General features: G+C 41.9%; 1 protein-coding gene across 1 annotated transcript; it reads left to right on the forward strand.

Annotated features, from left to right (window-relative positions):
• The first annotated feature begins 7,050 nt into the window (after window positions 1-7,050).
• On the forward strand, window positions 7,051-57,502 carry TFAP2D (transcription factor AP-2 delta). The gene is made up of 8 exons (XM_068412843.1): window positions 7,051-7,089; window positions 8,003-8,500; window positions 11,995-12,055; window positions 23,393-23,558; window positions 26,252-26,370; window positions 33,702-33,843; window positions 40,738-40,851; window positions 57,283-57,502. Exons 1-8 carry the CDS (start codon window positions 7,051-7,053, stop codon window positions 57,500-57,502), a joined length of 1,359 nt encoding a protein of 452 aa, XP_068268944.1.
• Window positions 57,503-72,089: the final 14,587 nt, after the last annotated feature.

Genomic DNA, 72,089 nt, shown 5'->3' on the forward strand with positions numbered 1-72,089 from the left:
TTTGTGATTATAACCAAATATCCCCTTTCAGAACAGCCAAACACACAGAATATGAGAAATTTGACAAATCATTAGATAGACAGGAAAAAGAGAGGGATTATTAAAAGATTCTCCAAAATTATCATGATTCTGTTGCCCACAGCATTAAATACCTTCAGATCGCCACAGAACCAGAAAAGGATTTAAGGGTAAAAAAGGTGACCTGCATGAGTGAGCTAGATCAGGTGAAGAGAAAAGAGGTCTGGGAGGATTACCTACTGAAGGGAAGTAAGTGTAAGATATGTGAGAGAAGCTGAGTTGATGAATGAAAGGACTGCACAAGAGAGCAAGATAAATAAAGTAATAGGACATTCTTCAAGTACAGAAGAGGTCAATGGAAAATAACAATAGCCTCTAAGAGAAAGCTGGAAGGAGGGAGGAAGGTTTTTCATTTTCTTGGTGTTTGCAGAACTGGAGAGAGGACAGCTGCCACAGACAGTTGTCATGTTACCCCCCTAAGGGATGGGGTAGAGATGCTGAAAGAAATTAGGAGCATGGCAGTAAAAGGCACTGGCAAAACCGCAGTGTTGTGTGAAGATTGAAAGGGAGGAAATCCCAAAAGGGGAAGAGTGAAGGCAGTCTGGTTTTCTTGATGCAGGTGCCTAAAGGAGAGAGAAAAGACAGGTAGACAGCTTGAAAACATAACAGTGGTGAAGAAATAAATGCCTTAAAGCGGGAGTGTGTGAGAGACCAAGATACACCAGAGGCTATTGTCAAGGAGGACCAGGTGGAGAGGCCTCCATGGAGCAGGTACAGCCCTAGGATCCATGTAACAAGGGGCCTTAGGCTGCTTCGCCAATAGTGTCTCCACGCCTCTGCAAGCCTGAGCCAAGAGAAGCTGTTTTCTTGGGGTCTGGCTGAAGAGCAAAGACAGATGGGATGGGGTACTCAGTAGCTCATGGAACTGTGCGGAAACAGTCAGGAGAGGGAGAAATGAGATGGCTGCAAGATCAGTTGAGTGGAGAGGATAAACATGAAGAGCAGCTCCTCTAAGAAGTAAACCTGTGTTTGTGGGACAGGGTACTTGAAGGAGAAAGCAGGGAAGTCACACCACCAGGACTCTTATCACAAGAAATAACAGAGCAGGGACATGGACTGTGGGGCTCACAGCCCCATTTGGCCAACAACAAGCAGCAGCCAACAGGGAAGAGCAAGACTAAGGAAGGTGAGGACAGGGAGAGGTGATCCAGAAGGAGGGGAAGAGGGTCTCATTGACAGGCAGTCAATGGATCACCCTTAACAAATGTCTGGAAAGCCACATTGCAATGCAGTGGCCACAAGCTGTGCCCTCCCGAACCTTGCACAGAGTGGTATGAATGGCATTAACTCCAAGTGAGCATTGGTCTGGTTTTTTGCAAGACTATATTGATCAATATTGACACCTTTGAAGCCATCTCACCTCTTCCTTTTGCATTGGCTCTGAGTGATGCCAGGCACCTGGGTTGAAATGTAGCTGTCCTTGAGTCTTCATGAAAGCCTCAGCAAGCAGGAAGTCTTGCTGCTATCAAAGAAATGACTGGAGACACCAGTTATCCCCTTTAATTTGCAACTAATATATTCACAGCATTTTAATTGCTTGCAAACACTTTTTCTCTGTCCCATTATGTTGCCTTTCGGCTGTTGTGGTGAGGCAGAATACAAATTTGCAAGGGGGAGGAAACACAGTGGCGGGCATTGGAGAGGTTAGCTATGTTCAGGGGGAAGGGGGAATGGGCAGGTTTTTGCAGGACATCTCTGGCCTTGCAGCTTGAGGAAACCCCCTCCAAAACTCCCCACACTCGTTGCCCGCAACTACAGTCTGTGAACTCCAGTGTTGCTCCTTTTTTTCTCCTTGGAAGAGAAAAAGCAATATAATGTAATTTTTACTCTCAAAATAATGGTTCTTAAAGGGAAATGAGGAAAAAAATTCTCACTATGGTCTCTTTAAGTTTCCCCTTGAGAGTATGTAGGGATTATTTATTCACCAGACAGGGATTGTCTCTCTCTGTCTATATGAGCGGAAAGGAAGGCACACAGACAGGTTTGCCAGAAAATGAAGGTGGGTAGTCCATGTGTGCATGTGGAGGGGTGCTACCAGCTCCCTCCCTCCAACCCACAGAGGTCTGGGCCCCTCCCAGGGATTTTGCTGCATGTGAAGTTCATGAAAGGGAGGTGGGGTGGTGATGCTCAGCACAGAGGGACCCCATGTTCTGATTCAACCACTCTGCCAGACGAGAGGGAGGAGTTCAATGGACCAGGGGAGCAGGGGAAGGAGAAAAAGATTTGCCGGGGGGGGGGGGGGGGGGGGGATGGATGAGAGAAAGGATTGACAACAATGGATCTGCAAACAATGCACAGGACCCAATGATGCACAAAGCGACTCCAGGGCTGCTTTTTTTTAGGTCAGTTGAGTGTCCCCAAGACCCACAGGACCCAAACTTCAGGAACTGTGGAGGACAAAGAGAGTGGAAAAGAGTATTAAGCAAAAAGCCTTTGCTGGCTGCTGAAGGGGGACTTCTCTGAGTCCTTCACAGAAAAGGGCATCGCAGAGGATGGCCCCTGCTCCAGGAATGTTCTGGCACTGCTGACCCCAGCTGCCTATGATGGCTTGAACTGCTCTCTGGTCTCATTGAGACATGAGAAACTCTAGGAAAAGTCATCAGAAGTTTAGGTCCAGCAAGGACCAAGTTTGGTGACTCTCAGCAGAAGAGAAGGCTCTTAATTAGGAAATAAACAATTATTGGGTGACCGGGAAAATGCAGCAGCTAAGACAGAAAGGAAAAAATAGAGGAAAATTTGTAATTTCAGGCTCATAAATGCTGTAAAACATTTGTAAGTCAAACACGAGGTGAGAGAGCTCTATGTCCAGGGAGCTGCTCTCATACAGCAGCCAGACGTCAAGCCCAGGCTCTGTCCCTGCAGCAGCATCAGCCGCTTTGCACACTTCAGTGAGCTACCAGGGAAATTGAGATGATCCCAGAGGAGATTTTCTTTTCCTGGGTTTTTTCCCCACACCCCCACCCCTTCCAGCAGCCCAGACAGCTTTTTTTCAGACCCCTTCATAAAAAACACACCAAACTCAAAACCCCTTTCTGTAGCCTAGGAGTAGAAGGAAACTTTAAGAAGGGGACAAACAACATGCCCAGCCACAATGAAACTCAAGGCGAAGTCTGCTCTGACCATTAGCTCCAACCATTAGCTCTGGTTGGAAAACCAGAAAGCTTCCAATTAACTTTCCTGAAAGAATTTCTTTCGGAGCAATTAATAAGTGCTTTGCAGTTTGACTCGCGTTATTAATTGGATTGGGGGGAGTTAAAAGCGCAAACGGTCTATATGATTTTTTAGGGTCTGTAAGCGAAGCTAACAGATGGAACTGACCAGTAACGTGCATCTGGCAAGCCGGGTTTCTTATAAACTTTCCTCCAAACAAAACCATTTTGGTGGCTTTGTTGTTGTTTGAAGCGAAGCTGGGCTCCGAGCTGGCTGGTGGTGCGGCTGTGGGTTTGTCTGGGATGCGTGTGCGTGGGGAGGGGGATGGAGAAGAAAGGGGGTCGAACCGGGGGAAAAGCTCTCGCAAGACATCTTTTGCAGCGGCGTGATCTCCTGACAGCTCAGGAAACGAGTTGGGAAAGCATCAGCCCTTGCACTGTGCCTGTCCCCCTCCCCTCCGCACTCACAGGGGCTGCGCAGCGCTCAGGTGCGGGGTGATAACAGCACCACGGCACCCACAGGATCCAAAAGAAGAGAATCTGCTCCCAAATCCTTTCCCCGCCTCTCCCACACTCTTAGTTTTCTGAAAAAAAAAAAAAAAAAATGGCATAGACGGGTAAAGCGTGCTGTGGAGGTGACTTGGTGGGGAGCGCTGCCGCCCTGGGGCGCCGCAAATCACGGCAGGGACCGGGCTGCGCTCCGCACCCCCTGCCCGGCTCACCCCGGTCGTGTCCCCTCGCCGTGTGTTCCCCGTGAGCTGGGCTTGCCTGGGCGAGGTGAGGGAAAATATCACACACACCCCTCGAAAAAAAAACCAGATCCCCGACAGGACTAAAGGGACACTGTGCAAATAACCGGCTGGGTTCCCCGAGCTGGAGGGGTGCGGTGACCTGGCTGTGTGGGACGGGGTTTGCCTTCCTCCTCGAAGGGAAGGGACACTTCTCCCTCCGTCGGGAGGGTGTGCTCAAGGTGTCTTGACTTTTTTTTGATAGGTCTAAGGCGTCCTGCTCAAGGCTGCTGTGGCTGCTCGTAGTGTGCTCGCCAGGCTCCAATGGGGCGTTGGAAAGGGCAAAGTTTGCCCATTTCTACTTGTTTTTTATTCTCTCAACTACCAAAATCTTGAGGAGTCCAAACAAAATCTGAACTTGGAAGAGTTCCTAGGATTTTCTCAAATATATATTAGGGAGAAATATTTTTATTTCATTAAAAACATTAGAACTGTAGCAAATCCAAATGAAAGGAAAGATACAATTCCTTCCTTCCTCCCTCCCTCCCTCCTTCCTTTTACGCCTTCCTTGTTCCTTTCCCTTTTCCCTCCCTTTGATCCCTCCCTCCTCCTTTTCCTCCTTCCTTCCTTCCTTCCTCGCTCCTCCCCTCTCTCCCTCCCTTTACTCCTTTCCTCCTCCTTTTCCTCCTTCCTCTTTTTCCTCCTTCCTTCTTTCCTTTCTTCCTTCCTTCCTTCCTTCCTTCCCTCCTTCCTTCCTTCCTTCCTTCCTCCCTTTACTCCCTCCTCCTTTTCCTCCTTCCTTCTTCCCTCCCTCCCTCCTTCTCTCTCTCCCTTCCCTTACTCCTTTCCTCCTCCTTTTCCTCCTTCCTTTTTCCTCCTTCCTTCCTTCTTTCCTTCTTTCCTTCCTTCTTTCCTTCCTTCCTTCCTTCCTTCCTTCCTCCCTCCCTCCCTCCCTCCCTCCCTCCCTCCCTCCTCCCCTCTCTCCCTCCCTTTACTCCTTTCCTCCTCCTTTTCCTCCTTCCTCTTTTCCTTCCTTCCTTCCTTCCTTCCTTCCTTCCTTCCTTCCTTCCTTCTTTCCTTCCTCCCTCCCTCCCTCCCTTTACTCCCTCCCTCCTCCTTTTCCTCCTTCCTTCCTTCCTTCCTTCCTTCCTTCTTCCTTCCCTCTCTCCCTCCCTTTACTCCTTTCCTCCTCCTTATCCTCCTTCCCTCCTTCCTTCCTCCCCTCCTTCCTCCTCCTTCCCTTTCCCCCCCCGGACAGGCGGGGCGGGGGGCTCGGGGGGCCGCACAGCTCCGCCGGGCCCAGCTCCCCAGCAGCTCCCTGGGGCGGTGCGAGGTGTTTGGGGCTGACCCCCCCCTGCACGCCCGGACCAGCGCACTCGCCCGTTTCAGCCCGTGCATTTCAATGCCAGTCGTGTGCCTTTGTCCATTTGTAGAAAGAAAAGGGGGCTGAGTGACAGCTCCTGTTCGCCTGCATGAACAGATACCAATAAACCCTCCCAAAACCTGGACCTTAAAAAAAAAAAAGAGAGAGAGAAAGAGGAAAGAGAGAGAGGGAGAGAGCCACACGCCTGTTTGCCTGCGGCTTATTATTAAGACACCTTCGCAGCTTAAACGCTTAAAAGCAACCCAAATTAAATGGCAATTAAAAGCAAGTTACACCCTTTCCTATCTCCAGGCTTATCATTTGTGGAAACTAGCCATCAACAGAGCCACCCCGCCGGGAAATGCCATTTGGGCTGGCATCTTCTCGGAGGGTGTGTGACTCCCCCCTCCCCACCCCGCCCCGAGCTCGCCCGGCCCCCCCGGGCGCTCGCCGCGCCGAGCCCGCAGTCACTCGGGGGGCTGAAGAGCCACTACCTGGGGGCAGAGGCAGAGGGACGGGACGGGGGTGGGGGGGTGCGCAGGCAGAGAGGACTTACTCCCCGAGTGGTAACTCCTCGGACCGGTGTCATGAAATAAATAAATAACGGACCCTTTCAGCTTTGCAACCCAGGGCTACGCAGCCTCCGTGCGTTTCCATCACTAAAATACATCGGCACTCAGAAATGTCGAAGGGAAAGCAGCTCTCAGTGGTCTTTGCCTCATACGTGCCCTTCCCTAGTTTTCTTTCTCCTATATAGACACACGTAATTCCGTAGATCTATATGTATTTTATGTATAATTCCATATAATATGTCACTGCAGTGATACTTTGTAGTCTCACTCTAGTTTTATGTTTGAAAATGCTATTTAAAGAAGCCTGTAAGATAGCATATTAGGAAGCTTTAAAAGCAGGTTGGAGTGTGGGGTGGACTTAAATTCGATGTAAATGCAAGGGTAAAAAAAAAAAAAAAAGAAACCAAAACAAAACAAACCACATAGTTTTCATTTAGAAAAAAAAATACAATTAAACAGACACACATACAAATGTGCAATCTTAGATACTGGTCAGTATTTAAAAGCAGTATAATCAACAGGAAGGAGCACTTACCTATTGAAAAGGATGGTTTAATAATATATATTAATATATATTAGCTTTATGTCTTCCCAATCAAATGTACACAAAATACCCCCTTCGATCAGATTAGCTCCCATATTAGCCTGGGTAAGAAAAAGCATTCTAAAGAGTGGAGGAAAAAATGTATAAAAATGTTGAAAGAACCTACAGTTCCTTATTAGGCGAAGATACAATATTTATTCCTTGTCTCCTGGGATGAAGCTCCTCTATCTATTGTCCTCCCAGTTCTCAGTGCTGATGCTTAATTTTCAAAACTTCTATATTACCAAGGGACCTACGACATCAGCCAAAGAAATACCCAGCAAGTACAAAATCTGATCCAGGGAGCAGCTTTTGTGCAGAGGGAAAATTTTGTTCCTACAGGTTTTTAAGGAGGTGCATGGAAAAGCGAGAGATCTGATCTATGCAGATACATTGCAAATTCTCTCTGTCTGTAGAGATTTTTTCTAAAAAAAATTGGGGAAATACATGAACTTTGGATTTTTCAAATTTTTTTGTTTTTTCTTTTTTTTTTTTTTTAATTTGGAGAGGGGAATTTTATCCAGAGGGGGTTTTTTTCTCTCTTTTTTTTTTTTTTTTTTTTTCGGAGAACCAAAAAATGTCAACTACCTTTCCAGGTCTCGTCCACGATGCAGAGGTATTTTGTGTGTGTGAGAGTGTGTGTGTGTGAGCGCGCGTGTGTGGATGTGTGTGTGCGTGTGTGTGCATCTGTGTGTGTGTATGTGCCTGTGTGGTTGTTTCCATTTTTTTTTAAATCCATATTGGACCGTTACATTTAATTATAATCCGGCTTCAGAGATAACTTAAAGAAGTATAGAGAGAAAATTCGTTATGACATCTGTCGCCAGAAAGGGCAACTCATTACCACGTTAAAACCGTTGCCAGAACGAAAATCAGAATAATACCCCTAATAATGTAATGAAGTGGAGAGAAATCACCACCAGCTCGCCAGGAATGGGGAGTTCTCACTAAAAAGCAGGACTCCCCTTTTCTTTCGAAAGGCAGGAAAAGGAGGGAGGGGGGGAATTTTGGATCTGATTCGTTATTTTAAAAAGAAAGAAAAATAGGGGTTCAAAAAAAAAAAAGGAAGGGAAGGAAGGAAGAAAGGAAGGCAAGCAGGCGGCAAAGCTTTCTCAATGTGTAATGCTGTAACATAGGGACGGGACTTGTGTGTATTCTCGGTAGTTTCCTCTGTTTGATGACTTTTTTGTGTGTCAGCCCCAGATATTACAGCTGTGATCAGGAGGTGGATGGATAGACGGATGGCTGGACAGATAGAAAGATAGATAGTTTTTATTTCAGTGCGTGGATTCCTTTCGCTTGACGGTATTAAGGGCAGGCTGGGCTGTTTTATGGTTTTTTGAACAGACCTTTATGGCACCAGCCCAAGGTAGGAAAGGATCTTTTGTTGCTGGGGTTGCCGCTCGCAGGCTTAGACGCTTCTGGAGGGGGAGAAGCTATGCAGGAGAGAGTGCTTGGAAGAACCGCACCCGGGGCTTTCAATGACAAACCTCCAGTTTTGGGGTCTTCTTTTCACTTCTTCCTTTCAGATACGTCATGACGGATCAAACAGTTACCGTTTGATGCAGCTTGGATGCCTGGAGTCTGTGGCCAACTCGACCGTCGCCTATTCCTCCTCATCTCCTCTCACTTACTCTACTACGGGCACCGAATTCGCCTCCCCGTACTTCTCCACTAACCACCAGTACACCCCACTGCACCACCAGTCCTTCCACTACGAGTTCCAACACAGCCACCCGGCAGTCAACCCCGACGCTTACTCCTTGAACTCTCTCCATCATTCCCAGCAATACTACCAGCAGATCCACCATGGGGAACCCACTGATTTTATCAACCTGCACAATGCGCGGGCGCTCAAATCCTCTTGCTTGGACGAGCAGAGGAGAGAGCTGGGGTGCTTAGATGCTTACCGCCGCCACGACCTCTCTCTTATGAGCCATGGATCCCAATATGGGATGCATCCAGATCAAAGACTCCTGCCAGGACCAAGCCTCGGGCTTGCAGCCTCGGGAGCAGACGATTTGCAGGTAAATAGCATGCGATCTCCTTTCGAGGCACCTTCTTCTCCCCTCCCCCTGCCCTGGTCCCATCCCCCCCCCACTCCCCCTCCCCATTTTCCTCTGCTCATACAAAGGAGGGAAGATTCATCCAAAACCCGATCCAGAGCCCGTCCCCTCACAGAATAATAGCAACAAAAAATGTGGGGGGAATAAAAAAAAAAGCAAGTGGTCTTTCGTGGCCAAACAACAACAACAACAAAAAATCCCACTCGCGCCTGACTTCCCCGCGTGGGTTTTGTCTCTGTGATGGCTGAGACCGTGGGACTCAATGGTCTCGGGGTGCGTGTACCAGCCCTTACCAAAGTCACACAGAAACTAAACCAACCCAAAGCAAAACCACCTTCTTGCTTTTCCTAAACTTTTCCTTTCTTTCGGCGAACGGAACCGTTTAACCAACTTGCACCGACAGAGCAGGGAAATGTGTTAAGGAAGGGATGGAGAAAAGAGAAAGGCGGCAGGGCAGGAGAGGAACCTGCTTTCCGAATATGTACAAAGGCAAACCTTCCTTTCAACTCCGGGGCATGAGGCAGGGAAGAAATTAACGGGAGCAAATTCTCATCAGAAATATTCAGTATGCTAAAAAACCATCGCGATATCCGATCTAGGTATTAATAGGGAGAGAGGTACAAGCAGATAAAGCTGAGTTCATCTATTTAAGCGCCTAATCATTCATCTATTCCCCACTAACCGTCACCCGGACCCATCTAAAAATTCTATTTCTATGTATCAAAACCTCAGCTTATCCGCTCAGAAATCCTTTCCCCCGCGCTAAAAATTAATCTCTGGTAAATCAAGCTGGTAGCTTAAATGAAATTTATTTCCAACATTACAAACAACGCCCTCCTGTATCTAACACCCCTTTCTCAAAATCCCCCAAATCAAAGGCAAACCTTCCTTCTCCCGAGAAGCCGAGGAGCTAAAGGCTTCCCGAGCAGAGGGGAGAGGCAAACGGGACCGTATTTACTGTACTTACTTTTCCCCAAACCTCGCTCCCAGTCATACAAAGCTGGCTGGGCTGGTCTTTCCAAAAAGACGTAGCGGTCAAAGGCTCGTGAAAAAAAAAAAAAACACCCGAAGTTTGTAAAACTAAGAAGGTTTATTTTCTTCCCTTAAAAACAAAACAAACAAAAAAAACCCATCTCAAACCCTCTATTGGTATCGGAGAAAAGAAATCTTTTTTTCCCCTTTTTTTTCTTTTTTTTTAAGGAGGAAAATAATCCAGCAACCCAACAACAAAGAACGTTATGTTTCATATCTCTGAGGAGGAAACCCTAACTATTTAAACCTATCTTTCTCCATTAAAATTCACTATATAATTTTATCCTCTCTGGCCATTTTTTGTTTACATTTTTCAAAAGGATCTCCTTATGTTACCCCCCTCAAAAAAAAAAATCTGCCATTCACTGCTCAGCCCAACTAAAACCTATTTACTCCTTTTTATAACCACGTCTGCTGCTGATTTTTTTGTATCTGTACAAATTTTTTTTCTTTGGCAGGCACAAAGCCTTGTATTTTTCAAAAGAGGGGATTAGGAACGTTTGCAAGACAGCAGACAATGCCTAAATCCCGGGCAAAAAAGCACCATAGTTTATCCAATTTTCGACTTAGTGCCATTCAACTGGTCATTTATGCAATGTCATCCGACCAAACAACATGTTTCCCTTAAAAAAAAAAAAAAAAGGTTGGTTAAGCTGCTAGAGGCACATTTTTATTTATTTATTTAAATAAGAAAAAAATCAACAGCTTTTCTTCTGAAAATACTAATTTTTCGATCACACTTTATTCGGAAGTAAAAGACTTAGGTCTTTGTACCTAATCCTTTCTTTATTTTTCCTCTTCCCTCTTTTCCCGAACAGAAGAGGGAGTGTACTGAGGTGTCAAAAAAGCTGAGCGGTGAGATGTTGAAAATACTAATATTTGTCGTTAGGATTTAGATGACTCAAAACAAACTTGGACTCTTGCGAATATCACCTTGGGCTTAGAGGGAAGCGTTTTGGTGGCGAACAGAAACAGGACTGGACACAAATACTTTTAAACTAAAATTGTGGTCTAACCAGTCTTCCCCTTTCTCCTTAGTCTTTCTTTTTAAAACGTTCATCAGCATATGCCTCATTTCAAATGCAACAAATGTAAATATACTTTTCCCTGCACAGAATTTTAAGTGAATGTCCAATAGTTTCGAGGGCGGTTTAAGTCAGCCTAACAGATGCAAACAGTCTTGGAGCTGGAGTGGCATCTTTCAGTGCCCTAAAAAGATTTTCCATGGGCAACAAAGAAAACTGTCACACCTTTTCCCATCACCGCTTTAATTTATGCTCAGTCGCCAAGTTTTTTTTATATTGATTTCATAATCACTTTAAGGCAGAACACTTAAAATAAAAAAGAGCCTTGAAAAGGAAGGTCTTACAGGGCCAGCGCCAATATGGTGAAAGTGGGGGAGAGAGCCAGGACTGTAAAGGTTGTTTTGTAAAGTGGGGTTTTTATTATGCACCGACTCTCTCCGCATTTACTTAACTCTTCACGGGCTGTTGAGTAGGTTAACACCCTTAAAGGCCTCTTTCATGTCCAATACCTCGTTTGTTTGTAGAGGAAAATGCGTCTTTAACACATTTCCACTGGGCAAAGATTTAGGTTTGGTTTGTTGTGTTTTTTTTAACCCCAACATAAGGAAAAAACCCAAAGAAAACCCAACCCTTTCAAGTCTTTTATCATTCCAATAAAAATATTTATTAAGAAGGGCGAAGATCCCCAACTAATCAGCCTTGTAACAGGAGAATAAAGAAGTGAGATCTCTTCGGATGTGCACCAGAAGCCCTAGGCAGGTTTTTGGATGGTTCTTCACCCCACACTCCCACATGGGTGCCTGTGTGTGTGTGCACACAGATGCATACTCATCCCCTACTATGTGCGGACACACGCATTGTTACAACACCCTTACGAGTCTGTGTAGCCGGCAAAGCCCAATAGGGCGTCTGTTGTTTGTGCTCTTTGTCTACTTCTGTGCACACTTTGTAAGTCGGTATATATGTGTCACAAAGCACATATATGAATTTAGCTGTGTGTACATATATAAAAATACAGCTAAACATACAAAAATACTATATAAAAGTGTATTTTTACCTTTGTGCGCACAACTGAAGAGCGGGAACACATTTCTCTCAAGAGTACTTGTTTGTCTCTCCATCCTGCCACTGAACTGCCGATGTAACTCCCCAGTTCAGGAGAAACTCGTATTTAAACGGCAATTAAAGTGATAATTGTTCTGCATTTCGTGGGGTATGGCCAGGGTGGTGGTGGGATTTCGCCAGAGCACTTGAGTTCGGTGAGAATAAGTGTGTTTTTCCAGCTCACCTTAACTATTGTCCCTGTGCGAGTCGCATAACAAAGCAAAAGCTATGTGGGTTTCTGTATCTGATTTCTTTCTTTCCTTTCTTTCCTTTTTTTCCCCCTCATTACTTAAGAGCTCAGTGGAGGCCCAGTGTGGACTTGTACTGAACGGGCAAGGAGGTGTGATAAGAAGAGGTAAGAGGTTACAAATATTTGCGCCTATTAATTTTTGTAAACATAAACCCCTCCAAATTTCTCTCCCTCTTTCCCTCCCTCGCTGTTTAGCGAAGTTTGGAGTTACTGCCGAAATAGTGATAATTTGACATTTGACAGAAGTACGTTCAAACTAGCTTAGAGCACTTCACATTTCACAGTCCTTTTGCACTTTACAAGTCATCTGTTCCTCGGTAGCTCTCAGATACTCCCGCTGAATCCAGAGCTTTCTTGACTCGTTTTATCATTCCCTGTTTAATCGAGTTTATCCCTGATAGTTTGAGAAACGTGTTCCCTGGCTCCGGGCTGTTAAATCAGCAGTTTGATGTCGTGTAGGGAAAGGAAGGAGGGTTTTTTGGAAATGTGGTTTCAGTAGCGCTCCAGATCGGTGTGGAACTCGCTTTTGAGTGTCACTTTATTTGATACCCATCTGTCAATGTAAATGCCTAACGTCAAAGTTAGGGGAAAGATTTGAAACTCTTGTTAAATACACATTTCTTCAGTATTTGCGAAATCTGAGTGTTCTGGGGTGGTGTTATTATCGTCATTTACCGTGAAGAGAAACAAAAGCAGTCTAAAGGCCTAACGTAGGAACGCATTCTTCTTGCAAGCTTAAATGCACACTTTCTTTCACAACATAAAACGAATTATGCAGTGGGAGAAAGGACACTTCGAGACTCAGACTCTTGAAACGCGCATTTCCTATCCCGTTATTGCCTTTCCTTATTCACTAAACCCACTACGAAAAATAGATATTTAGGAGATATTTTAGGCGATGTGATACTGTTGTGTCAGAGATCTGGCTTTAGCCACAGCTCCCCTGGACAAACTTTACACTGAAACAACAGTCACACACAACTACCGTGAGCGGAGACCGAGAGTAGGCTCACACGCGGTTATATCCGCAGGAGGGGAGGTTTTGGGGTCCTGCACCACACGCAGACCAGGCTTTGTCCGGGTTTTACGCAGGGAGGTCGGTGGGAGCTAGTGGCTTAGAGGCGGGGGCTGGCGGGGCTGGGGCTCGGCGGTCCGGGGCTGGGATGGCGGCCGGGGCCGGAGCCGGGGCCGGGATGGCGGCGGGGGCCGGAGCCGGGGCCGGGCTGGAGGCGGGGGCCGGGGCCGGGCCGGCGGCGCGGTGGTGCTGAAGGGACAGCTCCCCTCGGCCGCTCCGCTCCTCTCCTCCCGGCCCCGCCTCGCCCCGCCGCGGCGGGCAGCCCCCGGCCCCGCGGCCGGCGCACGGAGCGGAGAGGGATGGGGGAAGCGTCGCGGGGGGACTCCAAATCTCCCGGCCCCTCCCTGGGTACCGCTGGCGGGACGCTGTGGGGAGGGTTGGCAGCGCGGCGGGCTTGTAAACTGGTGCTCAAGTCGTGCTGTCAGTGCCTGTGCCTGCCTAGGTCCTTGTCTTTCGGATTTCAGCGGATTCTAATTATCCCTAGGACGAGGGATAATTCTTTCGGGTTTGAAACGAGAGCTGACCTCCGAGAAGCGGATGTCATTAGCTGAAAGAGAGAAAGACTGAGTCCCCATCAGCTGGGGTCTGTGCCTGTAGTGTTTGACTGCGGTTCTCATTTCCCAGCTGAAGGGCGGCTCAAATCTCAGCTCAGCTCAACTCCAGTTTATTCAGCTCTCCAGCTCCTGTTAAGAAGATTCCAATTACCTGTGCAGATGATTGTAGTCAAGACTCTCTCTTCCTCTCTCTCTCGCTAAAGCCATCAAATTATTCAAGGATTTAAAGATTGATAGTAAAGGAAATCCAGCATGAAAATGCAAGGTTTTCTCTACCCTGATCTAAGTGCTGAACTACTGCTGCACTGCTATCTATCTCTTGGCATATTCAGGGAAGATATCAAAGGCAAGAGTATAAGTTTCAAATGTATATTAAAAATACATAATAAATATTTTGTCCGACTTCAAAAAAAGCGATAGGTGTTAGCAGTAATCAAAACATCCTGCGCCTAAGTGCTATGCAGTATCCCATATAAATAAATCACACTTCTTTTCTAGTAATACATCAATAAGAATATATTAACTCGAGAGTGACTTCCCTAATATTTTAAACATCTCGTGTCAGATATTTTATTTTATTTTTGTCACTAATATATACATATATTTTAAAAGGTTGCTTTTGAGTGGTTCAGATGCAATAGTAGGAAGGAAGGGGAAAAGGAAGGAAGGAAGGAAGGAAGGAAGGAAGGAAGGAAGGAAGGAAAGAAGGAAGGAAGGAAGGAAGGAAGGAAGGAAGGAAGGAAGGAAGGAAGGAAGGAAAGGAAAGAAAACTTCCCATATACTTTGCCAGAGGAACACACCATTCCCTAGTCCTCTCCAAAAAAATCAATCTCTAAGAAGTGTCATGGTTTGCAGTCCTGGTATTAATCCTGATAGGAATGACAAACATCACAAACACGGCTCTTCCCTGCTTCCATCTCTGACTGCCATTGCACATATCAGCTGCCTTCTAGATTGTTTAGTGCAGTGATTTGGTGTTTGCTTTTAATGAGGCTCGGAAAGTAAAAGATTTTTGCAAGGCTTAGGTGCTGGCGAGCTAATTACTAGCTAGAGAAAATATTTGCCACCGATTCCAGGGCAGAGATCCCCATGCTATCACTTTCAGTTAATGGTGTGCAGGATTTAGCCCGGAGCTTCCCTGCTCTAACCATCAGAACCAATAATCTTTACTTTTCCTACTGCTCGTGTATCGATAGCTTCTCTAGCCTCAGGCAGCGGCTTTGATATGTTAATATTTCTGAGTACCAAATTCTGCAGAGATCATATTAATGTTGTACATACAGAGTGGAGCTTTGCCTTAAAGTTGAATATTCAGATCGCTCGTTTCAAAAGAAATCACTTGAAGAAATGAAGCTTCTATTTACAGGAGTCGTCTGTGTTTTTTAATCATTAAAAAAATCCCTCCCCTCTTATACTTTCCTATTAATCGTCTCAGGCTTTTATTACATACCCATTCCCTTCTAATTCCTCTCCAGGTTGCCATTTTAAAAGCAGAATAACCTGATTCCTGTTTGATTCCTCTCTCTCTCTCCCCCTCCCCTCTTTTTTTTTTTAAATTTTCTTTTACTTTTTCCTTTTTTTTTTTTTTTTTTGGCGGGGGGGAGTTTCTTTTTAAAATGCCCTCCAAGCCCCCTTCCACACCCATCCCTTCCCCATCCCTCGGTCATGAAGTGTATGCAGGCTTGGTGTCCTCACCTCTATATATTTGGATTAAAAAGACAACACGGTGACATTTGGCCTGCATCGTTTTATGAAATCGAGATGGCAAACTCCAAAAAAAGCTCTTGTTTCGCTTTGTGATCATCCATCGTTCCTGCCCCAGGCTAATTTCAGAAGCTTAAATACTACTATCGCCTCTGGGCCATGAAGAGAGAAGGGCCAACCTATCGGCAATAGCTCTTTTTCGATTGCCCTTGGCAACATAAAATACAAACTACTTTGAATCAAAACATTTTTGGGGAATTAATATGATCTGAACTCTGCACGTTTTAAGAGATCTTGAGTTTGTCAAATCGCTTAGAGGTGACTGACATCCGAATGCATTAGTGCCTAGCTAGGAACAACTCTCAGATCTTATTTGATTAAAAAAAAAAAAAAAAACTTAAAAAATAAAAAGCAAGAAAAGGAAGAAGAAAAAAGAAAGAAAGAAAAAAACATCCCCTTAAAAGCTCAAGCATCAGTCACCATAAAGTCTGCCAATAAAATCCGGGGAAAGACGCTCCCCTTTCTCGCCTCTGCCTTTTATGTACTTAGTGGTGGTATCGCCTCTCATTTGAAAGGCACTCGCTGAGCCTTGATCCTCTCCCCTGTTCTAATTCTAATTTTTGACACTCCAAACTACCCTCCTAATGACTCAGTCATTAAGGGTGAGACTTTGGGCAAGAGGTTGGAGGAGGCGGGTGAAGGCAGGGGCTGAGGGCTTTGCACCTCTCCCCAGGAGAACCTTCTCCCCTGCTATTTTCTGTGCAGATGAAAGGGAGAAAATAGGGTGCTGGCGTGTTACCACCTCCCCGCGGTCTCACCCAGGCATCCCGGGATGCAGGAATGGGCAGACGGGACATCTCCCTTCACCTTGCTGTCCCCTGCTCTGGCAAACCAACTGAAGTTACCTGGCCAGCCCCCACCACCAGAAGGGTGCCTTAAGGACCCCCTCACCACCCCCAACACCCTCCGCCCCACAGCCCTGCCGTGTCCCGCCCCAGAGGAAGGCAGGGCCGGGCAGGAAGGGTCTCCCTGCCCGCTTGGCAGCTCCAGAGGGTGAAGGTGGTCTCGGTGGGGCGGGCGGGGGTCCCTGCGGCTGAACCGTCTCCCCGCGCCCAGCCGGGAGCCCACCGAGGGCAGGGCAGATCCCCTCCTTGTCTTCCCTTTGTTGTCCGCTTGCTTCCCTTTTCCCGGCTCTTCTGAACCTTACACGAGCCTCGGGACTCTCGTAATAGCCCGTCATTGTGTTCAGATCCTAATGCACTGTCATTAGCACTGTTGTCTTTTTCTCTTCTTTTCTTTTCTATTCCAAGGGCCAATTTAAATCGCATTAAAACCCTAAATAGCTGGCTTAATTAATGGCTCTCGCGGCTCCAGCTGAGATAATCTCCAGCCGACTAAAGCCACCGCCTCCCCAAATCGGTCGGTGACTTTCAGCTCCCCGGGAGTTTCGGGCTGGGGAAGGGGACGGAGGGGGCTGAGCACCGGTTAAAGCGGGCTCTGAGGGACACCGAGCCGGGCCGGGAGGGGAGCGGAGCCGGCTCCCTTAGGTCCTGACACCGGCCAGACCTTTGGGAGAAGTTTGGGGAAGAGCTGTGAGGTTGGGGTTTGGGTGTTTTGGGCTGTTGTGTGTTTTGTTTTGATTTTTCTGTGGGGTTTTGTTTGTTCGCTTGTTTTTCCTGCTGGTCTGCAAAGGGGTCTTTTCTGGCTGTGCACAGAGGGGCAATGGGAAGCCCCTGGGTAGGGATTTCACCTGCTTTGGGGGTCTGTGCTGCTCTCTTCTCCTGCCGGGGTAGAGGTCGTGTATTATGTGGTTTTTATCTCCCTTTGCTCCATTCCGAGCTGAGGGCTGTCGTGATCCGCACAGTCCCGGCTTGGCCTGCCTCAGCCAGGAGATTTCGGAGCCACGCACACATGGGATGTGCACCACGCAGAGCAGTCCTCAGCATCCTGCAAACTCAGGCACACACCCAGGGAACAAAGTGTGTAAATGTACAACACACGTGGACACACAACACAACACACAACCTGCCAGTGCGTCCTGCGCAGAGCACAGCTTCCCTGCTCCAACATCACTCACTCTGCCTCACGCAGAGCCCACTCGTGGGACTCCACGGGCAGAGCCTCAAACCCTCACCACACCCTCCCACACTCAACCCACACCACACGCAGCCTGCCCAAGCCTTCCTCCTGCAGCCCCACAGGCTCACGCACGCTGTCTGGCAACGCACAGCTGTTTTCCCAAACCACAACTGCAGAGAGGGCCCGGAGAGGCATCAAAAAGTGCCGATGAGTTCTTATGGCTTGTGCACAGAAAAGAGGAATGAAGCAGATGTCTCTTCTTTTGGCTGTGGTTTGGGTCCTATCCTTCACCCCAGGAGCTGTAAAAGTGCTCCTGTATCAGTGCTGATACATCTCGCTGACGGAGGGCTGGTTCTGGTGCTGAGATTTAACATCCCCTTGCATGTTGGTACAATCTTTAAAGTTGAGTTCCTGGAACAATCCCCCTTATTTATATTATTCTGTTTTCCACCATGATACCTCTCTTCTCCCAAGCTATTTTCTTAACATTGTCTAAACTTAAAACTTTTAACATGTTAACAGCCTTAAAAACTGTGCGTAACTAAGAGGCTGGTCTTAAAAACTGCTGACCATCCTCTCAGTCCTACTGAATCTTCTGGTTCATACTAAAAAAAATTGTCTTGTGCATGCAGGCATGTCCGTCTTTCCTTAACATGAATATTGTAGTGAGGGACATTATCTCAGAATTGTTTATGTTCATGGAAAGAATTGCTTTACATGACTAGTTATGTGATGCAAAGTTTGTTAAGTGAAACCAAAAGAAAAAAATAGTACGTACTTACTATTTTTCCTGACAAATGTAGATGAGGTTTAGAATTTTGAATACTTAGTTCCTGAGATTAATGACTGGGTGATGTGAGAATAATTTGGAGAATGTTTTAAATTGCTTATAGACCTTAGGGAACTGAACATGGGATTAAATAATACTGATAAACTCTCTACAGTTAACTGCTTGCTTAGGTTTGCTACTTGCTAGGAAAAAAAAAAGGCTGAGGAGAGGTAGATTTTCATCTCTTCATTTTGTAACATACTGTAAACTTGCCAGAATTTCAGAACAGAGCAGAAAATACACTATAAGCTGGAGACTCCTACTAGCAACACCTGTAGATATAAATAATAGACTAATAAAAAGCATAGCATGTTATTAATATTTTATATAAGATTAATCTGTAGGAGCTGATGCGTGCTTATACTTAATAATGCACACAAGCATACAAACATGCATATATCCTGAAAACCAAATAAACTACTTCAGCACTCTTGTCACAGTTGTTCTGCACTGTTGTCACCGGTATATTATGATGTTTCCTTCCATAGCTGCATAATATTTATGGGTGAATATTTTGGAGAAAGGGACTATCTCTTCTTGAATAAATACAAAATACCCATTGTATTGCAGCTGTTGTGATTAACAAATAAGAAATGACTTTACAGAGTGTAAGGAAGTGTGTATCTATACAAAATTATAGACATGCATTTAAAAAAATTTTTGCATTTAAAACGTAAAAATCAACAGTGACATCAATGTATATTTCTCTCTCTTATTCTAAGAAAGCAATAACATTACTTATTAAAAGCATAAAATATGTGAGAATATGGATTTTCTCAATGAAAAAATGCACAAATATTTAACTTTGAGGGTGTCAGGGAGAATTACATTTCAGTGGATGCCCAACCGCATAACTAAATCAGAATAAATAATCTCACTCCAGCCACCCTATTGTCCTCTTCACCTATACAAAGGGGAATCTACAGTCAAAACAGACCAAGCTCTTTTTGCATCATGCGTTATTGGGTTTTTCATTGTGTTGACAAGACGGTTGGATTAGAGTATGGCTCTGTTGTTCTCACTGCTGTCATCTACACAACCCATCATCAGCTTGTGTTGGCATTTTGTACTGACTTGTGCTATTTGATGGTGAGACAGGAATAAGGAAAGGAAAATACACTCCCGATGTTTGCTGTGACTACCTTTTGCAGTATCATGTAGCCTAACTTTTGCTCATCCTAAGCTTGGGAAACAAAGCAAAAGCGCAGTTCACACAAAGGAGTATGTTGTGCTGAGCATGAACCAGTCAGCTAGAGCAGGGACATCTTCAACTAGATTAGGTTATATACAACCTCCTGAGGTGATTTCGTAGCGGAGGTGATTTCTGTATACGGCAGTATTGGGCCCTGGGTCTTTTACCCAAACATGGTCTGCTGCACAAAGCATCTCTCTTCCTCTCCCAGCTTCTTCCTTTCAAACAATCATATTTGTTGAAATCAACATGACAGATCAGAGGATAAAACTCTGTCATGAAGGAAGAAGTAATTGAGTAGAGTTGGATAAAAGAGAAGCCCTGAAGAAGGGTCTGTGTGCCTGAAATCTTCCCTTCTTTCTTTCTTTTTTTTTTTTACCAAATCTATCAGTTGCTATATGAAAGATATCCCCCCTTCACCTGTATCTTTTCTTGCTTGTGCCTTTAGACCTCTGTGGCTGTAACGGCACAACTACCACCATTTACAGTCATCTCTAACACAGTATCTTATGGCAACAGATGACGTCATACCAGACCATGTAATCATTTCCCTCTGTGACTAAACAGTTGTCCTAAAAAGAGTCTTTTTAACATTCACAGGCCCATTTCACGTGGTACTTGGAGCATGAAATTGCTGAGGCAATCTGCTGGATGATCCTACCAGTTACCTCACCTTCTGCCTGCTCTCATTTTCTTTTTCCTAGCCTTGCTGTAGGACCAATGGTGTGGGTAACTAGTCAGGGAACAGTGACCACAGTTTCCCCTTCTTTATGTATGCTGGTGTGCACTTTATTTTGCCGTGGCTATGTGTGGGGCTCTTTATCTGATGAGCTGATGGCATCTTATGTATCCTGGCACTATAAGCCAGTCTGTAAAGTTTTCTAAAGCAAGTAAAAGCTGCTAAGAGGTATAGGGATCTCCAGGTTGAACTGCTAAACTCATGAAAGGCATTCTTTCCTTTCTATTTTTGAGAGCATTTTCTTTTGCTTCTTCAGCTGGTGTCTGTTAGCATCCCACCTCTCAAATACCCTGTTATGACAAGACCAGCTCAATAGTTGAACAAGGATTGACTTTTCCAACAGCGCCTACAGCAACATTAGGTTGACAGGAAAGAAAAGGGTTGTTGCCACTGCTGTTCAGTCCAACTTAAAACATACCTTCTCCTCTCCTCATTGAGCTGCACTTCTTGACAAAATCATTTCTTCACTCAAATGCATGATCAGAATATGGGGGAAGGAATACACTAAAGTGTATGTGTTTGGCAAGAAACCTAATCCTTCATCTTCCAGTGTGGTTGCACTTATCCTTTCCTTTCTCTTTCCAGCAGCCCTCCTTTTGTTTACTGTCATCCCTTTTTCTGTTTAACACCTGGAGTAAAGGCCAGGACTTCATCCATCCCCTTTCCAAGGTGGTGTTTCCAGTAGGAGATCCATGCCTTCAAAACCACACACCATTTGTGACAAAGACATAGCTTCATCTAGAAAGCACCACACCACTCTCTGTTGCTGTGTCAATGAATAATTAATATAGTGAAATAATTATACGCAACAGATTTTACCTTCTTGTAATTTACAACTTGTTCTCCGTGTTTCTGGAAAGCAAATGACTTAGACTTGTTGTTTTCTTTTACTTTTAACCCATACCTAGCTTACCTGGAATTGCTTTGTTTAGGATCATATCGCATAGGCATGATATTATCAAACATTTTAGACTGTAAAATAAGTCTCCTTCTTAGACTTCTATTAAATAGTAGTGAGAAGTGTTCCAGTAAATTCTGATTAAGGTAGGAGCAGCTGTAGGATAACGTGGTTTTGGACTAAATGAATGATTATTTATCTGGCATAAATGGTGCACATACTGGATTAACATGGCAAGAAGATAAATTTTAATATGCCACTGATTTCAGTACAATCTCAGTCATAAAATTTACAGATTTATTGAAGTAAATAAATATGTACACATTGCTAGTATTTTCTTGACACGTATATATGTACACGTGTTTATGTGTATTGTGTGGCAGGAGATGCCAAACAAACAAATCTACTCAGTGTTAACACTCTTCACAAATGTACCTGACAGATGAGAATTTTGGAAATGTTGATTGAAAATATTTATACGTTTCTGTGCAACCCTGCCTCAGATACGGAAAAAAAAATAAAACCAAACCCAAACACTAAAACAACAAAAAAACAAAAACATTTCAGGCATGTGGCATCAGATTTCTGTATTTGAGCATATGAGCTCAGGAATCGTAGCTTTGAGCTGTGCAAAAATGTGCATAAGTGCCCTTGATGTGTGTAAATGTTTGGTGATGTATGATGTGACTCTTTATTCTGTCTGAGAAGTGGACACTATTATCTATCCTGTAGCATAATTAGAAAAATCTTAAAATACCCTGCTGTACTGAGTCAGGATCTCACCCATCTGGGATTTATACCAAGAGATGTTCTTTTCTGGTTTTACTGTCAGCACAAATGTTTAAATACACCTTCAAGAGCTGAAATATTTGGAAAGAAATTCTGTTTGCCTTATGTAAGCAAGCAATAGTCTGCCTTTAATGAAGTTTCATCCTTCATGTCTCTGCTAAAACTGGAACATACACAGTCACCTTAATTTTAAGAGGGATTCCATGTTGAAGAAGATAAAGTAAAGGTGTTAGGATCTTGTGTAAAGTGAACTCCTTTTTTTTTTCTATTCTATTCTATTCTATTCTATTCTATTCTATTCTATTCTATTCTATTCTATTCTATTCTATTCTCACTACAGAATTTTGATTACAAACTAACATTTTTAAGAATAATAAAGTGAGCTCTTGCAGTGCAAATAGATAAGGTGTTCACAGGGAAGAAGATATTTTCATGGTAGTTTAAAAATACAGTATCTTTCCTTTAAACATGAGTGAAGAGCACAGATTTATGCTGCTGTAAGAAGGTCTTTATTGTCCTCACCGAAACCATCTGAACTCCTTCTAGCAGTGCATTGAATTATATGATATTTTATATCACTGTCATATGCAGCTCATTCTTTTTTCCTCATCTTTCCCCCGGGGAAGAATTGTGCATGCAGCGGTAAGATTTATTTCTTCCACAGAATTTTTTATTGTAGGCAGGTTGGAGAAGGCAGGTCAAAGAAAAGTGTTTTGCAGTTGGTGATAAAATATATGCTAGTCCTTAAGATTTTTTTTATTTTTCCTTGGAGTTTGTTCTATCCTCTGGTTTCTGTTGCAGAGAAAGTTTTCTCTCTTGCTCTCTCACATATTAACTTTAAGTTAAAAGCCTGATTTTGCCTGAGGAGTTATTGATCACAGTCTTAATTGAAAGATTTGGTGACCATTCAGCAGTTTCAGACCGAGGCCAAGTAATTGCCACTTTCAAGGAATAAACAATTTCAGAACTAAACCTGAGAAAAACTGATGTAACTCAATAGATTTTGATCATTAATATCAGCTGAGGATTTGACCTAACTTTAGAAGGAATATATGAGAGTTCAAAGGTATGGAAAGCCATTCTGGCTGCAAATAACTGCAAGCATACAGTGCCCTTGCATCTTTGTTATCCTAAACACAGCTATGACAGTTAAAACTAACATTTGTCTTTAGAACCAAAGTCCTAAATTTTTCACCAACTGCATTTTTTAAAATCACGAGTGATACCTGAATCTGGTTCAATCTTATGTTGTTAATCATACTAGACACAGGAGTCATTCAGTGACAGTATGTAATTTTTGCTGAGCATGCAATCAAATGAGGTAGCCATAACAATCTAATTTGACTGTAAAGCTTATGAGATCTAATAATTCACTTTTCCCAGACTGAAATTTCAACGCATTCATATTTCTCAAAGCAAGTGTGATACAATACTAAAAAAAAGATCCACCCAACTCTAAAAAAAGCCCCAAACCCAAACAAAAACAAGCACAAGCAAACAGCAGAATTGTTCTTCATTATTGAATTTATCAAAATATGGAACATGAGGTTTTCCTCTCCTCTAACATTTCTTTTTTCTCGTAGGTGGCACCTGTGTTGTTAACCCCACCGATCTGTTCTGCTCTGTACCTGGTCGCTTATCTCTACTCAGCTCCACCTCAAAGTACAAAGTGACCATTGCAGAGGTGAAGAGGCGCCTTTCGCCACCAGAATGCCTCAATGCTTCCCTCTTAGGAGGTATTTTGAGAAGGTAAGTTGAAGGTGAGAATAACAAGTCCTAGACAGTGCTGTAATTTTATTTTCTGTAAATAGGATTTTTTCTCCTTACCCACTTGGATAGGTGGTCACAGTTTGGAAAAACAGAAGGAGATGGATTGGGAGTGAAGACTTTCTAGGGAAAATTTCAATAAATAAGAAAAATTAAGATTGTGTTGACATTTTCCACAGAAAGTTAATGTTTTTCCGTGAACTGATTTTTTTTTTTATTCCCTCAGTTCGGTTACCCATCAGAGACAGATAGGTATAGTTTTGCTTTGTTTTGAATGAAAAAAAAAGACCTTCAGTGTGTGGAAAAATTCACCAGAGCTAAAAGTCTGACTTCTTGTTGAGAAACTATTTCAAAGTAAATTGTTTTACCAAGTGTAGTTCCAGCCGTCATTCATCAAAAACCTAAAACATGGAGGCGTAGGAATGTTTTTTTCTCCCATTCTCCCTTGAATGCCTTTTGATTACAGAAAAGATAGACTTAGCAGAATACGTTGGTTTTATTTTTCTCGTTGTGAGATACTGGAGGAGAAGCAAGTTATTATGTACAATTTTGCCTCTGACTCTTCGCTGACCAGAGTAGACACCTGCAGAGACCGGTAGTAGAGAGGAGGAAAGTGGCAGGCTGTGCCTCACATTGCAAGTGGAAAACAAGGAGGCAACTGTAATTCAGCCAGGCATATGTAAGTCACAATGTCCCCGAGGCATCAACTTAGGTGGCATAAGCTACTTGAATGTCCTTTGATCAAAACTAGCTGGAAAGTCATAGGCTATTTCACTGCTGTCACTGAAGGCCACACTGATCCTTGTACTCACACTGAAAGTCATTTTAGCCAACCTACGATATCCTAAGATATGTAGTAGACCAAGAGCTGTCTCAAGCCATCTTGCAGAGTAAGAACTATAGATTGCAAAATTGTTTCAGGGGCACAGCCCCATTTACCTGCCTTTACAGGTGTTGAAATCCAAAATCTACATCCACAAAAGATTTCCTGTTACTGCTTCAGGAGAGGCTTTCAGCTAATAGTCATAGAAATGTTCACTTTAAATACTCATTCCACAGACTTCAATATCAGTGCAAGCTATTAAGAATGAGAGGGCATCAGTCTGAACATGGGGATTCATTTCTCTCTTTGATTAAAACATTAGAATGATCCCCATAAGCTTTTGACCCAGACCAAATATCACTCTTCCAAATCAACCCTGGGTATGGTTCAGGAGTTAGCAAAAGCCAGAGACTACTCCCAGACACCAGTTTGGATGCACTAATTCTGTTTTACAAGGCAGAGAGTGTAAATGAATAGATTTGGTTAGGCTATACCTGTAGGTGTCACAAACAGAGAACAGCCTCAAGCACTGTGTAGTTGACCAGCAGAGATGTAGCAAAACCAAACCTTGTTCATGGTTTCCTGAAACCTGGCAGGGCTGGTTTTGCATCCTGTCAGCAGTCAGCACCTAGGTATTTCTCCAGCTAGCTTTTCTTCAGAATTAAGTGCTCCCAGAAGACACACCCTGACATACAATATGATCAGGGTTGTGGTACCTCTCAGTGAGTAAAAATGACCATCCAAATGGTGGTATTCCAAGTTTGGTTCCTTCCTTTGCCTGAAGGAACTTAAACCTGCACCTCAAAACATCTAGTTAGGCATGCTTAATACTCCATGATTGATTATTCTAAGCTGAGGGCTCCTCAGTCTCATTTGGGGCTAATTAAATATTTGTTTGACAAAAGTAAAGGTGTAACTGTAATGATGACCCTATTATCTAATGACCATTCGAGATGGGAGAGATCTGGGTTCCAGTCATTTCTCTATTCAATGTTTAAACATTTTAACATTCGTTATTCACTGCCAGCTAGCTGCTGTATTTGTCTAAAAGACACAGGTTAAAATTCCGTCAGGCTGAGCAAGAAATTGAACCTACATCTGCTGCATAAGTGGATATGTCTCAAATGCTTCAAACATAGAGGTGTGGGATGCACCAGGAAGCATTCGTGAGAACAAAGTGACGTAGGCATTTGGGATAGGGGCATAGATAGTCAATGATGGCTGGAATTTTAGCTTCACTGTCTCCTATTGCCTTATCCGTCTTTCTTGTAAGTATTGGGCTTTGTAGACTACATTTCTAAGTAGCCAGATCTCTACATAAATTACACAGGGATAGCTGGAGCTGGGTTCCACATAGACACACACATTTGAGTAGTCATCTGGCTTCCTTTCATAGTCAGGTGAGAGAGATGGGTGAAGTCTCCTCATTCTGTTTAATATTATTCTAGAAGTGTGTGTTTCTCTCTTGATTGACTTGGGAGCCTGGGGTGGCTAGATACGATACAAGCGGCTGCACTGTCAATATTTATATTCAGTCATTACAATCCCAGGCTCGGTGCCCAAATCAGGACTATGGGTTCCACTAGCTGGAAAGCTGTCTGAAGAGCTGATGCCTCTGTGACAGGTATTAAAACGTCTAACGCTGTCAAAGGACCAATATGAAAGACTCGTAGAGGGAGAGCAGGACACTAAGAGTACAGCTCTGAAAGATTTTCCATTGATGTCATTAGCGCAGGCATCACCTCACACATTTGTCAGTAAGGTGTGTATGATTTCTAGACTTACATTAATGTGAGAAAAAAAAATGCAGAATAAAGACAAGTTTCTCTCTCCTACTGTTCTCTTGTGATAGAGCAAAATCCAAGAATGGAGGACGCTGCTTGCGAGAAAAATTAGACAGACTGGGACTGAATTTGCCTGCAGGAAGAAGAAAAGCAGCAAATGTCACACTCTTGACTTCCCTGGTAGAAGGTAGGGTTTATTATATTGCAATATTATATAATCATCATTAAAATATTTCCTTGTATACAACACTTTTCAGCCACCGTGTTGGATATCATAATCTGTATTTTGTACCAAGAGGAGGATTGACTTGCCTAAAGACAGAGACAGAATGAGTGGCAAAATGGAAGTTCACTCTGAGATGCTTTGGCTCCCAGCAAGTGGTTTGGTCCTGCAGTTTCCTCAGCATTGATCTGTACTTTCTGTGACGGGATTTGACTTACAAACTGATGATCCAAGTGTTCTTATGAGAGAGATGAATGTCTTGTATCAACTCTATAAGTAGGTTTGTTTATCCTCCTTTTTTTTTCACTTGTGAATTTCCTGGAGCTGATCCAAAAATGTGATTATTTTTTTTTCCCATAAGAAGACATAATATTTAGACAAGAATTTTCCCCCCATACATAAATTAATGAAATCTGTTTTCTGATAAACTCTAGACAGGCCCAGGAGATACTTTCTTGGCCTTTATTTGTTCTTTAAATATCATTCACCAAATACTGTCGGGCTTTTCAAACCTTCAGCTGGGAGATGAAGGTTCAAACCCCTCAGGCAAAGGGAAGAATACCTGAATCCCTTCTACTCTGGGTGAATGCACTAAGTACTCAGTTTGTTGTCTGGCTGCAAGTAGCAGCTCTGGGAATTTCAGATCCCCTCCTCCTTGATGTTGAGAGCACTCAGCTCATCCTAAAGGTCAGCACCTTCTCGGATCATAACCTGAAAGGTCCATAAAGATTTAGGCATGTAGGCTGATGTCTCAGCACGTATTACCACAGAATCACAGAATTACAGAAAGGTTGAGGCTGGAAGGGACCTCTGGTGATCTTCTAGTCCAACCCACCTGCTCAAAGCAGGGTCAATTAGAAGAGGTTGCTCAGCACCTTGTCTAGTCAGGTTTTTAATATCTCAAAGGATGGAGAAATAGTGCTGGATCCACAACGATGGACATTTTTCACCATCTAAAAGGAGGGACTAAGGTTCTCAGGGGCCACTGAGCACACAGAACTACAATGGGGCTACTCTGAAATACAGGTGTGTCCGTATCACACCTGCTTGTAATAAAGAGAAAACCATAATGGAGTTACAGGCTTAGAAAAGGGAGTTTTCTCCCCCAGTTTAGAGGAGTAAGGACTGTTCCTACTTTCACAGTCTTTCAGGCATCTTGGGTCTTAGCAGGGAAGAATAAACAGAGCTATGTGGCCAGCTACTCATTCATTAGAAGAGATTGACAGTGAGGAAGCTCTCTTTCAACTGCTGGCCTGGGATTGACGTCAAAGTACCTTTACTGTAAGTCAGAATTAGATTCCTTTTTCCCAGGGGCGGAGCTGCACTTGCATCCCTGCCCTTTACTCAAAGCCAATACCAAATCTATTATCAGTTTTATGGTGTTGCTTTTGTTCTTGGACTGCCTTAAACAATTAGGACACTGCCTTTGTATCCTAAAGATATATACTGAGGAGACTGAGCTCATTTTGACAGAGACCTGTTTGCACAGACATCCTCATAATGAATTTTGTCTACCGTAATTTTTGGGAAAGACAGCACCATGTATGTTGACTTTCCAACAGAAAACAAAATGAAGCTCATTTTCTGTCTATGTAACCAATCCTCAGTCAAACTTGGCAGTGCTCATTGAAGTTTATTATCACTAAAGATCCTCACAATCTTCAATGTATTGAGGCCTTTAATATCTCTGTAAGTTAAGAATGTGCTCAACCTCTTGAATATCTGTTTGAGGTAAGAAAAGGCAAAAGTAGTTGTATGGTGATCAGGTATATTGACCAAAGCCATCTTAAAAGTCTCTGACATAACTAATACTTCTCTTCCTCTAAAACGGAATAAAATAATTGAGTTTTTGGGGGTACTGCTAAGTATAACAGAGGAACTGCAATGGATTTCTAGGCTGTAGTAGTCATGTGAAGATCCAGACTTTATGAAAAATATTCTGTGTTTTCTGCAAACTTCTTTTGGAGTTCATCATGGCTGCTGGGTGTTTACTGTTATTCTTGTTTTGGTTGGGTTACATTTTTAGTGTCTTTGGTAGGGACTTCTTGGGTCCAGAGTAAGAATTGTTTGACAGATTGGTTCTGTTCTTTATGTTGTCATCTGCATAAATCAGTACAATGGGTGGAAAGACAGAGTGGGAGAATGAGCTCAGCATTGCAAGACTGTCCCCAGCGTATGGGACATAGCTCTGTGCAACCTGTAGGTGAGGGATGCCCTCTAGTGCCTAGATGAGATGAAGGGAAAGGTCATTTTTCTTACCAGCTCTAAAATGAAAATTCCTACATCTTAGCTAATATAATAAAGGCTCCTCCATTAAATATGAGCATTGCCAAGACTAAGCCTTACTGCGGGCTCAAAGAAGTCCTCCCCAGTAGGAGCAAGAAAGGATGCGAGAAGAGGGGAGATGTTCCCATCTGGACAGGTCACTTATAAGGTAGAGACATAGCAGAAATGTTATTGCAGATGCAGGTAAAAGCGATGTATGAATGAATTTTAAAACCATAGTCTTATTTACGAAAGTCAGAAAAAACAGTTACAAAAAATCTAGAATTTCTTTTCCTGTCAAACCTAATTCAGACACTAAGTTTTCTAGACATAGAATTGACTGCATTCATCATTTAGGGACAAAAATTCTTGAGAAAAATAGGTCAGTGGTTACTTTTTTTCACCCTGCTATCAACTGTCACACTTCTACCCCACCAGCCTTTGTTTAAATGTCCTTGCACTTGTTCCTTCTCCCTTCTCACCCTACAAATAGAAAAAAACTTTCCTTCCACCTCCCGCTTGTCCCTCCTCCTCCTGGGTAGCATTTCTGCTGGGTAGAGCATCTGGAGGAGGCGAAGCCAAGGAGAGAGTAGGAGGTTCAGATGCCGAGGGTCCCTCTCCTGGGACACAGTTTCTGCCTTCACTCTGCATAGGAGCATCTCTCACTCTTGCTAGACCCTGGGGACGCCCACGCTGCTCCTTGCACCTGCCCACAGAAGCCTGTCAAGGTACACGGGCTGGTCTCTCTGCTGAGGCTTTCCAGAGCTGTCTCTACCAATTCAGCTTCAGCAACTGTCCTTATCCATCATGCAAAGTTCTCTGGTCAATTGTCAAATTATATAGGAAAGGCAGCACTGCCTATAGCTGCAAAGCCATGTGCTGGATTGAAGGAGAACGAGTCAGTGATCCCCAGCACCCACTCTTTGCCTCTGCAGGAGTAAAGAGCTGGGGATATTGCACACAGGGAAATCTTATTTTAGATTGAAACAAGGTAACTGGCTATAAAAGCCAGGGATTTTAGGGGTTCCTACCTTTAGTATGACTCCTCTCTGAAAAAAATAATAACTAGGCAGAAGAAGGCAAATCTAAGGTGAAAGAAAAGAGGTCAGTTCATCCATATTTCCAACATTTCCACATTCTCCTCTAGAATAAATGTTTGTCCAAATTATGAACTAGAAAGAAAATAACATCTTTTATGACATTTTGTACAAACTACTTTCCCCCACCAAGCAGACTTATTTCCTACTCTGCAGTAACACAAGGGACCTCTATTTGCTAAGATTAATAAAAAATAATATGTATAGAAGTATAACACAATCCACTTCTAAATAGCTCATCATTCCGTCCCAGTTCAAAATTAGATCTTTGCTCAACAATGAGATATGAGAAATCATGTTCTGCAGAGCATTTTCATGTCCAGTTTTCTATTTTTATTTACAATTTGATGTTGTAATTTAGAATACCTATTCCTTACATCATACGGAAGTGCATGCTTATATGAATGCATATGCATACTTAATAATGTGCATTCCTAATATATATAATCTTTCCATTTCCAGTAAAAATATATTTTAAAAATATATTTAAAAATTTGTAGATTTATTTTTTCACAATAAGTACATTTGTATATACATTTATACCTATATATATTCACAAGCAGATAAGTAATTTTGTTTCATTTTGCTTAGCATTTTATCTCTTCATATACCATTAACATTCAATCATAATCCCAGCTCCACATAAAATCGACAAGTTTTATACTTCTGTATAATTTTCTCAGATCAGAAAAACAGTTTAGTGTAATTTTCTCTTCTTTAGTAAATAATATACACCATCTTTGGAAAGACAAGTTTGAGTGACAATTCATATTTTCATTCCTTTTTTTTTTTACATTAAGTGACAACATACAAATTTCAGTTAGTTGTTGACCATGTTAAATAAACGCCTACATTTCATCACATAAAGTTTTGCTCTTTTGAAGAAACCAAGACTTTTCCAATGGCTAAATGTTTAAACTCTTTGTTGACTACATTCCTCGTATTGTTACTTGGATCTCACTGGGACCAGGATAGAGCTGTTTGGAGAATCGTAATTCCACCTGATAACACCTTCAATGGGTTTGACTTTCATCTTCTTTCCACACTGGTATGAAAACAAACCTATCAAGTGTTTTCATGGAGTTTGATTGAAAAGAAAAACCTGGTACTCTTCTGTAGTTGACTTACTCTTCAAGTCTGTCTTTAAGGAAGACTAAAAGCATAGCTGAAATAGAAATTTTGAAGCATCTCTACAGAAATTTAGAAGCTATGGCTTAAATTTGTACCCTTTCTCATCCATGTAGAAGTCTGGGATAGATGTTTTAAGTGCAAAACTGGCAGTCAGCTATATGCCTGTTCATTCTGACTCAGTTAACATACAACTAAAATCCATTTTAATTTCACTGAAAATTATTTTACTTTTCCAGAAGTTGTAAACTAAATGGAAGCTATTTCTCCTTTCAACTCAGAGATAGTGGTTGCTTGTTAATCTCTCATTCTTTTTAGGCATACTGGAAAAATCCAAATAATGCAGATGATTTTGAGTATAATCTTCAATTTTTGCATGTAAAATTGGTTACAGCTGCGAAGGTTGTTGTTGACTGGTGTCAGCAAATGAATTCTCTGGGAGTAGCGCATGTATTTTACTAGTACCTGAATCCAGTTAGATCAGATAAATACATAACAAAGTATTTGCTTGTGACAATGAAAGGTATTTTTCTGGTAAAAACTCCAATGACTGACAGAAGGGGAAACAATGAAGTCTGAAAAGGTGGAGAACAGAGATCGGAATAGAGTCAGTGAATGTGGTCCCTTATGCTTCATGCTGACCCTGGCGCAGGACTGCTGCTCCCAACGAAGTTTCTATCTTCCTTGACTTGGCCAGGTCTGCACAGAGCAGATCCAGTCTTGCTTGGGGGTGGGATTCATCTCACCATCTCTGTCGTTGTTGTATCTGTCTTCTCATGTCACATTGTAGTCAATAGGGAGAAATCAGCACTTCTGGGTGATTAACAATTAAATTAAATTAATAATTAAACATTTGATTAGGTTGCTCAGAAAACCTGCAGAATCCCCATGGGTGGAAATATTCAAGACTAGTCTTGAGAAGTCCATTAATAACCTAATCTAAGGCCATGCTTTCAACAGAATGTGATCTCCTGAATTCCCTTCTAACCCAGACTTTTCTATAATTCCTCCGATTCACTTTTGCCTTCTGCTTTAGAATGGGATGATACACGTTTTAAGTGCTAGCTTGTCACCGCTGACTTGAAAGTGTTAGGTCAGATGTCAATATTGACATTAGTCAGAGGAATTCCACTGCACATGTTCTCAAAGGGAAGTGTTAAAGATCTTGCATTCCTCCTAAAAGTTCACCTGGAGCATCAGCCTGGTCTCCAAGGAGCCAGGGTCCAAAACCACCTCTCATGATGGCGATCAAATACATAACTCTGAAAAAAAGAAAAATAAAACAAAAAACACACAACACTCTAACCCCAAAATTATTCTGGAGCTCATCTCAGTCACTCATGCAGATGTGCTACAACGTACACTTCTGGTAGCTGACCTATTTCTACCTTCTATGATGAGATGAGAGCAAGTGTCATCTGGAAGTGCTTATTTCCCACCAGGGAAAGACTAACTTAGGCACAGATGTTCACACTCTAGGCAGCCGTGTTTGATCAGATAAATCCCACACTAAGGTTGTCAGAGTCACAGCACACAGGCCACAGTGTTCAGTAAACCCTAAAATAAATTCCTGGGTTCTCTAAGCTAATGGAGAAGGACAGGTTCTTCCAGAGGCATTTGGCACCCAGCATGGAGTTGGGTTATGGTGTCCAGTCTCTGTAGTGAGGTAGAGAGGTGTTCAGTGCCTGCCTCTGTCACAGACTTCTCATAAAGCCTAATCAAGCCACCAATCATGCCTTGATTTCCCCACCTATAAAACAACAACTGCGATCTTTATTGTCATCCCTTTTTATTTTGCTGGTCAATTTTTATTGTAATGTCTTTGGAAACAGGATTGTTTCTTGTGCCCTACGAGCACAAGGGTCTGCTCATCTTTGTGGGGCACCTGTGCCTGCTGACTTAACCCCCATGCAAATATGCTGAAATGTGTGGTATCCCCACAGCTCTCTCCTGGGGTAGAAGGCTATTCTCCCTTTAGAGACAGAGAAGTGAAAGCACCAAAGGCTGAATCTTAACTCTTCAGAGTGATTTATTCCTACCGTCTACTAATTTCTATGCCTTAAATATCTCCCTTATGAGGAGAGGCTGAGGGAGCTGGGTCTCTTTAGCTTGGAGAAGAGGAGACTGAGGGGTGACCTCATTAATGTTTATAAATATGTAAAGGGCAAGTGTCATGAGGATGGAGCCAGGCTCTTCTCAGTGACATCCATTGACAGGACAAGGGGCAACAGGTGCAAGCTGGAACACAGGAGGTTCCACATAAATATGAGGAAAAACTTCTTTACAGTGAGAGTAACCGAACACTGGAACAGGCTGCCCAGAGAGGTTGTGGAGTCTCCTTCTCTGGAGACATTCAAAACCCGCCTGGACACGTTCCTGTGTGACATGATCTAGGTAATCCTGCTGCGGCAGGGGGATTGGACTAGATGATCTTTCGAGGTCCCTTCCAATCCCTAACATTCTGTGATTCTGTGAAATATCAATGATGAACTGGGCTTACAAAACTTGAGCAGCTGCCCAGTACTCACTAGTGGCAGGGGAGGGAGCTAAACCCAAGTATCTTGACTAGTATTTTCTCACAAGAGGAATAACCTCCCTGTCTTCTAGCTGGCACCATCTGATGTCTAAGCATGAGCAGGCCAAACAGGCTGAAGTATGTAACTGAGGTTGGGAATGAATGTCTACAAAAGAGATTTGTTATTGTATTATTATCTTTTTTAAGAGTGGAAGAAATTCTGTAAACATCATCATAATAATAATAACAATAACCCTAAAATCTAAATGACCCGCTTTGTTTGCCCACAGGAGAAGCATTACATTTGGCCAGAGATTTCGGCTACACCTGTGAAACAGAGTTCCCTGCCAAGGCTGTAGGAGAGCACATTGCCAGACAGCACATGGAACAGAAAGAGCAGACGGCAAGGAAAAAGATGATCCTAGCGACAAAGTAAGAAGAGAGGGGAAATTAAAAAAAGAAATCTGTCTGTCACTTCTCCATTTTGGATCTGGGGGCTGGGGAGGGAAGAGTGTGAGTATGGAGCTGGGCTTGCGGTGACTGCTATCACAACAGTGCTCCCTGACAGCTAGTGAGAGCAATCCTCTTTAGAGATGATGTATGAGGAACCTTATTTACTGCGATGAGGTTTCAGTGGCTATGCTCTCATTGCCTGCAGTTGAGGAGGCTCGTACATCTTCTCAGATGTTTTGGTTTAGATGAGAGCAGGGGACAGTATTACATGGTAAGATCTATAGGACAGAAACTGGCTTTATCTCTTGTTTGCATGTAAGCAGGAGACTTAAACCTATTTTTTTCAGTTAACTGAAGTATTAGTTACTGTGGGATAATTATTATTAGTCTGCTGAGGGAGAGCTGGTTTGCAGAGGGACAGATCCTCTCTGGATGGAAATTGCAAGAGTTCCGCTGAAGTCAAAGGCGCTGGAACAATGTACACTAGTGGGGGAGCTTTGCTAAAGCCATTAAAGACACACAGAGACACCTGACTTTGCCCTAGACAAGCCACTCACCTCCCTGGAGCAGTAACATCATGTGAGGATAACATTTCATCTAGGTTAATTGGCCTTGATGAGGGAGGAATTAGCCTTCATGAGCCACGGGAAACAAGAATAAATAGTCTGCATGGAGCAATGTAGACCTACGCTGGGTGTGTAGTATGCCTGCATGGGGTAGCCTTGAATATAATCGTACTCTTCCTGAGTTTACTGCCATGTTACACAGTGAGGCTGCAGGAGAGCTGAGGACAGAAACCAGAGCTCTTAAACCATCATCTACCTATTTGTCCCAGTGCTGGAAATGTTTGGGGATCATCCAGGCCGGGATATATCCAACACAGAGGAATTACCCTGCCGTAGGGGAGAAGGCAGACCAGCCACAGGATTGTCCTTTGTATCCCAGTGTCCTTCTTTTGTCTATTTGTGGATTTCTGGCCTTGGTGTCCCTTTTGTACCCAGAGCTCTTCACCCTGAATGTGATCCAGAGATGACATTCATTGAAACATCCCAGGCTTATGAATCCCGTGAATACAGCCTGTGATCCTTCCCTGGGGTGATAAGCAGAGCACCATGCAGCTCAGGGGATATTTGCTGGTTGTGAAGGTGGTGAGAGACCTCACACATCATTGCTCCTAAGTCCCTTGTAGATTAAAAGGAATAATATAAGTGGAATATGATCTTATTCTTACCTACATCCACATTAGTTTTAAGGGCCCAAGGGGTTTCAGAGATATGAGAATAAACCAGTCAGCAAGAAGCAGCTCCTCTCTGCAAGTTGTGTCTCCCCATGGCTGTATAGCCCATTAACAATCTGTCCCTCTATGTATGAGCTGATTGTACTGCTGGGCAGTACAACCTAAGCAGGAGTTGAGATTGTAAGTTGCTCCAGCTGGAAGATTTGTCCCATTTATAAAATGTTACTCAACCATAATGATACAAATCTTCCCCCTTCTTTTCTAGCTCTATGGAGAGATCACATTGCCATGGGTTGTAACAATCAGTGGGTAACTGTTATGTCCAAAGGCTGTCCAACTAAGAGACTAATAAGTGTCCCTACTCCTTCTCACTACTTCATGCTTACTTTCCCACCCCCTCTTCTACTGAATTGGAGAGTCATGGGCATGCACTACTCCTAACCCCCATGAAGTTTGGGCTTGTAGGCTGTTATCCTGCACTTGTAAGGAACAAAATTACTTTTTCCCCCCCTTCATCGGTTAAAAGCACCAGCAAATCGATCAGAGAGGTCTGTCGATAATGCAAGGATAGGCCATATCCTACGGCAGTCAGGGTGCTTGTAACAGGGACAGATGGGTCAATGTGTGTGCTGCTACTGCCCTCTCCTGCCTGGAAGGAGAACAGTGAGTCACAGACCAGCCCTGTCCAGATACTACAGGAGACACAGGTCCATGACATTGTAATATTAACATGGTATTTCCCAGCCATGCTTCCATGTGTCTGATAGTATGTACTCTAGTCATTTGTCAGGAGCTTCAATTATTCACTAGGCACATATAAGCCCTAGGCTTGCAGTTTCAGTAATTTCACAGCTGCCCTGCCTCATGCGCTTGTGAGTTATGACACCAGAAGAAGTGATGGAATGTTATGCTGTCACCAAAAATGACACTGAAATTCCAGGCTGGTAAAATCACTCATTGCATGTTTTGCCTATGGAAAGAAATGGAGTGCCATTGCCTGTGTGTGTTGCCACTGTCCGCTCTGGGACAGAGCCAGAAGCCCATAGAAATGTGTCTTTGGCAGAACTGATGATATCTTCCACATGTGGGATCTTGAGAAAAAATAAGGGGAAATAACAAAATTATTTCCACATTTCCTAGTATGTAGATGAAACTCCATTCTGGATTCGGACATCCAGAGCTTCAGAGGCTTGATTCAGTTGCCCATAGGCACCTACTGTCACTTGAGATGAACTGGGTTGTCCAGCTTGGTTACCAGCTGCTGCTCCAGAAGCACACAGGTGTCTTTTTGTTACTGTGTTGTATCTGCCAGTTATTATGTATCGCTTTGGTACTACATATCTATGTGTGGAGCCCTTAACATCTACAATGCAGAAGTCTCTGGTGTCCAGTAGGAGATCCCAGTGTTATCAAGGGCACCCATACCTTGTAATCAAGCAATTCACCCACCCTGAATGGAAGTAGTTCAGCTGCCATGCACAGAAGTGTGGCCCATGGGCTAGTGAAGGCTAAAGACTGCTACTTTAGATGCCAATAGCCCTCTTTAACACATGGAGGCCACCGAGCTTAAGGTAACACTCTTCACAGCCCTACCTGGTCTGAGGCTATGTTGATAGTAATACAGTGACTGAAATAAGGACCATTTTCTATCATGGAACAAACAATTTTCATTGTGTTAAACTACCTGACCATTTTCTCTTGGAAATGGTGTCTCACATTTGCTAACTCAGGACCTGCCTAGTAGTAATTGATGTAACATGATGGTGCCATGGCCTGTTCTAACAATTTGATGGTCTAGACAATGAAGAATCAGAACCGCCTTACTTGACAGTTATCATGGAAAGAAGAGATGATTGGGTTGTGGAGTCACCACACAGCGCAGAACACAAGTGACAACAAGGGCAGGATGGGAGTGAAGCAAGCTTTGGTAAAGAGCTGAAAGGATAAGGAAGGAATAAATAATGGGAGGACCTGGTCTCCCATGACTGTCTTTCTCTGCACTCACCTCCTTTGACTGAGTAGATGATTGTCTGGGCACTCCAGCCTAAATTAAAAAGACTGAATTATCACAGTTGGCCAAAGGGTGCTGATATTGGCCTGTTAACCCTAGACTCTTTAGAAAGGCTTATCATAGAATGGTAAGAACGGTTTGGGTTGAAAGGGACCTTAAAGATCATCTAGTTCCAACCCTCCTGCCATGGGCAGGGACACCTTCCACTACACCAGGTTGCTCAAAGACCTCACCAGGGCCGTGTAGAGGGGCAGGATAATCTCCCTTGACCTGTTGGCCACACTTTTCTTAATGCACCCCAGGATACCATTGGCCTTCCTGGCCACAAGGGCACATTGTTGGCTCATGGTGAACTTGTTGTCCACCAGAACACCCAGGTCCTTCTCTGCAGAGCTGCTCTCCAGTAGATCAGCCCCCAACCTGTACAGGTGCATGGGGTTATTCCTCCCAGGAGGCACAAGGCCTTTCACATGAGAGAGGGGCAGACAGACACATTTACACAGACCAAAACAGAATAGTGTGAATAACAATTGTATTGTTGGGTTGCTTACAGCCAGTACAGAATAATCAACATCTGACTCATGACACTATGTGCCTAATTTGCTAGTTTTCTGAAAAGTAGCTCTGAGACCAGATGCACAGGACCTGCTGAGCATCTCTCTGATATCTGATCTTTGGATGTCTGGCAACTCTGCCACACTTGGAATATATCAGACTCACAGGCATGCATTTGCCCCACTCTTGTACTCATCGCAAGGCATTTGATTTGGCCACTGCTAGGGATAGGGTCATGGACTAGATGGGCTCTTGTTCAGATCCAGTACAGAATCTTTTATCTTTTCTTGATCATATACTGGAACATCTGACCATCTATCTACAAATTATTAGGTGCCTCCATTGCAGAAGTGACTAGGACATTTTTTTTTTATTAATCTATGCCCCCTAAGACAGCATAACCCTCTTTCTTTGCTTTTTCAAAGTCACAGTCCAACTCAGCAAATAATTTTCATCCCCTCTCCCTATCACTACCTCAGGTGATGTTTTATTGGTAGTGGAGGCTCTGAGACACCACTTTGTCTGGAAATCCCCTTGAAAAAAGTAGGTTACTGCCTTTTATGGGTTTTCATGTATAATAAAAAAGTTTCTTCTTTTCTTTCAATCTGCCAACACTCAGTAAAGACTTTTGACATGTGAAGATAGAAGGGAACTTAATTGCACACTTGGTTCTGACACTTTCCTTTGTCAAAATATAAGAACTTTTAAGATGAACATTTTCAACAGGTAGAAAGTAGAGGTTGGAGGAAGGAGAGAAGAACGATGCTGACAGGGACAACTGGGGATAGTAGATTGTTTAGAAGCCAAAATGACTGACTGTTTTCAGTTGTTGAAAGGAACTGTTTTTCCTCTAAGGACCTGATTCATTAAAACTGTATGCTGCACTTACATACATTTCTGCTGAATACCTCTCTTTGCCTGAAAGGCTAAGACGATACTGTCTTTTCAAGCAGTTGGTGTCTAGGTCTGTACAGATGACAAGCGTTTACAGAAATCAGGCTTGGATGAAGTCCAGCAGTACAGCAGGAAATAATAGTTTTCTGCATCTCCTCTCCTCTTAGTCAGTAGAGAGCTGTGATATCCAAAGTCTATGTCCAAAACTTGCAGAGCAACAGTGGTATAATGAAGAGTAAAAACAGGTTAGTATAGTTTTCTTGCTTGTAAATAGGCAGTGGAGAACCTTCTAAAGATCAAGAAGTTTACCCAGTTATTTTCCATTATGTCCCTGTCCTGAAGGAAAAGTTACAAGGTAATAATGAAGATCTTGAACTTTATCTAGGACCAGATGTTCAAAGAGTCTTCTAACAGAAATCATGGACCACAGAGATGCTCTTTAGTATTCAAAACTGGCCCCAGGCACAGTGATTCCGTCTGTGCTAACAAAGTAAACCATGCACACACTGAGTCATCATATTACAATTGTCCATATTATTAAAATGTTAGAATGGCTCCTTGAACTCTCACAAATATCTTCTGGGCATGTTCTGGGAGATAGCCCACACCAGAGTCCATTCTCAGGAAGACACCCTGTTTAGGAAGCTAGAAGAGCATAACTACATTGACCTTATCAGATGGTAACAATTTGCTTGAGGATATGAGAATGACCCCTGGCACTGCTTACTTTTCTAGGTGGTGTTGTTTATTAGGTTATGTGTAGTCATTGTGACCAGCATTAGGTCAATCCAACTGAGTGTCAGGCTAGTATCAGGCAACCCAACTCAATGTCCTGATCATCTGGTGGGCATCATGCCCTCCTGGCCCCACATTAAGTGCCAGATTTCCAGTACAGTCAATGGAGAATGGTATGCTCATTTGGAGAAGTCCTGAGAGAGAGATCCAGACACCTCTCCTTTTTTAATTAACTGTGTCATAAACCAATTGAAAGTAAGTGATGCCTTTTTGTGGAACCTTCTGTGTTCCAGCTTGCATCTGTAAATTTTCAGGTCTCTCTTAGTGTTAGGTCCTATATAGAGGTATCCCAGGGGATATTTTTAACCCCCAGGTGCCGAGGCATCCTGAGGGAAGGCCTGAGAGGGAGAGGAAAGACAACAAGACCATCCATCCTTTCCAAAGAAGTTGGGCTACTATGCTGATGGGAGACCAGGCAAGACAGAGCCTGAGTTCCCATTGCAAGGTGCCGAACTGGGGTCCCAGGTCCTACCTACTGAAAGTATGTGTTGCCCAGGAAACCATCATCAAGAAAAAAAGGAGATGATGAGGTTTACCTCACTTGCCTGTTTGTTATGTAGGCACTGACAGCTGAGTCACTGAGCTCCTTCTACAGTCACTGAAGTGAAAGAGGCACTGTTAGGATACAAGTCCTCTGGACTGCTATAGATATCTACTTTAGGCTACCTGATACATAGTAGAAATGTAAATAATTTAATGAATGCTTCAATAAGAAATGTAAATGGCTGCTGCTGGAATGAATTCTCACTCTGGATAGACCTGTGGGAGAGGTCTCAGTTGAGGATCCATCAGTTCTTCTGCCCCAGACTCTGCAAGGAAAGAGTATGGACATAAAAGGAAACTAGGAGAGCAAAGGCAGAACTTTCCTTCACAACTCCTAGTGCTCCATTTGTCTTAAGAGTTGGGGGTCAAGAAGGCAAGGCCAGAATGGCCAGGACTTTTGCTTGCAGCTAAACCAGTGCACACAGGCAAATGTACAAGCAGTAGTGTATTTGCACAAAGTCTTCAGGCATGTTCTAATGCTAGTTCATCATTTTCTTTAACCATAACCCTTGCTTCTAAGTAGGTGAGCTAAGACAGACTTAACAGTGCCAAGCTGGGTACAGTTCAGGAGAGAAATCACATTTTTAAATGCCAATGATAACATTGTTTCAGAGGGGAACTATTCTTCTTCAAGAGATTCTGTATGTTGCTGGCTCTGAGAATTTGGGGCAGGGAGGCAAGAGGGGGATTTGTTTGCCTTTAATTTATTTAACAATGGCTCTGCCAAACATTTCTGTTATGGATGAGATCACTCAGGATAAGGTGACAGTGTTATGGGAATCAGCTTTATGGGAAGGATTACACCTGTCTAATTTAAGAATTTCTATTTTCCTTTCAGACAAATATGTAAAGAATTCCAAGACCTTCTAAGTCAAGACAGATCACCCCTTGGATCCTCCAGACCGACTCCAATATTAGACCTCGACATCCAGAGACATTTAACACATTTCAGGTATGATTTTGAAAGAGGAACAGCTACCCAAAATTCATAATCTTTGTAAAGACGACATATGATGTTGTAACGATATTTGTTCCTTTACCTAGAAGACTATGATAAAGTCTATATTCTCTCTGTTGTCTGTGCCTGTTAAAAGCTCATGTTTACCCAGCAATGTGGTTCAGGCTAATTGCATTCATCCCACTTCAAGGACTACAGTCTGGGTTTGAGTAAGTAATTTTCTACATCTGCTGGTTAAATCTCCCCATCTGGCCAGACATTGCCTTGCTCTAGATGTGAGCCAAATTACAAGCCAACCAATAGACAAAGTGGATGGTCCAGAAATGTAGAAACACAGACTTGGAGCCATAATGACAATGTAGATGAATCAAAGTAGCAATAAAAGGATGAACAGTTAGGCTGCATCGTTACCAATTAAGTAAATAGTTTCAGAGCCTCCTCTATGCTACTGAGACCATTTGACATCAAATTACCATGAGCATACTGTTAACTCTTTGGCCTTCAAAGCAGACTGGCTTCATAGCAGACCACCTACTGGAACAGTCTTGTTACACTAATTCCTGAACAACACCCTAGAAAGGTCTGGGAGAATGCAAGATGGCTCAGAACAAAGAGCCAGAGACTGCTAATACATTTAGGCTCAGGTCCTGCGCCCATGCCCTAGCAATATTTAATTCACTGGTGTAGACAGCCTAAGAAACTGTTATGAAGAAAAGGACCCATGGTACACGCACACCAAGTAAAAACTTCATCAGAATTTTATCCAAGTTATGGATAAAAGCATATAAACAATTTGGGATCAGAAAGCTTTATGAGCCCAGGAGTTGCTGTACAACTTCACATTTTTGCTTTAGGCTATGTGATAGATACAGTTGAGAGCGAGATGGGAACTTCCAGAGGGCCACTTTGAAATAGTGGGGTCATCTAAGATATTAATCAAAGATAAGTGTGAGGAAACATCCTAGAGGTGCTCTTGTCTTTGCTCAGACACAGAGGTGAATATCTGACCAGCTGAGGCTACAGATTTGTATTTTTTTCTAGCTATTAACTGATATCTGAAAAAAACAACACGGAAAGAACTGTTCCAGAGGGTTGTTTACAGACCATAACACCAGGCATGTTCTTTAGGCCTGTAAAGCCTTAGAGCGATGTTGCGTATTCTTTAGCACAGCCAGCTGAGCTACTCTTCATTCATTGGCTGGGCAGGCAGCTTTTGTGTCGATTCATCTTCTAGTTATTAAGATTCTGATAGAGCATGAAGCACCTACCAGCCAGATGGTGGGGTGGTACCTAATGTTTAGTCCCTCAGACTTTGAATGGAATCCAAAATACCCACCATCCTACCTCTTCTATCTATCTCTTGGGGGGTGTGAAAAGACAAGGATAATGCCTGGTCCTCAAATGCACACATTCCCATTTATGTTTACACATAGCTGTGTGCATCCTATGCAAATACAAACACATCTAGACAACCTCACTTCTATTTTCATGCAGTGATGTGCACACACACATGCATACCACCTATGTCTATGTATACTTTCCCTTATACATGCACATACACTCCAAACTGGCTAACTACACTTGCACACCAAGGAAGACATACTTATTCATATCGGATACTCATAGAGGAATTTTAAAGGGGTACCTAGGCTTGTGGAAAAATAGATAATTCCCCATTATATGCACACAAAGTAAACAAGGTACCTAATCTCCAAGGACTTCTCTGTTTAAAGAAGAAATAGCAGTCGGGACAAAATACTGAAGGCTTCAGCTTCAAAAGCTGTCAACATGTACAGCTCCTATCCTTCTTTCTCTGCTTCACTTCAGTAGGTTGGAGTATAAAGCTTCTGCAGGCAACTCCTGGATCATTCAGTAGTTTCTTTCATGCCTGCTGTAGGTGATGTGTTGGACTCAAGATGGGCACCTAGAAGAGCACAGGTCTTGATCACACACAGATACTTCCCTGGGTTTAAATCAGACAGCCTTGTCTGATGTCTGTACTTGGGCAATGATGAGCATTGCCAGACCCAGAGGCTGAGCTGAGACCACATTCCTTTTCCATCTACGGTGGAGAAGTTGAGGTCAGATCCAGCTTCTGACCCAGACTTCTAACTCTACTCATCTACATGTAGGTGCCTCCATTTCAGCCAGGTGTATGTCTTCTGCTGCAGTCTCTAGGGATCTCACCTGTATAGCCTGTGAAATATGCATTACAATTAAGCAGGCCTACCATAGACAACTACATTAGTGTGACTTGAATTTCTCTCTAAACTCCATTGACAGAACAGTCTGGTCTACATCTCCAGCTGAATGGGAGCTTAGCCAACCAGTACACACTAGACACATATTGTAAATAGCTAAATCTAGTGCAGGCAAAAAAATCACTATTCCCATCCCCTAAATCTGGCAACCTTCACAGCTAGGTCAATTGAACCTCTCCTACCACTACTTGCCTTCTTGAGATTAAATATCCCAGAAGGCACTTAAGTCTGTCTCAAATGCCAGAGAAGGTGCAAGAATGCAATTCATCATGTTTTCCAGGAGCATTAAGTATTTTCCGAGTCAAGTTTTCAACACAGACTGCTTCTAACTGATCACTTGGTTTCTCTGTCTTTCTCTGAGGGATGATCCTCAGACTGAACCAACCTCTGCCACAGGAAATTTGCACCTGATCAGTTGGGGATGAGAGAAGAGAAAGAAATTCTTGGTACCCCAACACACAGAGAAAGTCCTTGTAACCCAAGAACAACATGCTCACTGCTGTCTGAGACAGTGCAGCCTCTTACTGGTCACAAGCATAAATAGCTGCTTGTCACTACACATCAGTTGGAAAGTATTTCATAAAAAGATCATAGAATCATAGAATGGTTTGGGTTGGAAGGGACCTTAAAGATCATCTAGTTCCAACCCCCCTGCCACAGGCAGGGACACCTTTCCTCTAGACTAGGTTGCTCCAAGCCTCATCCAACCTGGCCTTAAACACTGCCAGGGAGGGGGCAGCCACAACTTCTCTGGGCAACCTGTGCCAGTGTCTCACCACCCTCACAGGAAAGAATTTCTTCCAATATCTCATCTAAATCTCCCCTCTTTCAGTTTAAAACCATTCCCCCTCATCCTGTCACTACATGCCCTTGTAAAAACCCCTCTCCATCTTTCCTGTAGGCCCCCTTCAGGTACTGGAAGGTGTTGAAAGCATCTGCCTAACATAAAGCACATGCCTAACACCAAGAATTCAAATATTCCAAGTATATTAGCCTCCACAGCCCTGATCATAAATCCCACCTAAGATCAGATTTCCAAAAGAGCAGTCTGTCCTTATTTATTACAGTGAAGTGAATGCAATTATCATGTATCTATATCTACAGATAAAGTGCTTTGCAACTGTATCCTAGAGATGGATTTGACCTTCATACCACAGTCATTGTCAAATACTCTGATGACATCTACAATAGTCAGAGTCTAAAATTGGACTGTCTTAATAAGTGGCTGGTCCTGATTATACACATGAAATTAATGTTATTTATGACCAAAATGCCCATGAGCTGTTGGTGCTCTACAAATAGGTCTTGCAGGGGAGACATAAATCTGAAGTAGTGACTCCATATAGTCATCACAAATTTTATAAGATGCTTTTTCAATAGTGAAATTTTCATCTGCATTTCTGTCTGTATTCCAGAACTGTGGGCTTTCTCACAATGAATTCTCTGTCTCTACGCTATATAAATCTCTAGATTGGGAAGGAGCCAAAATACTACGTCTGGCAAGGACAAGACACAGTCTTTCACTGGAATCTTTGACAAGGTTTTGCGAATGTTTTTAGCATAGATACAGCATATTTTTCAACCTTTATGCAATATGAGCTGATTTTTGATCATGGGAAATCTCACATAGTTTCATACAGATTTAGTATAACAAGGAGTTGTTCAGAAATCACAGAATCACAGAATGTTCGGGATTGGAAGGGATCTCGAAAGATCACCTAGTCCAATCCCCCTGCAGGAGCAGGATTACCTAGATCATGTCACACAGGAATGCGTCCAGGCGGGTTTTGAATGTCTCCAGAGAAGGAGACTCCACAACCTCTCTGGGCAGCCTGTGCCAGTGTTCAGTTACCCTCACTGTAAAGAAGTTTTTCCTCATATTTATGTGGAACCTCCTGTGTTCCAGCTTGCACCCATTGCCCCTTGTCCTGTCAATGGATGTCACTGAGAAGAGCCTGGCTCCATCCTCATGACACTTGCCCTTTACATATTTATAAACATTAATGAGGTCACCCCTCAGTCTCCTCTTCTCCAAGCTAAAGAGACCCAGCTCCCTCAGCCTCTCCTCATAAGGGAGATGCTCCGCTCCCTTAATCATCTTCGTGGCTCTGCGCTGGACTCTCTCTAGCAATTCCCTTGTAATTCTGCCTTGTAAACCATAACCAAGGCAGCAGAGAAACCACAAGATGAAAGGCTGGTAATTCATACATATATATATATGCTTATACCATATGATGTCAGAAAGTTGAAGAGATTTTTTTATGACCAGGAAAATTCAGACAAATAATAAAAATCTCCATCATTAGAATAAATTCTAAGATAATGAAAGATTTTTTGAAGAGCTATAATATCTGATACCTACAACAGAATCCATATTCCACTACCTTGGGGTAAAAGGAAATTTTCTTTAGGAATAAATTACCCTACAGCTGGTAAGTGTAGAGTTATGTACTCCACTTGCTCCTGATGTTACTTGCTCAATGCTAATAATTAAGACCAGGGTTCACAGACTGGCACAGGTCAGATTGAAAAAGCATTTCCCATTTCCTCTGTTTTAAATCTTCAAGCTCACACTTCTCTCTGAAGTTTTTCCACTGAGTCCCAATTCATCACGATCTGTGAACATGTGTCCAACCTGAAGTACAGGATAGTCCCTATGAAAGGATCAGAATTGCTGGGCTTGCTCAAACTCCAAACCCAAAGTTCATACAAAGCATAAAACAGGGTAAATCTTCAAAGGAGCTGCAGTGAGCCTGAAAACTGCTGAGTTTTGCACAACTTTACCAGATACACAAAAACCAGAGGCTCTTCTACACCCCTGGTACAGTCATGTTTGTGCAGCCGCTCTCTGAGATGTCCATCTGACCTGAATACAGAAAACTCAATGCTGCATGAAGAATGATTTCCCAATAGTGTTTGACCATGAACAGACAATTCTGTCGACCCTTACATCCACAGCAGCAACTATTGTGCACTACCTGAGCCAGGGTAGTATTACGTACGCTTTATTCAAGATTTCTCCCTTTTCAATACATTTTGGAGTATCTTACTGCAGAGAAGCTATATTGATATTAGTAAATAAAAGTAGTGCCAGGGCACAGGCATGTATTGGCTACCTGTGATGCTTTTTTACAGAATTTCTGGGGTTTTGTTGCCTGGTCTAACTAGCAGTGTCCCAAACTATACCTGGGTAAAGTGACACATATACATCACTAATATATATGTAGCTTGAGAATTCAGGGAAGCACCAGCCCTTATTAGAACCCAGTTAGGTGGCTTACCTGTGCTATAAATAATGTACTAATATTTAGAGAAGTTCAACCTTGTCAGGGTTGAATCATAAGCCGCTGACCCCATGGACTAAGTATTGGGTCAGCTCAGATTTCTAAGCATATATATAAATGTGGATTCAAGAAGAGGTGACATGTTGCAGGGCTACCCAAGCTGTTTTTCAGCTCTTCTTTGTTTCCTTCATGATAAATGCAGAGGAGCAAGTGGAATAATCCTGTGGGTTGTATCTGGCTTGAAAGCAACAACTTGAGCTACGGTGTCCCCATTTGCTGGAGACAGAATCAGCGTTAAGCCACAGGGCAAACAAGAAAACCCTGGAAAAAATCCATTTCCATTATTAACTGCTGAGAGATTTTGTCCAGATACATGAGTGTCTCTCTGTTGTCCTCTAAAGGTTGATCTGGGTAAATGCATTTATGAGTCTACTACAGCGGAGCGCCAAGTCAGTAAGCACATCAGTACTAGAAAAGCACCAAAAAGTTTCTATAGCTTTAATGAGAGGAATCTGTTTCTTTCACCCTTTGCTTTCAAAATGGAGTGAGCATCAGGAAAGGAAGAGCGAGAGAGTGAAGAAAGAAAGAAAAGGAGAAAATAAAGAGAAAGAAAATATTTAGATAAACCTTAGTTTCTTTTAAAATGTCTTCTATTACTTATAATTCAGAGGTCCTTCTCCCAAAAACCTTACAGAATCATGTGAGACTTTTGTGTACATGTGTCTCTGCATGCAAGAGGGAAAAGCTGAGGTTTTAATTTCTCCTGAAACTTAAACTATTTTCAAATCCCACTGATGTCAGTAAAGATGAGATTTTATCTTTCTTTATTTTTTCAGGACAGAAAGGTTATACAAATCTCTCTTTAGCACTGTAAGTTGGTTGGTTTGACATTCAGAACAGGTAAAAGAGCCTAGTTTCGTGCTCAGTGAAACTGAGAGAGAGCTCTCAGTTTTCCAAGGGGATGGGAGGAAAAAAGGGGGTTGGAATAGGTAGAGAAAGAAAAAAGATGGATGTGAACAAAGCAAATATATAAGGCTTTGAGAATAACTTTAGAAAAGCCTGAAAATTGAGAACCAGGGCAATCCTGACCTACAGCAGATGAAGACAAGCCTGCCTGGAGACACAAGAGCTCTGAGAAACACATTCAGAGACTATATGGTGCAGGGAGTCATGATGGGAGGTGGTGAAGCCTTGACTAACTCCCAGCACGTGTAATCCTGCCACTAATTCAGCAGAGCTGAATGGTGACATTACAGGCCAACAGTTTCTTCTGCTGAATCTGGAATTATGTTAGCCAGCACAAACATCAAGCCCCAACCTTTTCTTGTTAATGATGTGCAGGTAGACCTTTACAGTAAAGGAGCATGTCAGTAAGGGAAATGGTTGGGATTAACTTGCATATCACCCATATCTCTGATATCTTTGCACTTCCCAGGCATTTAGTGCATCCAAACCTCTCTGGAGCAGAGAACCAGACCAGATGAACCAATCAGTTTCAGTTGTATAGATTCCTGCTGTGAAGAAGGGAAATGCTTCTGTCACATTTTAGAGATGGAATAGAGACATGTAGAAATTAAGACCCCCCAAAAGATATGTGCAAACTAATTTAACAAACTCTGTGAGTATGGTCCTGGGCACTGGAACACAAGTGTCTGTAATGTTTGATCACTATTGTGACTATTTGTGTGTATTTGGCCTAGACCAACTCCTCCTATCCCAAACAATTCCCAGGCACAAGTCAGCCTTATCCCAGTCAAGGGAATGTTCCCAGTTGACAGCGGAGATGTGGCCACAACTTTGAAAGTTAAAATACTTGAATAATGGAGATGAAGCCGTCTACGCTAGATCACTCATGATCAGAGGAAGAGTCTGGTCACTCTTCACTTCGCTAGTGCAGGTATAGGTGACTAAAGGTACCCTCTAGCTTAAATTTAAGTACCTTGAGGTGCTTAAACAAGCATCCCAGGGATCTAGGGTCATTTTAGGTGTAAAAGGACATCCTGTCTCACATTCATCTGTCATTCCCTCAATTCAAGGGTCTTTTGTGAGTCCTGCATCACATATACCAATGTTACTGACACTCTGGATGTCCCATGGAATCTTTGGTGGCATAGTGAGCCTGCGTGTTCACTATCCATCCCTCCTCTTGAAACTGTTCCCTTTTGCAGGGGAAAATTTAAGGCAGGACTGAGAATGAGAGCTGATGAGTATCATTATCTAATGTACTGGTTTCTGTATTAAACCAAAGCTAGAGTGATGGATCTAGGATCCTTCTTTATTCATTTCACACTTGTCTGTTGATAAAGTATCAAATCAACCATCAGTCCAAGGATCAGAATTTAGGACATTCCTCCAACTGGACCAAATGTCCAAAACACTAAATTAGTATTTTTCTTGATTTTAGACCCTACCTCTCTCCTGTTGAACGGAGAGAGTGTATATGTGCTTCTCTCTTCCATTCGACTGTTATAGCTGAACTTCCCACAGATTCATCTGGGAACCTGAAAGTCACATTGACATATGTCTTCTTGCCTTTGCCTTCATAACCTGTCCTTGTATCAGAACAGCCTTGAATTTTTTTAATTTTTGGCAGAAGTCTTTTTTAGCTCCAAAAAGTCTCATGGAAACTAGTGTTACCAAAAAGAAACACCAAAACTTACCCACATTTTGTTCTGGAAAACCAAAACACATGACGCACAAAACTTACAAGGACAAGACTTGCTGACATTATACTCAAGAGATTTGTGTATGTTTCTTGGCTTACACATACAGACTTCCTGACCTCATTAGTCAGCCTCTTAGTCTCACTTTCTTCACTTGTAAAATTGGGTATAGACATGCCTTCTACATCTGCCTTTGGGATACTTTATAGAATCATAGAATCATAGAATGTTAGGGGCTGGAAGGGACCTCTGGAGATCATCAAATCCAACCCCCCTGCCAGAGCAGGACCAGTCTAGGGCAGGTTACACAGGAACGCATCCAGATGGGTCTTGGTCTCCAGAGAAGGAGACTCCACAACCTCTCTGGGGAGCCTGTTCCAGTGCTCTGTAACCCTTACAGTAAAGAAGTTCTTCCTCATGTTGAGGTTGAACTTCCTGTGCTCTAGCTTGCATCCATTGCTCCTTGTCCTATCGCAGGGCACAAGTGAAAAGAGGTTGCGCCTTTCCTCTTGACACCCAGCCCTCATCTATTTATACCCATTAATCAGATCCCCTCTCAGTCTTCTCTTCTCCAGACTAAAAAGCCCCAGGGCTCCCAACCTTTCCTCCTAAGGCAGGTGTTCCAGTCCCTTCCTCGTAGCCGTCTGTTGGACTCTCTCCAGTAGATCTCTGTCCCTCTTGAACTGGGGAGCCCAGAACTGAGCACAATACTCCAGGTGAGGTCTCAACAGGGTAGAATAGAGGGGGAGGAGGACCTCCCTTGATCTGCTGGACACACTCTTCTTTATGCACCCCAGGATACCATTGGCCTTCTTGACCACAAGGGCACATTGCTGTCCCATGGATAACTTCTTGTCCACCAGGACTCCAAGGTCCTTCTCCACAGAGCTGCTCTCTAGCAGATCGCCTCCTAACCTGTACTGGTGCATTTTATTACTCCTTCCCAGGTGCAGGACTCTGCACTTATTCTTGTTGAACCTCATTAGGTTCCTCTTTGCTCAGCTCTCCAACTTGTGTTGATAAGAATCTGTAGTGTTTAGAAAGTTCAGATATCCTACTAATGTCAACCACTATGTAGGGAAAGACAAATACCCACCAGTTACAGAAGTTGAATTTGATCCTTTAACTTCACAGTTACTTTTCATCAAGATGCAAAATCACATCCAGATCATCTGTCTTCTGTATAAAATATAAAGACAGCTAAACAGCAAAGGGAAAACTACTTTCTTGCAAGTGACACTTCTTTCAGTGCAGAAACCTTATAAAAACAGACAAAAAATAATAGGCTCAGAATACTAAAGCTAGGTAATGAAAGCAATCAGCATCCTCACAAATTACTCTGTGTTTTGCCTAGTCATCCAGCTGATATGAAACACCCTTCCTGTGAAACTGTTTGAGACAAGAGTTTTGTCGTTTAGTTAGTCTCTGAGCCTGGAGCTGTCAACCTCCTGTGAGTGCCTGGCATCACACTGACAAGGTGACATGAAAAGTGACAGGCAAGAAACCAGAGGCTCAGACTTTGGGAGCAGCAAGAAAGTAACATCCTTCTTTCTGAAGAGTATAAGGGAGCAATGAAGTGGGTTTTGAAGCTCAACCTGTTTTTTAAATTGTAACAAAGAGCCAAGCCCAAAGCCTTACTGGTGGGTTGCCTTTACAGATGTGGTTATCCCCCTTATACATTGTTCTGTCTTTTTTATGCTTCTTTGCTTATCAGGAGGTAGAGCACCTGCTGTCATAATTCCAGTCATCTTGATTAGCAGCAGCAGCACAGACTGGAAGAAGCCTGGTGTGCAATGAAGTTTGAGGTGAAACACCTCTGGTGCCCTCTAGAGTTCCCTGTTTTCCATGATCTCTCTCAATCTGGCTTTAGATTCAGCTAGCTGAGAGGTACAGCACTAGTGCTGAAGTACTAGTAATTAACATATTGTTCCTTTCTTTTTTCTTTTTTTTTCCTTTCTTTTCCTTGGCTTTTTATTTACCAAAGGTATTAGAGTTCCTTCCTCTGGGACTTTTCCCCTCACTTCCTTTCCCAGGGATTCCCTCTTTGATCTTTCCATAGCAAGGGTTCAACCATCTTCTCCTGCTCTGCTTATAACCAAAATCCTTTTGGAAGGGTGTGAACTTCTAATATTGCCAATTATTTTTATCATGAGCCTTATGACACTGTATTCCCTTAAATTCACAATTTATGGAATCAAGAGAACAGATGAGAATCTGTTTTCTTTTCTTTATCCTCTTCTTTAATAAATAAGTTCCATGATTACCAAGGAAAAGGCAAGTATACATTCATCAAAGACAGAAAAAATCTTGGGGGACTTGATTTGTTTTTCAATTCAGCACTTAAGATTTCTTAAAACATTTAAGGCACTCTCACATTTCCCAAAAAAAAAGGAATGCCATCCCCTCATTTCCAAATTACTGGGTTACAAAGTTACATTGTCCCTTGTCATCAGCATGTTTATAATGCTTAGCTCTTTCTCATTTGAGGAGGGCAATGAGGCTTCTCAGCTACATTAGCTGCCTCACTGGAAAAAATCTATGCATGGTAGCAAGTTGGATGAATCTCATTCATTTCTGTGCCTTCCCATAGGGCAGAGATGTGACCGTTGACTAAGTGAAAGGAGAAACTGAAGGAGCTGATGGCTGTGTGAGGGACACGCTCACTCTTTTTCAAAAGTATACAGTCATCCTGGATCTGTGGTCTCACTGGTGTGTTTGGATCCAAAGGTAGTAAAGGGCAGCGAGGCCACTTCTCATCCACAGTTAGGCAGAAGCTTGTACAACATTTTCTCATTCAAAACCAGCAAGTCACAGGTTTATCCAGAGTTTCATTTGGAGGATATGACGTGCTATGATGTAAACATTTCTTGGTAAACCTCCAAGGACTTCTGTGAGCAATACGCGCACCACAGTGCCATGGCTTAACCGTAGCCACAGTCTTGGATGTTTCAGATATGTTCCCTGGCCAATTCTCCTAGTGCAGAAAATCAGTTCCAAGGTCTAAAACATACAGAGCTGAAATAGAATATTTTGGAAATATGGGGCATCAGCTCTAGCACTCTCTTCTTACTTTCGCCATTGCTTTTACACATAGTAAAAGGAGGTCCATCTGCTTAGGAGAACATGTCCTTAACACACTTGTTTGGTAATGAACAGAAAAGAAGCATGAGGGCTTTGCAAGGAAACTCTTGTATGTGCTGTTTGCCACTCTGATGTTATAGACTACTTATCCTTGTCATATGTACTGGTCATGTCCCAATGTTTACGTTGACTATCAGTCTAACTTGTGTTGTGGTTAGCCTACTGACCTTCTGAACTTAATTCTCTAGGCAACTTTCACATGACAGACCTTGAAATCCACAGAAGCACCTCAAAGTCAATATAGGCACCTCTAACTTAGGATGTTACTTGTATCAGTGAAGACATTCAAATGTTTTTCCGTTTCCTTTACAACCATCAAAAGTCTTATCAGATCTTATTGTTTGTCATCTGCCATGTATTGTTAAATTTGGATAGTCATGAAGTGGTTTTCATGTTCAAAGTTCTGAAGAAGTCTGACCAATAGGTTCAAGCTTGCTTTTTCTTCATTATTTTTTTTTAAGTATTTATTTACTTTAAATGAGGGTGTAAACATTCAGTGCAGATGGCCTCTCCCCCCCTACTGAGAGGAAATCTGTTGCTTTTGCCGAATGTCGGAGTTTCACCAGCCTGGGGTATGGAGGAGTCCTTGAGGTAGTTGCCAAATGAGAGTCCAAGCCTTCAGGCACACTTGGATCTTTTCACTTTTAAGTAAGGCCATCATTAAAACATGAGCAGACATAATTGCATCATAGCGCTGGGCAGAATTGCAGGCAGGTCTTGGATGTCCTTAAGCATAAGGATTTATAATATGCTGGCCTGATATTCATCACCTTCTTTCTGCAGCTCTCCACGCACAGTACCAAAATCAGAGATTTTAGCTTTGCCTTTTAGAATGATAAAGTTAATTTATAGGAGTTGCAATGAGATGCACCACAAAGCTGAGTATACCCAGGAGACTCCATTATGAAACCACCATGTTTAATGTTAGGCTTTTAAACCAAAATGAAAATATTATAATGAAAGTAACTGGTTTCATAGACGTAGAGCATACCAAAAATAAACCAATTTCAGTGGGAGCTCAGTTAAACTGAAAAATCAGGCAACTAAATTTGACTTTCAGGAAACACATTTGAATTCTTTGCCATTAATCATCTCTGTCATGTCTGATTAAATGTAAAATCAGATTTTTCTCCCCAACTTGAAACTTACTTTCATCAACAAAGTGAAATTATCTAACTTTCTTAGATTTTTCAAAGTCTTTAACTTGCAGAGAAATAAAGTCCACCAAAATCAGAGCAAGGAGAATTACTGATGAAAATGTATGATGAAGTAGAAGATAATATCTCCTGGCCTTTTTATGCTCCTTGCATAAAGTCAGGTTAAAAAAATATACCCTCACAGGAGCATGGCAAGGAGGGCTGCTCAGAAATTTTCCGTAAAATGGTTTCTCTTACTAAACTTCATGCGAAAATTAATAGGCTCTGCATATCCCCATCTGTGGAGAAGAATATATTGATCAGGAACTGAAAGTACAGTTGCCACGAGACTCTGCAGTACCATCTCACTAAAAAAGGTTTGGCTTTTTTATAAGAAATACAATGCTATCTTGAAAAAAATGCTGTATTTGATGATTATTGGTACATAGGAGGCTAAACAGTAAAGGAGATAAACCCCTAACTCACCCTACAAAATCCTTTTCTTACAAACACTAGTTTTCAGACCAGAAGTTTAAGATTCTGCTCAGGACAAAATACCCATATCTAGGCGTTTCTATATAAGCTGGGTGTTTAAACTTCCCATGTAGTCAATGAAGATCTAGGACAAGATACAGCTGAGTAAACAGTAGCATGCAGCGTCTTTTTAGATGCTATTAGATATGCTATCAGATATTCTATCAGTCTAATGCTGCTTTAAAAGGGTGCAGTTCTCCTGTAAGTCCTCTGGACACTACCTGGACTTAAATCCTGTATCATATCTAGCAGTTTTGTGCAGAGGTCTTAGATGCAATAAAGCATCTCAAATCACTATAGACTTATACATAAGAAACTACATTAAGTCTCCTTTGCTTGTAATGGGAATTTAGGCATTGTTGATGTATACACCTACAAGCTGGTACCTACGTTTATGTACCATAACATCAGATTTTGTCCCATTCTGGTATTTTCTACAGTCTTGTTCAGCACTTGAGAACAGTTTTCTATCCTTGTTCTTAGCCCTGCAGGTCATTTCTGAGAAAATCTCTAAGTTTTCACTGTAGTATTCCCAGTTTGCTCTTCAGGGTGTATTGAGCTATCACATGAACACAGTAATATTCCTTTTGCTCATGAGTCAAAATATTCAGAGAGATAGGCCAGAAGATTTCTTTTCTATTCAATCCTTTGTTAAATCTACTATTTGCATCTACTGGAAATGAATGATTGATTTTCATTGCCAATATTTAAAATAGACAGACTGTTTTCTTTTGCATGCAAGATCATAAATAGTTTTATATATGTCTTGGTATAGACTGTTCCCCAAATCAAAACCCAGAAAATCACATAAGCAGTGTAAAAATCATGAGATACTATAACCAGTAATGAAACACTTTAATTTCCTTTTTCTTGCTCTCTGGTACTGTAAGCTCCCTCACATTTTCATTTCTCTGGACTTACAAAGGCTAGAAATTATGATAAAATGCAATACAGAATCTTGAAATTACCTAACTCTTAAACATTGAACTTGAAAGGGCTAAAAGTACTCATCCATATGCTACTGGAGATGTTGGTTTTACTACTATTAAAAACATGACTTACAATGATGATAATGATGATTATTTTCCTGGTATGCCAGGCATTTCTGAAGAAAAAAAAAGTTAAAACAAGGTGTGTTTACCTCTTTTTAATGCTAAATTAAAAAGATCTAGATATTACTACAAGTCCAAAATTTAGGAGTGCAGACATCAAGAGTCATGTGGCATTATTAATTGATGTCTGCAAAATAGTCCTTGTAAATATTTAATTATCATTTTCCTCTCATTACTAACTGGAGATATACATAAATTCCTGCTTTGAAAAGTGCCTGGAGACTGATGGATAAACATTCTAAAAGCGAGTTATTTGTTAATAACCTTTGGGAGACCTTTTATAAAAGATTGTGCCACTCCCAAGCTAAAATGGAGAGATATTTCTGAACTGAGCTCTCATTTGGATTAGGACATTTTGATTAGGACTCCCATAAGTTTGGTGTCTTCCCATAAGTTTGGTGTCTTCCCTAGAATACTGCTTTCCTAGCAAACAGAGTCCCATGTCCAGCAGACAGAAAGATCACCCTAAACGATATCTCAGAGCCTTTCCCATGGGGTTTTTTGATAATTCCAGCATCCTGGCAACTCTCCTTGTCCTGTATAATCTCTTTTCCCTTGGTGCCTACTTTTCCACTTTTTTCTAAAACAGCTGGAAAGACTGAGAAGCCAAAGTACAGAGGAGAGGGGTTCTCACTGAAGTGAAATGTTCCCATTTCTGACCTACGCATTAGATCAGGGTTTACTGATGTGGTGCCTAAGATGCCTACAGAGTCACTGCAGGGACAAGACCTTAACTAGCATGGACTGGGAAATAGTTATTGTTTTGTCAGAATCACTGTAATGTGCTTTTTTTTTCCCCCCTCACCCAAACCAATATAAAGTATTGATTTCTCAAAAATGTCCACAAACTCAAAAATCAGTTTCTGTTCCTCTCCTTGTCTTCTTTCTGCCCTGAGCAGAACTGAGATAATTGAAATCAGTCTTTTTAAATCTGCATTGACATTTCAATCTTTGAAGTAATATTTCATTTATGTTTCTAAATGAAAACTAAAAATCTGGAGGGTTTAGGTAGGTTTTTTTTCACTTACCACTTATCAAAATGAGTCATTGTAACAACGAGAATAAGGTTTCTAGTACAACCTGAGTTTCCCTGGAGTTTGTGTGAATGTCATATACCGCACATGACATTTAGGCAAATAGGGCTGGAATCAATTGCCTAAAAACTGATCTCTAGTGCCATTTCTGTCATCCTAAGGTAGCTGAGACATCCTCACAGAAATGATATCTAAGATACTGGACCCGTGGGAAACCTACACACTTCTGGCTCTGCAGATGGAATCCAGGCTGGACGCCCAAAACATCTCAAGTGACTGTAGATACATATGTGTGCACTGAGATGCTCCTCTAAACTGAGATAAAATTAACCCACTTCATCTTTGCCTGGCAATTGCATTAATACATCATTTCAGTAGCTGTTAAGTGAGGAGCACCACTGAAATTCAGCTACTTTGCAGTGCAGAAAAACAACAATAAAAATTCAGTGTTATCTTGAAAAACCACCGTATTTAGATGAGAGGTGCAACAGGGTAAATCTATACTAGTAGATTCAACACCACAAGGGCAACATTGTTGGAGCTTGGTTATTCTTACTATAAATTTGTTAGGATGGTCCATGAACTTAGCCTGGCTGAACTAGCTGTATGTGAAGCATTTCCTGGGCACTGTTTGGGCATTAGCTTTGGCCAAGGACTATTCCCAATAGGTAGTTCTGATTCCAGCCTGTTGTATGCTCAGAGGGCTTAGCAGCACAGATATGGCCAAACCATGCCAATTGTGCTGGAGGTCAGAGATGGCACCTTGGCATTGCTTACTTTCCTAGTACAGATGCAGACATACATCCATGTAGAATAATCAGGTCTTGTTGTTCAAGACTCTGATCTAGAAGAGTGAATAAACCACACAGAACTGGTTTCCTTTACTTGAGAGGGGAGGAGCCAAACCTTCTGGGACTGGAAAAGTAGGAATGCTGGAGAGCCTAGGGCACAGAGCCTCTTTTGGCCCCTCTGAAGTCAACAGCTCTGTGTCAATCTGCATCAGCCAAGGATCTGTCCCACAGTTGTTTCTGAACTGAGGCTCCTACCAAACCCAACCTTTGAAGCTGTACATAGTCTGCTCTTCTGCTCCACTCTTTTCTTTTCTGTTTCTCCCATAGGTAATAAATAGTGTAGGGAGCAAATCTTGAATTTCACTATAGCAAAATGAGCGTACTGTGCTCTTCGATGTATGTGAGTGCATTTATATTTATGTGCATGTGTGTATTTCTTTTTCTTTTTCTGTCTCCTTCCCATTTGTAGTTTGATCACTCATGGTTTTGGAACTCCTGCAATATGTGCTGCCCTAAGCACTTTCCAAACTGTTCTTAGTGAAATGCTGAACTACTTGGAAAAGCACACATCGCACAAAAACGGAGGAGCGGCGGAATCCGGCCAAGGACACGCCAACTCGGAGAAAGCCCCCCTGCGGAAAACTTCAGAGGCTGCTGTGAAAGAGGGCAAAACAGAAAAGACAGACTAGCTACATCAAACAGAATCTATTTCAAGAGAGTCTTGCTGCTGATATTTTTTTTAAATATATATATCATTGAGGGCGATTTATCTCCAGTGGACCAAATCCAAAAAAGGGGGGAAAAAAGGAAAAAAAAAAAAAGAAAAAATCAAAAAAGAAAATAAAAAAGAGAAAGATTAAAAAAAGAGAGAGAGGGAGAGAGAGGAAAGTATTCAACCCTAAGAACAGCAGTGTACAGTAACTGTGTGATGAAATTGTCACTTTTTTAAAATTTATGTTGCTCTAAAATACATTTTCATGCACGTAGTATTTGATTGTTCTGAATGATACACTAACACTGTTTTTTATAAGCACTTCTGGACTTGGCTGAGGTGGCACATGAAATTTGAAGCACTTTCTTCTCTGGCAGCACAGTTAGGGCCAGTGTATCTGTTGTGGGACACACAGTTCCAGCATCCTGGCTTTGCTTGCATGCTGGATAGATGGAAAAAAGGGCTTCCTCTGAACCATCGGAAATGCCTGATCTACTCACCATTGGGAAAACAATGTGGAAACCTGGCAAAAGAGGAATTCTTGGGTCATGGGACAAATGAACCATATGGTGTTGGGGGCTGCTCATCCCCACATGGGAATGTACAATAAAGCTGCACAGGAATGAGGCCAGAACCTGTTGGGAATCTGTCCTGACCATTCAAGCAGCAGGTGTTGTGTCTCTTGTGAAAAGAGTATGGTAGACTAAAATGAAAAAAGACCTTGATAATTTCAATAAGAGCCCTGATCCCTCTGTGAACTTCAGATTAAATGACAGCACAGACTTCTGTCCTCTATCTTCTCAGCCCCTGGTCCCACAGCACTGCAGTCTGACATACCTGGGTCTCTGTTCAAAAAGATCAATGCAGACAATTGGAGCCACCTTTTGTGTTGCCTTGATTTTGTGATGCTTTCTTTTCTTCAACAGCTTGTTTCTGCAGCTTTATTGTCTTTAGAAATCCAGCTGAGGCGCAGAGGTCTAGCAGAATCCACTCATTTACTGAAAAGAAAATAAGATAAAACCAAAATGCAAATAAGACAGATTGGCTTGGTCCACAGCAGCTAAGTGGTAATAACCTTGCTAACATACTTTTGAAATATATTTGTTTACCACCCACCACACATTCTCACTCAAAAAAACATTGGAGGCATAGTTTGAGTTCAAGCCTCTTTGAGTCAAGAAGATTTTTCCAGCCACATTCTAACTTCTTCAATAAGACTTTTATTCCATTCCTTTTCTTGTTTCTCTGACATGACTTTATTGAGAAAGTTATGAACAATTGGTATTAAGGGGTGGGGTTATGCTGACCATGTAAACTCCTTTTAAGATTAGCAGAACCAGACCTTTTCTTCCAAGGGACAATTCGTCTCTTTCTATGGTAAGAAATAATATAGTTGTCCACATGTAAGTGTTTAGAACCATTTGAGAAGTTTTAGGATATCTAAGACAGCCACAAGAGTTTTGACAGATATGACATGAAACCCATAGGAGAACTGGACTCACCAGGAGGAGGAGCTGGAAGATCCCAGAAGACAGCACTAGATACCTATAGGTGGCCACTTGACTTGCACACCAAGTGTCTAGGACAAGTAGAAGGGATGATCTGGAAGTGCCTCTCATTCTCTACAAATAACACTTTGAATATAATGGTAACATTTTGCATTGTACGTGACTACAACTGGATTGATCACCCTCCTCTCCCTATAATCAGTGGAGAGAAAAAGGCACTTAGAGTATGTAGTTTATCTCACCTCAAAGTAATGACAAATCGTGCCCTGAAAGTGTGCGCTTTTCTCAACTAGGTATAAAGGAAGCCAAGGATAAAAGCGCTCATGCACAGATGTCTACATCATAGCTTTCTAGAACTAGTTAACATGCATTACATCTTGGATGACCAGCTTTAGACTAAACCTAGAGACTATGACAAATATCCGAGGGTGTTTACAGCCATGACATAGGGAGTCAAACTGAATTAACAAGACCAGCCTCTCCTTCCAAATGTATGGAAGCAAATAGAGCACTTATGGCATGACGCTGTTCCTCTTGGGGTCAGTCAGGACATTGCCATCATGGTGAGAAAACATGCTAGGAACTAATGAGTCCCTATTTGCTTGCATAAGGTAATCTACCAACAAAAGAGAAATCCTCCGATTTTGCCCAGATTTGTCCTTGCTCATTGTAGGTATATAACTTAGATACCTACTTTAGTGCTATCTAGGTACCCTCTATGCATTGAGGGAAATAGATGTATCTCCATGGGACTCCACCTCCTTAACACGCTAAGATCAGCTAAGTGCCTAACAGAACTCAAACTTTACTGAATGAATTTTTCACTCCAGTGCCTCTGGAGAAGTACTAAAATCAAATGAATGATCCTCAGAGATGTCTTTGACATAAACATTGTGGAACTGTTCTAGAACATGAAATACTTGCATGTGAAAGCAGATAACCATGATTAAAGGTGAAAAGGAAACTCATTCTGCTTTTTCTATTGCCCAAACTGAGGGAGAGAAAAAGAGAGGGGCTAAAAAATAAAAGTTTGCCTGTGTCAAATATGCAGATTTGCCCCACAAAAATGCACTGTATACGAATTTAATTGCGGTCCTCTACTTCAAGATATGAATAACTTTAAATCAGGTTTTGATGGAGGGTAAAAAGAGAAGAAAATAATTTTTTTAATCCTTTTCAATTTTTTTTTCACTAAAATATCAGTCTTCTGGAGAAGGAGGAACGACTGGCTGTGTAGATTATTCTGTAAAACTGTTGAGAAAGCATTTCATTACAATTAAATTCAAATGTCTGATATTGGAAATAATACACATACAGCATTATTTGAAATATTTACCTATTCAGGATATTGTCCAAGGTCCCAACATTAATTTATTTAAAGATTTGTATCTTTTGTTATTACATAATCACTATGAGCCTCTGCTCTGCAGGCAACAAGTTGTTTTCTACATGGATCACCATATGACCTATTAATATTAATAAACCAGAGCACTCTTGAAGTCCAAGAACTTTCAGTTTTTGACTTAATGACCCCTACATATTTTTGGCAAGATTTAATGCAGATCTGGTTCTACTTGATTGAACTGCCATATATTCTTACCATTCTACCTGCATTTCTATCCTAATCTTTATGTTTTTTCCTTTAGTATCTTAGCACGTTTTGAAAGCAAAATTCTTTTTTAAAGGTAGCTGTGAAATTTGTTGGCATTCACAGGCTCTCTGTTATTTATTTTTATCTGTACTTAATAATTTTGTTCAGAGAAAAAATAATTATTACTGCCTTTTCTGTTCAACTAGCTATTGGAGCAGTTTGGTAACAAAAGGCCTTTCCTTTTTAAAATTGGAACTTTCAGTGTGTTTTTAAGCAATTAATTCACTAACGTTCCTGATGTAAATCTCGGCCTAAGTTCTCATCCATTTGTACCTGCACTACGTTCCCATGTTGGTTTTTTGTATTTGCTTAGTCCTTGTCTCTATGGAAAAGTTGCCATCTCAAAACACATTCATGAATTAGTTCAGCCTGAAGAAAGCGCATGGTTTGAAGTTAGTGGGTGCTCACTGGTAGCAAATTCAAGTATATTTGTACCTTTTTGACTTTGAAACTAATCTGATCTGGAAAAAAAAAAAAAAAAAAAAAGTAGTTCTTCCTTCGAGAGATTGTGGAATTGTTTATTCCATTCAAGTCAAAGACATCGAAGGAGTACAGAAGTGTCCAAACCTCCATGGCCAAAGCAATGAATCGTTATGATTTTTGGAACCCTGAAAATAGATTCATAGCTCAAGTGCTGTCTGAGTATTTGGATCCTGTTGCACTTCAGCCCATTGCTCAGCTTTGTATACATTACACATTTTCCACCATGAATCTCAAAACACTTTAAGTAGGTCTCTAAACTTACTTCTTATACTAAACCCTGACACATTTGACTCACAAAGACCAGCTGTTGGTACTTGGATTTATTAGAAAATTACTCATGAAGTAAACACACTGACTAACCACATGCCTTTCTTTCTAGAGCAAGGTCTTACTCTCTGTGAGTACAAACAGCTCATGTGTTGACTAAGCTTAGAAGGTAAGTCTCTAGCAGAGCCAGGACTGACATTGACACCTCCATCCTCTGCCCTAAGATTTGGATCTCTGTTCACACAGTCCTCTATTAGTATCATTACATGGCAGAGATGTGTAGTGCAGGGAGAGTTTTGTGTACATGATGAGAATTGGAACAGCATTTGTATGGCCTGTAAAGCGGAGTGAACCACGGACAAGTAGCGATGACCCTGCCACCTACAACTGAAGACTGTCAAGAATTTTGTCATTCATGCTGCCATCTTAAACCCTAAGTCCTTCTAGGTGTCACTGTGTTGCCTTGGAGAACTGGCACAAGGGGTGGATTTGGACCTTTAATTTACTTCTTTTTTAAAGATAAACTCCAACATTCATTGGGAAAAGACTTCAGCTCTCCAAATCAACAAGGAATCTGTTCTTTGAAGCTTCTCTTTAACTTTTTCTAAAAACAAAAAAATCTGCTACAAAGCAGGCACAATGTATAGTCCTTCCAAATCTTGGACCTCTGTGTAAATATTTTCCCAGCTCATCTCTTCCTTTGAATGGGACTCAGTGGCACAGCTGCGGCTCACAATTTTGCAGCAAGGCTCAAGAAGGGCTGCTTTGTTGGCCTAAGAGCCAGTTTCTCTAACTGCTTTTGTTTGTTTGTTTGTTTCCTAATACCAACAAGCAGTTTTGGTCTTAGATATTTTAGGTATCCAAAAGGGCTGCTGATGAATTCCAAGGTCATTTGACTTTTATTTATCCTTTGGAGAGATAGTTCTGCTGCTCTAATTCTTTGTTTTTAACTGCAAGAAAAAACAGCATTAATAGAAGACACAAGCCTGCAACACAAGGAAGAATTGATAAACATAATTATACAGGAATTGTATTTATAAAAATATCCTCTGCCTCTGCCCTCATTGCAGGTTCAACAAGACTTCAAATACAGCTGTGTGGGGAATGGGGGAGGAAGATAAAGTCATTTTCCTTTGCCAGGTGAAGGTCATTTGGAGAGGTCTGATCTTTTTTTATTGCTATTCTTTCCTTTATTTTGTACAATTAATTCTGTTCTGTACAGCAGCTGTTGTGATTGTATTTAAATGTGAGTGCGCACTTGGTCACCAACAAACAATGTCCTGTTTATTGGTTTGGGGGTTTGGTTTGGTTTAATTTAACTTAATTTATAATTCCGTGGTGAAAAACATAATCTTTTATATTTCTATTTCCTATACAAGCTACCTGTTTTACATGAGTCTATGAAGATAATGACCACATTTGATCAAACATTTCACGGCAATAAAATCTATGTTGATTTAACCCTGATTTGTCTGGTGCTTGAAAATAATTTCCATCTCTAGATAAACAGAGACAATCAAACCTGGCTAGGAACCGGATCTATGACATTACAGGACCTTGAACTTCCATCCAATAGATAAGACATATAAAGCAGAGGAAAAACAATAATACAATTCCCATATTACGAGAAGATTAAAGGTGGGATTTATCCCATTTAATTGTAGCTATATTAAATAGTTATCTCATCAAGAATCCGTTAAGCAGATTTCACTGGTATATCAAGAGATAGACAAAATGCAAGGCAATTTATACTGTCTTAAATCAGGGATCAAAGCTAGATGGGATGACTAGAGTACAAATCTTATGAGAACTGGCTGATGGAACTGGGGTTGTTTAGTCTGAAGAAAAGGAGTCTCAGAAGAGATCTTATCACTCTCTACAACTGCCTGAAAGGAGGTTGTACCGAGGTGGGTGTCGGTCTCTTCTCTCAAGTGACAAGTGATAGGACGAGAAGAAACGAATTCAAGTTGTACTAGGGGAGGTTTAGTTTGGATATCAGGAAAAATTTCTTCACCAAAAGGGTTATCAAGCACTGGAACAGGCTGCCCAGGGCAGTGGTGGAGTCACCATCCCTGGAGGTATTTAAAAGCCATGTAGATGTGGTGCTGAGGGACATGGTTTAGTGGTGGACTTGGTAGTGTTAGGTTAATGGTTGGACTTGATGATCTTAAAGGTCCTTTCCAACCAAAATCATTCTATGATTCTATAATTCTATGATTTACATTAGATTATCCTCTCTCAGTTGACCACAAGGGAAAAGTGGCAGGAATCCTAGTCCCTATCCATTGACAATGGATGCAACCTAGGAAACTAGCTAACCTTGGATACTTAATGTTTAGATGACCAGACTATATCGAGATGTATGCCCTCAGAAGTGCCTTGCCCACAATTGCATAGAAAGGCTATGGCAATGCTGGCAACCAAATCCACAGCTCCACAATCCCAAACTAATTTTTCCATCTTCTCCCTGCAAGTTTACAGCAGTTCATTTCCAAGTCCTACTTCAGCCAAGGATCTGGGTTAATTGCCAATGCTCCCATGAAGGATCTTGATTCCAGTATTGTGGCACAAGGTTTGACTCTTCCCAGGCAGAAAAAAATGAGAGTCAAAAAAGAAGTCTTTAGATGTAAATAGCATTTTCTTTCACACAGAACCCATTTGCATACAGAGAGACATGTCAGCATTTAAAATAGATGTGACAGCTGGGGTCAGATGGAAGTAAGACCCTAGGTATAGGAACACAAACTCTATTTAGGGTTAACACTGTTTTGTTTGTTTGTGAGACGTACTGGCTTGTCAGGAAATACCTGACAACCACTTTGAAAAAGAAATTGGAAACATTCTTTGTAATGAAAATATTTCAGACCTTTTGGAGTTTACTCAGGAACCACAGTAGTGCCTAGAACCCACTCAAAAAGCTAAACCTATTTGGAATAACAGAGTTTAGAAGTGTGGAAGAGAGCAGGCATCTGTGCTGAAAAATTATAACCACACTTACTCTTTAAGAACTGCTTTTAAAGCTTGTTGGAGTCATGTGATAATTGAAGCAACTCTAGCTTAGATGTTTAGCCAAACTTATCAAAACAAATGAATCTGAAAAGTTTTACTGAAAAAAAAAAATCAAAAAGAGGGTTTTTTTAAAAGCAATTTCTTAGACATACTCAGTTTCAAAACTGTTTGGGAACCTGACGATACCCCTTCTTTTTGTATTGTTTCAGTGCTTGAAGACATTACTTTATGAGTAATTCTAGACAATGACACACCAAGGGCAAAGCTGCAATGGCAGAAACTTCAGAAGGATTTCAGGTGAAAAAGGAAATGGTTTGGGAGGCAGTTCCCACGTGTTTAAACTTGGTTTATCCAATCCCCACCTCTGCTCCCTAACAAATGAACTCTCAGTAATTAATATTACCCCTCTAATCCTCTGGGAAATAAAATATCCCAGGTGCTATAGTGAATTCCTCTGATCAGTTCTGTATGTGCTCTTCTCCAAAGTCAGAGGAAACACAACTGTGACAAATTCATCAGTATTTTAAATACAGTCACATGAGAGGTTGCCTCTCCTATCTCTCTTCACTTTGGTGTGTAAATTTTCCACTCACTCCATTAAAACAAAAAGAAGACAAACCTGCTGAGATTTGCAGAAGTGCAGTGCCAAAATACATGTCAGTGTGCACAAGCAGCCTCTAATTTGTAGACACTGCAACATACAAGGAGATGAAAAGGAAAAAGTAGCAGGAAAAAAAAATTCATCTCTATCAGACTTTAAATGCAAACTGCATATAGAGACCTTGGGAAAATTTGCATTCAAAGTAAGTGACCAGGCAAAAGAGGGACCAAATCTGTAAAATGCTGAGTGTCCTGAACTCCCAGAATTAGCAGAATTGATGATGTATGTATGGTAACATTTGTCCACGTGTTCGTCTCCATTTAGCCCACACCCAGGGCTAAACAATAACCAGTTGTTCTACCACCAAGACCCCTCCCCAGCTGAAAAAGGGAATTGGGAAAAGGAAGGAGACTTGTGGGCTGAAGTTTAAACAGATTTAATAAAATAAGAAAAAAAAAACCAATATCAATACTAATACAAAAGACAGTTATACTCAGCCCATATGGTGGTGGCAAGTTCCTCCAGGGATCACAACCATTGAGAATAGAGGAGGAGGAAGAAGAGAACAGAGCAAAGAGCCCCAGATCCTCAGCAAGCTTTCCCATTTATAGTGAACATGACATTAATGTTACAGAATACACCTGTGGGCCAGCCTGGGGCAGGTGCCCTGGATTTAACTGCTAATGGCCTTGATCACTGTACCACAGCTGGCCACAAACTGAAATAAAATGTAACAGAAAATTGATTCTATATATTTTAGCGGTACAAACCTACACAGTGTTCAACCACAGAACACCCACTTATGTTAGAGAGGCCAAGTGTTTGCTTATATTTTGCTGGAAAATACAGTTTAGTTTCTAGGTAGGCACCAGAAGACAAGTCTAACAAAACGTCTAGCCTCTTAACTGCTGTTTAGGTTCACCTTCCTGTAGAAATGGCATGAACAAGAAACCAATGGGAACTTCAAGCCTTAATGGAAATTGTCATTGCTCTGGACGAAGGTTTATGTTGTTTTTTTAATGGAAAGATATTTGAATTAACGATATATAAATGGAGTTTCTGAAGCGACTAAAAATAACCTGCTTTCAGAGAAAACATTACTAGGATTACACTACAGCATGGGACAGAGTTCTGCTGATTCTGGATCTAGCACACTAGGCAGACCCACACAAAGACAATCGAGACATAGTTTGATGTCATTTTATACCCACAGACACACTGAGAGCATGATTCACACTGAGAGCACGATTCAATCAGCCACATATAAGCATCAAGTGACGTTTTAGACAGCCTTGTCTATCCTGCCTGGCTTCTCACTGCTTCTCCAGAAGGATCAAGGTCTCTCACAGCTGCAGTGTATCTGTCAATCCCTTGTGTATATCTTGGATACTCAAGGAAACCAGAAATAGTACTAAACATCATCTTTCATTAAACATACATGTACAGTACAGTCTATGCAGACAGTCGAAATGCACAGTGGTACCATTTTTATTCAGTTGCCCATACATAGCCATCTGCTGCCATTTCAGATGATCAGAGGGCTGGAGAACCTCTCTTATGAAGACAGGCTGAGAGAGTTGGGGCTCTTCAGCCTGGAGAAGAAAAGGCTCTGGGGAGACCTTCTAGCAGACTTCCAGTACCTGAAGGGGCTACAGGAAAGTGGGAGAGGGGCTTTTTACAAGGGCATGTAGTGATAGGATGAGGGGGAACAGTTTTAAACTGAAAGAGGGGAGATTTAGATTAGATATTAGGAAGAAATTCTTTCCTGTGAGGGTGGTGAGACACTGGCACAGGTTGCCCAGAGAAGCTGTGGCTGCCCCCTCCCTGGCAGTGTTCCAGGCCAGGTTGGATGGGGCTCTGAGCAACCTGGTCTAGTGGAAAAGTGTCCCTGCCCATGGCAGGGGGGTTGGAACTAGATGATCTTTAGGGTTCCTTCGAACCCAAACAATTCTATGATGCATTCTATGATTCTATGATTCAGTAGCCCATGAGTATTCTACTTGCTGTCCATTTACCAATGTAGAAGAGAATGGGCTTCCCACAGATCCCTGTGGATCCATCTTAGCAATGGGTATAAATACCTGATGGGGGGAGTAAACAAGACAGAACTAGACTCTGCTCAGTACTGTCCAATGGCAGTAGAAAAGAAGATACATGCAAGAAACTCCATTAAAACATAAGAAAAACTTTTTTACTATGAATTTGTTTGAACTCTGGACTAGGTTGCCCAGAGAGGTTGTAGAGTGTCTGTCCTTGAAGATACTGAGAGGATGACAGGACATAGCCCTGAGCAACATCCTCAAGATGACCCTGCTTTGAGCAGGGTAGGCGGACTAAATGATCTAGAGGCACGCTTTCCTACCTCAGCTATTCTATGATTCTGTGAACCCTTTGGGCTCATTTCTGTTGACCACACACAGGACCAAGCAGCTTTTGAGATAAATAAGGTATCCTGTTCAGTCTACATGCACTTTTGCAGAGAGAACATATGTCACGTTTTCCAGCCTCACTCTGATTCCTCAGATACTGTAGTCCATAAATGCATGAAACTGTGAACAGAGCAGCTGCCTTCCATCTATTTTAGTTACGTATCGGTACCTGTGCCAATACAAGCCAATGTACTTGTACGTACACAAACAGCTTCATCACATTATGAAACTCAACTTTTGCATCTAAAGCCTTGGACTGGTCATATAATGGCAAAAGGATGAGTCCTATTACTATTACCACCCAAAGCCATCTAGTTTTCACAGTTTTCTTTTTTTATTAATTAAAGCATTTAACACAAATATTAATGAACCACTCTGGGCTATCATTATGGCCAGCTAAATTAAGGAGTTATCAAAGCATTGAGCCTTTGCCAATTAATATACAGTGTGAAGCCAGTAATAAAACTACACAGAAAATTAGGAATGGTCAGTAGAGAGCATATTAGTGGAATTGGACACTCTATCAATAAACTGCTGAAAGTACGCCAAGATATTATTGCCTTATTTGTCAAATTCGAGTCTGGGAAATAAGTGGGAAAACTTTCCCTTGAAAATTGCCTATGATGTGAAAATAAAAATGCAAGACAAACAAACAACCTATAGGATTTCTTCTTGTACTTCTCACAAACGTGAAGTTTGCAGAGTGATACAGCATGACTTTTTCCCTTCAAAAGAGGTGGTTGCATCCAGATTGCACAATAAGAAAGGTCTCTGACTTGTGCTATGCCTTTTTCCCCCATGCCTGGGAGATTGCTAGTTAGTTCAAGCCAAAACTTTGCCAGGAGCTGTTCTAGCATTGTAAGAGTGTGGGAAATACAACTCCATGTATGAGTACAAGTTGGGGACAGAGCTGTTGGAGAGCAGCGGAGGGGAAAGGGACCTGGGGGTTCTAGTGGACAGCAGGATGACCATGAGCCAGCAGTGTGCCCTTGTGGCCAAGAAGGCCAATGGCATCCTGGGGTGTATTAGAAGGGGTGTGGTTAGCAGGTCAAGAGAGGTTCTCCTCCTCCTCTACTCTGCCCTGGTGAGGCCGCATCTGGAATATTGTGTCCAGTTCTGGGCCCCTCAGTTCAAGAAGGACAGGGAACTGCTAGAGAGAGTCCAGCGCAGAGCCATGAAGATGATTAAGGGAGTGGAACATCTCCCTTATGAGGAGAGGCTGAGGGAGCTGGGTCTCTTTAGCTTGGAGAAGAGGAGACTGAGGGGTGACCTCATTAATGTTTATAAATATGTAAAGGGCAAGTGTCATGAGGATGGAGCCAGGCTCTTCTCAGTGACATCCATTGACAGGACACGGAGCAATGGGTGCAAGCTGGAACACAGAAGCTTCCACATAAATATGAGGAAAAACTTCTTTACAGTGAGGGTAACCGAACACTGGCACAGGCTGCCCAGAGAGGTTGTGGAGTCTCCTTCTCTGGAGACATTCAAAACCCACCTGGACGCATTCCTGTGTGATATGATCTAGGTAATCCTACTCCTGCAGGGGGATTGGACTAGATGATCTTTCGAGGTCCCTTCCAATCCCTAACATTCTGTGATTCTGTGATTCTGTGAAATTGGTAGAGATTGCAGGGCAGTGCTCAAGCTGCTTACTGTTTTACTATTCCTTCATTATTCCCCAAAATTCCCATTCTCAAAAACGACAATGATAACAAAACTGGGTTCTCTTAGCCTCCAGAAACCCGGGTGACCATTTCCAATCATCTCCTGTCCCACCAAAAAGTCTTGTCTTACAACCACATTGTATGTCCACTACATAGCTGAGCAACATTCAGCCTGCTTTTAGGAGGGATACCATGTTTCATATGAGTCCATATATAATTAGTGATCTACAAATTCCAGTTGATATCACATTTATGCGTTATCCACAGAGTTTTTTTGAGGTTTTTTTTTTCTGTATTCCAGTTTTTGCTCTGCAGAGAATGTGTAAGATCAGTATAAGAAGATGTTTTGATTTCATATTCATGTTGAGGGTACATGGTGGCACAAGGAGTGGAAATGTTTCACAGTCTTTTTCAGGTGACTTTTTTTTCTTACAACTATCTAACACCTGTTCGTTTTCAATGCTCCTTTTGAAATCATGGAAAGCCACTGTTTTCACTTGACTTCCAGGTTCACAAAACTTCAAGAACAAGAAAAGAAGTCCTGTTTTTTAGGTAATATTTTCATTTAAAAGTGTGTCCAGATTTTACTGTATACACATGAGTATGTGGATGCAGATCAGAAAAGTATGTATCGGTCCAGTGCAAGAACAGTATCAAACCAGAGCAGCAGGTTCAGTAACCTGTCTCTCATGGCGACTATTACTAATGCCTCAGCAGAAGATAACAAGCTCTATGAATAAGAACAAAGGAATAACTTCATCTGTGGTTGCCCAATATCTTAGGATACGACAGTTTGAGATGTTCTCAAAGAAATTATCAGTTGGCTGGAAAATATTTCTTTTTTTGTAACTTGGTGAAGCATAGAAGCTAATTTGTTGCTAAAATTTTAAAAATATGAACAAAAAAATCCACATAATTAGATGCTTAACAGTCTGGCACCAGTTCTGTTCCTACTAATGAATTATCTGACTGAGGACTCAATTAATAAAAAAACTAAAGGAGGATAACATAATTAATACTAATCAATACGGGTTTACAGAAAATAGATGCTGTCAAATGAACTTGTTTTTCTTCCTTTTAATGAGATTACAAATCTGATTGACTTCTAGAACACATTTAACTTGCAACCACAGGGATGTTGATTAGAATTATAACAATTAGACAAAATACTAAATGCATTAAATGCTTCTAAATCTATCTATCTGAACCTGAAATGGATGAAGAAGAGAGAATAATGACTGAGCATGTAAATTCCTAATAGAGTTTCAGGTTTCAGTTCCTGCCCTGGTATTAGTTTATGTTCTCATCAATGAAAATGTATAATGATACTGATGATAATGTTTGTAAGTGTCTGAAAGATTGTGGGAAAACTGATGAAGGGGGAAAAGTACCATGATCTGGATTCTCCAATAAGCTGGATGCCAGCAAACAACTTATTAACAGAGTGAAAAGGAATTTGTGTATCTAAGAAGAAATTACATATCTTTTCCCTATGAGATGGTGGACTCTGCTCTGGAAAGCAGTGACTCTGAAAGGCAATTGTTGGTCATAGGTGACAATCCATTAAGTATGAGCTTGAACTTGAGGGCAGAAGGGCAAGACAGTCTTGTGTCTAATAAGCAAAAGGATATAATATGCTTATTCAGAAAGGTTGTGTTGTATCTGCCGTAGATGTGAAGCAATGACAGGTAGAATATTATGCTCCTTTCTGATATGTCCCTTTCAAGAAAGCTGTTAGTGAACTGAGTAAAATGATGAGATATCACTGATGTCTTGTCAAAGCATTGTCTGAAGCTATGACCTAGAAGAAAAAGACCTAGAAGTCCTGGTGGACACCAAGTTGAACGTGAGCCAACAATATGCCCTTCCCACAAAAGTGGTAAAATGGTATCCTGGGCTGCATTAGGAGTGTTGGAAGCAGGTGGGACGTGATAATTTCCCTCTACTCAGTACCTGGAGTACTGTGTCCAGTTCTGGGCTCCTCAGTACAAGAGGGACGTGGACATACTGGAGAGATTCCAATGAAGGGCCACTGAGATGATTAAGAGTCTGAAGTATCTCTCATGGGGAAAGGATGAGAGAGCTGAGACTGTTCAGCCTGGAGAAGAGAAGGTTCAGGGGGGATTTTATCAATGTATATAAATACCTGAAGGGAGGGTGCAAAGAGGACAGAGCCAGGCTCTTTCCAGTGGTGCCCAGTGGCAGGACAAGAGGCAATGGACACAAAATGAAACACAAGGATGTTCTGTCTGAACATCAGGAAACACACTTTTACTAAGTGTGACTGAACACTGGCACAGATTGCACAGTGTCCATCCTTGAGCAGGGGGGGTTGGACCAGATGACCTCTAGAGGTCCCATACAACCTCAACCATACGGTAATTCTGTGATCCTATGAAGTATAAGAGAATCTTCCATATAATGAAATATACAACAAGCTTAATTTAGTTGTCTTAATAGCAAAGTGATACAGAGAACTGAAAAGGGATAAAAGATCATAGAATCATAGAATCATTTTGGTTGGAAAGATCATCAAGTTCAACCATTAACCCAGCACTGACAAGCCCACAACTAAACCACGTCCCTAAGCACCATATCTACCCGTCTTTTAAATGCCTTCAGGGATGGTGACTCTACCCCTTCAGGTGCATGTAAAAGTTAATCATGGGCTATGAAAACTGAGAAGAACAGAAGAAAACATTAGAAGAATAGAAGAACATTAGAAGAATATTTAATGATATTTCTTCCATACCTGAACAGAAGATTTTACATGTTTAAGCTTCAAGTTCAACAAAACCCAGAACAGATCTTTATCAGAGACAGTGATTAAGAAAAGAACAATTTGTTAAGGTAGGCAAAGATTTTATATCCATGGCCATAGAAAGCAAAAGCAAGACAGAATTATTAATTCTTCTACTAGGTACACTGCAGCTCATTCAATAGTTAATC

This window comes from Nyctibius grandis, chromosome 1, assembly GCF_013368605.1.
Source record: "Nyctibius grandis isolate bNycGra1 chromosome 1, bNycGra1.pri, whole genome shotgun sequence".
Classification (NCBI taxonomy): Eukaryota; Metazoa; Chordata; class Aves; order Nyctibiiformes; family Nyctibiidae; genus Nyctibius; species Nyctibius grandis.

What these genes read in the sequence shown, in the direction of transcription:
- TFAP2D (XM_068412843.1), top strand. Translation starts at nt 7,051, where the DNA reads ATGTCAACTACCTTTCCAGGTCTCGTCCACGATGCAGAG. An exon ending in CGGGAGCAGACGATTTGCAG is followed by an intron (nt 8,501 to 11,994) that starts GTAAATAGCATG and finishes TCATTACTTAAG; the next exon opens with AGCTCAGTGGAGGCCCAGTG. An exon ending in AAGATGATCCTAGCGACAAA is followed by an intron (nt 33,844 to 40,737) that starts GTAAGAAGAGAG and finishes TTTTCCTTTCAG; the next exon opens with ACAAATATGTAAAGAATTCC.